Raw genomic sequence first — 63,721 nt, forward strand, 5'->3', positions numbered from 1 at the left:
CTATCCCCTTTCTCACTCTCTCTCTCTTTCTCTCTCTCTCATCTCCTTCCCTCTTTTACTCTCTATCCTCCTCTCTCTGTCTCTTTCTCCTTCATTCCCCCCTCTCTCTCTCTCTCCACTTCACCACTTCTTTGTTTATCTCTCTACTCTCTTTCTCTCTGTCTTTCTATCTTTTACTTTGTATTCTCTCTCTCTCTCTCTCTCTTCTCCTTCCCTCCCTTTCTCTCTATCCTCTTCTCTCGCTTTCCCCCCTTTTTTTTCTCTCTCTCTCTCAGCTTCTCTCTACTTCTTTGTTTCTCTCTCTACTTCTTTGTTTCTCTCTCTACTCTCTTTCTCTCTGTCTTTATATCTCTCACTTTATATCCCCCCCCCCCTCTCTCTCTTTCGCTATCCTTATCTCTCTCTCATCTCCCTCATTTCTATCTCAATTTTCTCGATCTCCTTCTCTCTCTCTCTCTCCTTTGCTATCCTTATCTCTCTCCTATTTTCTCTCTCATCTCCCTCATTTCTCTCTCTTCTCTCATTTCCTCTCTCTCTCTGTCTCTCTGTCTGTCTCTATGTCTGTCTCTCACTCTCTGTCTCTGTCTCTGTCTCTCTCTCTCTCTCTCTCTCTTCTCTCTCTCTCCTATCCAGGCCAAACAGGGAGGTGTAATCCATGATACTAACTGCTATTTAACTACAACCAAGCTTTATGAAGGCTGTGTTTATAATCTGGTCAGTACATAAATTCAGAAACATAAAAGGGAAAGCTCAATATTCTAAACACGACTGTTTCAAGGTGAAAGAATGATGTCTGCATGTGAAAATGGTAGTTGTTTAAAGCCCCTCCCCCAAGAGTTAATGATTGGGCTCGAGCCTCACAAATTTCATTTAAATTGTTTATTAATATTGAAATACACGACGTGTACAATTACACAAAACCTGACCTGTGCATTCTTTCACCAAACACATTTATTTTTAAAATCCTTGCAGATCGTGTTTTAGAAAAAACGTACATAGCTGATGATGATGATCCACATGCAGCACTTGAATGGTGCCGTTTATTAGAAACAAAGGAATGGAGAGAGAGAGCCTGAGAGAGAAGGGACAGAAAAAGATTTTTTCGTCGAAATATATGCTTTTTGTAGATGGCTCTCATACTCATAGTTAGTATACAGTGCGTCCCAGAAAAAACGAAACCGAGAAGTATCGATGTTTTATCATAACCTAATCACAACCATAATTAATGAATGATACATATTTGGAAAGACATTTGGCGGGCAGTATCTGAATTTCGAAGAAAATGCACATTTATAGAAAGTTGAGTTTCTGCCCTTTCATATGACACCTCAATTAGGAAAAATGAGCGAGGAATAACAAAGTTATGTTTGTTTAAAGTAGCCCTTACATTTTCATAATTTTAACAAACGAATTCGTTTTCACTGAGTGCCTGCCGTAGCAAAAAGCAGATTTGACAAAAGACTTAACTCCGTTTCGTTGACAATCAGCAATGCATGAAGACTCTCGTCTACGGCTGATTGCCAACGAAACGGAGTTAAGTCTTTTGTTAATTTCGTTTATTGATACGGCGGGCAGCCAGTGAAAACGAATTCGTTTAATAAAATTATGAAATGCAAGCACTACTTTAAACAAACATAACTTTGTCATTCATCGCTCATTTTTCCTGATTGAGGTGTCATAAGAAAGGGCGGAAACTCAAATTTTTAGAAATGTGCATTTTTCTTCGAAATTCAGATACCGCCCGCCAAATGTCTGTTTGGTTTCCTTCCTTCAAATTGCTTTTAATCACTCATGCGTGAATATGCATCATCTGAGTAGCATCACACGAAAGAGAAGACTCTAAGCTTTCCAAATATGTATCATTCATTAATTATAGTTGTGATTAAGTTATGATAGAACATCGATAATTCTCGGTTTCCTTTTTTCTGGGACGCACTGTACATCAAGCCTTCAAGGCCATAGGGTACGTACGCAACTAGTTATGAGGGACCTTTAGATTTGCACAAAGACAACGCGGATTGCTACGATCGACGTCCTTTTAATGCACTGCCTTGAATGGACGTCACACGTATCAGTCCACGCAAAACGAAAAGTCCCTATTATGATGTATTGTAGGGAGTGTGGAGACATGTTTCTGTTTGTATAGTGTTCAATGTGACGTGGGGAAAACCCTTCGACCCTGGCCCTGAATGTGACACAATGCTCCCAGCCGGATCACTACATACAGCATATCCTCTATCTCGCTCTCCTTACACTCCGACAATGGCCAATTGGGAAATTGTCTCGTTTCGATTGATATTGTCCATCATTCTTCTCCCACATATCAATGGACGTGTATCAAATATAGATTCGGAAACAGAGGACTATGACAGTACAACTAGGAGCCGGAGTACACGTAAGCATAGTATAAATCCATGGCTTATTAGTTTTAATGGTAGTTGTATCGTAATTGGTAAACCATTTCTATTTCTTCTTCTTCTTCCAGTTCGACTGTCGTTGGCATATTATCGTTCTTGTGCTTAACTTAAAGTGCCCAGATGAAGGTGCAAGCAAAAATCTCACTACATATTAATACTATGTGCGGCTCAAAATAAGCATGAAGATCAGGAGGTGCTGTTGTTTATAATCGGAGCACTCCAGCAAAGCATAGAGAGTCCATGCTAATGCGTATGGACCTCTACTAAGGCTCTAGCACTGTATGCATGTGGTAGGCACGGTATAATTTTTTTTACTCTTAAATATGTAAAATACTCGACAAATACAACATAACATAGGTTATGTTATATTTGTCTTACATTTTACAATATTTAAGAGTTTCAATTTAATAATCTCCTTCTTTTACAGAGAGAAGAGAAGAGAGAAGGCAGCATGATTCCCTCCTCGAATGCGATGACATCAGAACTGCGCACGTTGCGCACACCATACACTGACTTCTACATGCATATACAACTCGCCACAAAGACAGCTCGCCCTTTGACAACTCGACACAATACCCTGGGTATATCGCCCCAATACCCTGAACAACTCGACCGTGGCAAGTTGTCCAAGGTATTGTTGCGAGATGTCCAGTGTATTGTGGCGAGATATCCAGGGTATTGTGTCGAGTTGTCTTGGGGCGAGTTGTCTAGACCCCGGTGAAACCATACGTGACGCGATCTAAAGCTCTTACCGCTTTCCCGAGCAATATCTGACGGGTAGTTGTCTTATCTCGCAGACGTTTTCATGTATTACTTTATCGCAGGTTTAAAGGTAAAGACCAGTAATGGTCATGTGATTGCATTGTGAAAGAAACGTTGTGGAATCGATCAGAAAAGGTTGATCATCTAGCATATAAGTATTGGTGTGAACTGCAAGGTTCTGGAATCATCAAAATGATAAGAAATTTGGCCCAGTCTTCATAAAGTTACAAGCACTGCATGTACACAGAAAGATATATATGGGACTACGCCCACGTGCGCGACACGTGTGTTTATCTCTTATAGACCATGTAGCTAAACTAATTTACAAAATATATCAATTAGTAGGCGGTTTCCCGGCAAAATTGTTATCATCATGTATTAGTCAAAACATATTCTTTCACATGATTGGTGATAAGAGCTTCCATTTTATTTTTTGAAATTGGGGCGTTTCCAATACTGGATGGGGCAGCGGCTGGAATGACGTGCACTGTATGTCAGGAATGTCCATTGTGTTAACATGTCAATCAGTGGCGCAATGAGCTAAAACTTTTTTGGGGTCAGAACAAAATCCGCATCACCACCAAGTAGCATAATGCAGGAGTGGCGGGGTGCGCCTTCCAAAGTAGGGGGCGGGGGACCAATGAAAAAGAGCACTTTCTGGATAAAAAAGGGGCACCTACAAAGGGAAAACATTGGTATATACCCCTACATCATCATAATTGTGATTACAATACCAGGGATTACATCAATATGTGTTTCCTTCTTTACGTGGTACAAGATAAGCAACATACTTTGCAGTTATAGATGGTCTGAATGTTTTTTCGAGCGAGCGAATCGATGGAGCAAAAAAAATAAAGATTTGTGAGGTCCCACTGCGAAAAATTGCATCTTATAAAGAAGACAAAAAACAAACCCTGATAAGTATTAAGCACAATCTAATAAAGAAAGACTGAATAGTTCTTTTATCAACAACATAATTATAAAATCTATAAATGCGAGCGAGCATAGCGAGCGAATTCTCTGGAAAATTATAGAAAAAAGGGGCTGTTAGTCGCCTTGAATTAGGGGTACATGTTATGGAGAGAGGAAAAGTGGGCACTTATCAAAAGGAAAAGAACAGTTATTAGAAAAGAAAAGGTGCTTGTGTCCATGTAAAAAGGGAAATTATCAGTAAAAATGGCACTTTTTGCACATGAAAAACAACACTCAACAGAGATGAAAAAAGCACTTATGAGATCAGATATGAGGAATCTGTTGAAGGAAAAGGGCACCTATCAGATTTTAATGGGGGCATTTCAAATTGAAATAGTGCCTGGTATCGTTTGATCACCATTATCAGTTACTGTGTTTTTCAACAATGACCTTTAATTCTTTAAGTTTACAGTTTAGTTAATATGTTTTGGTATGAATAGAAAAATTTATATACTTCACTTAAGGAATCCAGCCATCTGATTGGTCTAAATTGCATTCATAAACTTTAACTATTCCTGTAAAATTCCCGATAAAATTCCAAACCCATGTAATAGTTCTAAAATCCCGGCAAAATTCCAGTTACCATGGTTACCGGGAAATAGTTCAGTCTTGGTGAAATACCCATAGGTTCACATGTTTAAAAAAATGGTTTGAGTGATCGAGGATACCGTACGTGTGCGAAGAATTGGTCGGTAATTTAAAACTGAAGGCAAAAATGGCTGAAGAAACTCTCCCAAGATTTCAACTACTTGATGATGATCAGATGCAAGACTTGCTGACAGCAGGGACATGCTAGACATGTTTTGGTTTGTAAAATTGCTCTATGGCGGAGGCATCATTTTCGACTGAGCGCAGTCGAAGTTCCATCTAGTTATTGCTATTATTGATACTGATATTTTTATTTTTATTATTACCTCATGCGTACATACATTCAGTAAATCAGCGCAAATTAACCAATAAATAATCATGATAATAGGCACTATCATCATGATAATAAACCAATTTGATATTTGTGAAATGTTTGTTGTCACCTAACCAATATCTCCATGGTGAAAAATGGAGACAGTTCCGGGGATGGTAAGTATTTAAAAAAAGTCGCGTAACTGTTAGCGAGATACCCGCTCAACGCCTCACCTTTTAACAAATTGACCATAAAGGAGCTTTGATTTCACGAAAATCAACAGTTAGAAGCGGAAATATATAGGGGTACCTGTCTCGTTGAGCCATACAATTGTGATGTATATATATCAAAGATTGCAGCAAGAACATGACGTTGGGGGCGAGGGGAGGGGGGGGGGGGGGCGGAAAGAGGTCACATTTGCCAACTAATACAGGAGACATACATACTGCTCTCTTAAGGAATAACAATTGTTTTTCTTTCATAATCCTAGTGTATGTGTGCAGTATGAATAGAGCTCATAACATCTGTTATCAAACTAATCAGTAGACTGTAATTTAAATGTTTTAATCTTAAATTGAATATGAAGATGAAGGAACATTCGAGCTACAATGTGGAAACCTAACTTCGACCACGGATAAAGGTCTCACTACATCATCTACTGTCATCATCACCCCACGCGTGAATGGTTCCGTTGACAATCATAACGTCTCTGTGGGTTGTACGTATACTTCGGACGATGTATTTGACTACGGAATCACTTGGGTTGCCTGTGCTGCACGAGATGATCTGGGAAACTACGAGACATGCGATTTCACGGTCAACGTCAAAGGTACGTATCAAAACGGAAGAATAACCACAATATTATCATAAAATTATTTCAGCAATTCAGTTGACACTCGTGTTTTAATAGAGTATTTCAGGAATTGAAGAATATTATAGTTAAACTTTGTTATAACAAGAAAATCTAGTATACTTTCCCAATGCCCGAACTCCGTTTCATGTGCATGACAATTCCTGAATCGTAGTAGCCAGTGCTGCAAGTTTACAGTTCAGTTAATTTATATTTTTATTTGCAAAATATGTTGTTGAATGTATTTAACTTTATAACCCATAATCGGTTTATTAATTCTATTGTTGTTTTTTTGGTTTGCAATGTTGGGGTCTGTAATTGGTCAAGAAAGTGTAAGATCCAGTATTAGTAACACTATATTGCCAGCCCCCCCCCCAAGTTCTCCATTTCAGTGGTGTTGGATGGTTCAGCCATTGAGAGGAGCCACTAGTATTATAGTACGGGGAGGGTATTACACCGGTAATTAAGTGATGCAAGAACACACGGCCATAGTGTAAGAGGATATGTGGCAGGGGTCGTTTTACTTTCAAATTAAAATACATTAAACATGATCATTTTCTTGTGGTTATTTTGTAAACCATGTATTAGGCCACCACTCACTTTATGTTTTCTTATCCCAAAATCAATATTCCTAGATGGCGACCCTCCCTGTTTGGCCTGCCCTGACGTAACTTCCGCCACGGACCAAGGTCTACGTACATCTTCCCACATCACCATCAACCCTAATGCATCAGACAATACTGATCGTAGTCCGTCTGTGATCTGCTCTCATACATCCAGTGATGTCTTCCAGTTTGGAGATACCAATGTTACCTGTCATGCTACGGATGAATCAGGAAACGTTGGGACGTGTGTGTTCGTGGTTACAGTGCAAGGTATGATCAAATAGATACCAGCTAATATCCTCCTTAGTATGATACAACTTTTAATCTTGTGGGTTCGTTCATGTACTAAATAAGTAAGCAAAACAAGGCAGTTGAACTTCATATTAATTTAGGATTTTTGCTACGTACACTATAACTCCCATCGTTGTAGTTTGTCTTCTTGTTTTTTCGCAGACAGGGAGCCTCCTATGTGGGAATGCCATGTCCAAACAGCCATCGCGGATCAACGTCAAATTGCTATCAATGCTTTCATCCCATCTGTGTCAGACAACTTAGATCCCGATCCGTCCGTTAACTGCTCTCACACATCCATAGATCTCTCTCATCTCGGAGACACTAGCATCACATGTGAAGCTAAAGATTCTTCTGGAAATATTGCCCCCTGTACTTTTCTGTTTACTGTACAAAGTAAGTATACCATTGCGACCAGGCTTTGTACATTTATCTGTACATGGATATCTACTTATGCTATCATTAATATTTCTATTGATATTATTGATACTGATATTTTATTTTTTACTACTACCTCATGCATACATAAATTTAGTAAATCAGCGCAAATTAACCAACAAATAATCATGATAATAGGCACTATCATCATGTTAATAAACCAATTTGATATTTGTGAAATGTTCGTTCTTACTTCACCAATATCTCCATGGTGAAAGATGAAGACAGTTCCAGAAGTTATCATCAGCTATGAATACCAGTATTTTCTTTCATAAAAGGTCATTTAGTGGTTTGTCATGGAGGTTTAAAGAGAAGGTTGAGTTCTGGGAAGAGGTGAAAAATAATTTGTGAGCGTTATCATTCTTATTATGCAAGTGTGGAAGAACATCAGATAAGACTTGTTCCCTGAAAAGCATGGCTCTTCAAATGCCTTTATATTCTAAATATGTCATGTAACATCGTAAAACTCGGGGGGGGGGGGGTAGGATTTTTACGCCACGTGTTCGTGTAGTCCCATATACATCTTTTTGTGTACAGTGTTTGTAACTTTACCAAGACTTGGCCAAATTTCTTATCATTTTGATGATTCCAGAACCTTGCAATACACACAAATTCGTATATGCTAGATGATCAACCTTTTCTGGTCGATTCCACACCGTTTCTTTCACAATGCAATCGCATGACCAGAACTCAACTTCACCTTTAACCCTTTACAGCCAATGTGATTCCCTTATTGCTTACCGCTACCCGATGGGGAGCTGATGTTTGACCGAATCTTGGGTGTTTCTTGATTCTTGGGGATGTGGGAGGGGGGATGTAGCTCCCCACTCCCTCATCCCTCACTTCTGCTTTATAGGCCAACGTTAATGTTTTTTCTTCTCTCTCCCTTTCTCTGGATTTAATATCTACAGACCCTTGTGAGGTTCGTGATCCGTGTATCAATGGTGATTGTAGCTATGAAGGATCAGGACCATACCAATGTGCCTGCCATGGTCAATACGAGGGCGATCATTGTGACGTCATTCCTGAACCAACCCGTGAGTTTTTTCTATTTTCCTCAAAATATCGTGTCTATCAAGTAACAATTTAATTGAATGAAATGTATTAAATAGCGTTGAATTTATTAATTGGCGGATTACCTATCGGATGTGGCAGGTTAAATAGTGAGTGCCAGTAAATGACAATAACCTATAAGTCATATTGGTTGTTTCGTTCTAGGTTTGATCTAGGATTACCCGGCATGGATGTTCATTAATTTACATTGTTAAATAGTTGTGGTACTTGCCTTAAAATTATTTTCAAGTTATTTTATCCGAGGAGACACCCCGTATTAGTGAATTGATATGGGAATGCATTTAATTTGTTCTAAGGGCGATGATAAACTTAACCTCACGATCTTTGAGTTCTAGATGGCTCCTTGTAGCCCTTTACTTGATTTATTTGATTTATTTACCAACAGCAATACAGTAATACATTTCATTCAGTGTGTCTACATAAACAAGAAGAGAAACCATTGGTTAGTAAAAGGGGCAAGCACATGTGCTTGTCGGGCCTAACCCTTAACAGCTAAACAAAGTATATTGGTACAAATCAGTTTAGAAAACGTAACAAAACAAATATAATGAATTGCCGACTACAATACAATTTGCAAACTGATAATGTAAAATATAATTTGAGTACATATGCAGATTATTATTTTTGATATTTCATTCATGATTTGTTCAACAAACCTATTTCTAGACCTTGTTAATCTGACATTAAAAGGTAATCTTTTCCAAAACTCTCTGCCCACAAAAGACATTAAAAATTGACCTTGAGTCGTTCTAAATTTTGGAAGACGTAATTGTCCACTTTTTTTTGTTTTGTGGAATAGCTATGCTCTATAATACCACAGTGATCTACCTATGCCAATAAAAAAATAAAAAAATTTGTTTTGTTTTTTGTTTGTTTTTGTTTTTTTGTTTTTTTTGTTGATCGTTTTGATGTTTGATGTTGGGAGAGAGAGAGAGCTCCGGTTATTTTCATGATTTTCATGCGGTTCCTGTTGTGTCTTACTATTTATCTTCGGTGAACACCTCACTTTTCATCTTTAGACTGGATAGTTCTCAAATACATGTGAGTTTTTACTGAATTTCGTGTGATTTTTTGACGTTTTCTGTGTCTTCTGTGCTCGATTTCGTCTACATACAACTTTAGAGATCTATATACATACATTCAACGTACATTACCGTAGAATTCTGTACGAACATATCGCTCCAGTATACACACCTGGGACATTTGCATAATAATGAACGACAGACTACCAACTATGTTGGTCACCATGGTGCCGCTATGCTTGCTCTTGCTTGTCTTTGCTGCAGGAAACTTACACTCAAATCCAGTTTCATTACATTCAGCACGTCGTACTCATCACCGGACTCATTACCTACACTGTCCCATCCGTTACTATAGCAACTCCTCTGCAACCTTCAATATCCACATCTTGTCTCATGGCGACATTCAACCACACCCAGGTCCCTCCAATCATGAAACACACAACAGACAAACTTTGAAACAAGTTTCTGGTATCACTTTTAATGCGAGAAGTCTTCGAAATAAGATGGAGGAAGTCGAATCTTTTCTACAGTCAACATCATACGATATAATAAACGTCACAGAAACATGGTTAACACAGCAAGACACCGTAAACGCAGGTTTCGACGGATACCAAATCTTTCGGCGAGATCGACCCAGCGGAAGGGGTGGGGGAGTTTTGGCTGCCATTATACCAGAGCTTTCTCCGAAGCGAAGGGCAGATTTGGAGAAGGATGACATAGAGATGTTATGTGTTGATATTGCGTCACGTTTTCATGTCAAGTGGCTTCTCTGTATTATATACCGACCGCCCAACGCCCCAGCCGATTTTTGGGATCACCTCCAGACGGCCGTTGATGATCTACAGGTTGCATCAGCAGACTACCATGGCATCATCCTTACGGGAGACTTCAATGTCAACTGGGCCCATCAGCAACTTCCAATCGTCCAGCATCTTGAGCGCATTACGTCATCAATGGATCTCTCTTAGATGGTCGATGACGTCACCCGGCGATCACCCGACAATCCTGGCACAGGGACAATAATAGATCTTCTATTTACTAATCGCCCGCATTTGGTTTTGGATGTGTGCACTCAAGCAAATCCAGTAACGAGCGACCACCATGCGATCTGTTTTAAGGTCAAGTTGAAAAAGATGTCTCCGCCAAAACAAATTTTGCGTGACTATCTACAATATAACAAGGCTGACACAGAACATTTCAATAACATACTGTATTATGCTCCTTGGGATTTATTTATGGATACTGATAATATTGATAATTCTTGGGATGGTTTTATGGATATTTTTGATGCAGCGGTTCGTGATTGTATTCCCCGCAAAAAAAGCCGCAATAACCGTTTAAGCCCCTGGATAACACTTGACATTAAGAAAATGATCAGTAAGAAAAATAGAATGTTTAAGATATCGAAACAGTTGAATACCAACGATAGTTGGCAGGCGTATAGGGAACTTCGTAACCAAGTGAAAGTATTGATAAACAAGTCGTATTATTCATATTTGAATGAATTGTTATCAGATAGTGACGATAATAGGAAAAGGTTTTTTGCATTTGTTCGTAGTAAGAGGAAAAACCGTGCTCCCCTTTCAATTGACAACAATGGATTACCCGAACATGAACCGAGCAAGATCGCACAGGTGTTTGCCAATTATTTCAGTACCATGTTCACTCCAAATAGTACTTGTAATGATATTCCCGAACCCAGGTCGGAACACAGTGCATTCGTACCATATTTACAGAATGTCAATATTTCTACATGTGATGTCTCTAAGGTGATACGAAACCTGCGTAATGATAAATTACCTGGTCCGGATAACATAACCCCAAACCTCTTGAAAATGTGTTCTGTTCCAATTTCACCCGTTTTATGCAAGTTATTTGATATTTCTTTGTCTCTTGGTCAATTGCCAATGTCTTGGAAACAGGCCAATATTTCCCCGATACATAAAGCTGGTGATAGCTCCTTACCTAGTAATTATAGACCGATTGCACTGACATCCATAGTGTGTAAAATCATTGAAAAAGTAATAACGAACGAAATCCAACACCATACAACAGAATATTGTTTACTCAACCCTAATCAACATGGCTTTGTTAAAGGTAAATCGTGCGTCACTCAATTGCTAAACGTTACAAACCGTTGGCTACGTATCTTAGATGTACCATCCCCTCCAAAGATTGATGCGATTTTTCTCGATTTCCAAAAGGCTTTCGATTTAATGCCTCATGATGTATTATTGCAAAAACTTAATTCAAGGTATTTTATTTCAGGATCATTATGGCAATGGATAAGGTCTTTTTTGTGTAATAGGGAGCAAAGAGTTATTCACAGAGGTGCACTATCATCATGGTTTCCTGTTTTATCAGGTGTGCCCCAGGGGAGTGTGTTGGGCCCCACCCTATTTAATTTATTCATTGATGACATTTTAACCCAAACCATATCGCCATGTGTACTTTTTGCAGATGATACATTAGTCTATAGACCCATCTCAAATGTTCAAGATATGCACATTCTCCAAAATGACCTGGACAAACTCAATGAATGGTGTATAATTAATAAAATGCGCATTAACGAAAAAAAGACGAAAGTAATGCGCATCACGTGTTCCAAACAGCCCGGTATCCCAAATTATACTCTTAACAATACCCTACTTCAATCAGTAACAGAGTTTAGATATCTCGGCATAATGCTGAACAATAAACTAACATGGCATAACCACGTAGAATATATCACCCGAAAAGTAAATCGTATGTTGGGCTTTGTTTTATCAGTCACCAGGTCACTGGCTCCTCACACCATCTTTTCTATTTTTAAGTCTCTTGTTATACCCATACTTGAATATGGACAACCAGTTTGGCATTTACACACAAAATTACTTTCGAATAAAATTGAAACGATACAACGTCGAGCTACTAGAGTTGCCCTTAGGCAAAGACGCCAACAAATGTCTTACGAGAATAGGCTCCAACTTCTGAATTGGCAATCCCTTGAATCCCGCCGAAAATATTGCTTGATCTCTTATGTTGTTAAGTCTTTGTTCCGTGTTATTGAATGCGGCACTGTCGGGCGCGCCATATTGGTGAATGCTCGTCGAACTGATGATGTGAGGTTCGTTCATCTCCGGGCGCGGACTCAACGGATGCACGGCTCTGCAATTAACGCATTTCCTCGTTACTGGGACGAACTCCCCGAGTCCTTGCGCACGGGGGTGGTCGAGACTTCCTTGTCGACCTGGCTTGCTGCGCTTGGGTGTCACCTCCGCCAGTGTGGGATTTAAATGAGTGAAAGGGTAAGAGGGGAGAGGAGGCTGGAGCATAATATGCGGTTGAGTGGTTTTATATTAAACTGAATACTAAATTCTACTGCTTCCGCCTCTTCTTGCTTCTTTTCCTCCTTAATATTTCCCCCGCTTATTATATTGTTAACACGCACGTGTTTATAATTGCAAAATAACGATGTTCTTTTGTTATGGAACTGTTCTTCCAGTATCATGGGTATAGGTCAGTATTATAGATATTTGTAACCTGTATCTTTAATGGGTTATACATATTTCATTGGAATTTTATCTTTTGGTATAGGTCAGTGTTATGAATATTTGTAACCTTGAATGGGATATATATATATTGGGATTGTGTGGTCATGTCGAATCCTGTTATGGTACAGGCCTAAATATACACTGTAATTTTGATTTCAAGAAAATGTATCACTGATAAATATGTACTTCTCTCCTCTCTCTTTGCTTTACTTTTCCCTCTCTCCTTGCTCTCTCTCTCTCTCTCTCTCTCTCTCTCCCCCTTTGTCTCTTTTAGTTTCCTTTCATTTTCTATAGTATCTTCTATTCCTTGCTGTCAGGGGAGATACGGTTATAATATGCTATTTAATATGCTATTTTATATTTTAATATGTTGCCCTATACAGCAACATCTCCTACACTTATTCAATGTGTCAAATGTTAATTAGCCTATACATTTGTTTGTAATTGATTAATATTATATAATGTATCTGAAATAATGATACCGCATCTTGCATTTAATTACATCACTTATAATTGTTTAATAGGCCCTAATTACTTTTCAACTTTGAAGGTAACCCAAGGCTAAACTTCTTATTTCTGTTTTATGTAAATCATCCATTGGAATTGGGACAGGAGGCTTTATGCCACAGTAATTTAGTTAACTTTTTCTGTCCCTGGCGTTCCAATGGTTGATAATTATGTCTTATTTTGTATTGTGTACACTGATATGTAATGTTTTCCTTTGCCGAATAAATAATAATAATAATAATAATAATAATAATGATGTTAATAATAATAATAATAATTTTGATTTATAAACCGCTTAATACGAAACATCTTCTCTTAGCGCTTTACAGGTATTATTACCCCGGTCATCGAATTCATTCACGCACATTGTGCACCATCTCCACTCTCTGGGGAATATATATATATATATATATATACCATAATAGTCACCGTGAGGGTATAATTTATGACAATTACTAACACAAAGGCTTTCGTCATCCTACCAGTTAACCATTTCTCTCCTGGGTATGAAGTGGCAAATGTACATCATGAGATGATGGAGCGGATCCTAATCAAATGATTGGTAGAGAGCGTACACGTGACCAGGCATTTATTTTGCTTAACACGTAATTTTACTAATGATCCGTCGTTAATAAATGCTAAGGACCGGTCATTAGTATAATCATGTTATAAACCATCATTTCATGAAACAAATAGTACATCATCTTATAAAACAAATAATACACATCAATGTCATCATGTTTTCTTCTACACTCGGTACCTTTGAAACAGTCCAAACACCCTCGGCTATAGCCTGGGATTTGTTTGACTGTTCCAAAGGTACCTTGTGTGGGTTGTTCTTACTAATATCCTCAGCTCTGTGTATTATTAATTAATGCCTTGCCAAAAGACAGTAATTCCATATTGTGGATCGAACCCACGACCTTTGAATTTCAAGTCAAGTGCTTAATCCACTCTACTACGACACCTCTTACTCCTATGATTCGAACTTTTTTTAAATACAGTTCCTGTTAAAGTAGCCAATCATCCTGAGAGTCAAACGGTGGAAATGGGCAAGAGCGTAGATCTCACATGCGGCTTCAACAATGCTGAATCTTACACGTGGTACAAAGATGGTCATCCTCTACCCAACAAGACAAATCTACACATTCTACACATACCACACGTTTCCACAAGTGATATTGGATATTACTTCTGCCGAGGCTTTGGAAATGAAGGATCTATAGACACGAAGATGGCATCTATCTACATTAAAGGTGAGGTTAAAGAATGTCGTGTTTTTGTCTTATCTGTCCATCAATCTGCATGTCCTATATTGCAGGACCGGAAACCTGTTTCTATTTATAAGTATATTGACCGGCAGGGTATAACAATATTTGGACCGCTTTGGGGTTATATTTTCCAAAGTGGTTATGTTCACGAGGAAAACTATAGATCCCTCGCGGTCTGAAAAACATATATTACATTCCCAATCCAGTTAATATCAGTTAGATAGCCTCGATTTTAATTGTTATACAACTAAGGGTTTTGTAACAGAAAAAACACAATGTAGTGTGCATATCTTTTCCGAAGACCTAATTGGTGTATCTTTCATGCGATGTGTATTGAAAGATGGTATATTTCTTCAAGGCAGTTCAACTTGAAAGAGTCGATTAAAAGAATTAAGAAACAATTATATAAGCAAAAGGTAACACAGATGTTCCTGAAACTACATTGATCTATACAATAGATGCCATGATGAACTTACATGTAATTTAACATTTAATAAAACTTTAATCTTAAGTATGTTGAATTCCTGATATAAATGTAAATTATTTGTATACGCCTTGAGCATCTAGAGAGGGATATGTTGCGCTTTATAAATATTGTTATTATTATCAATATACGAATATAATATTTGACGTCTCTTTTGATGCAGGTGTGACCAACATCCAACTTTCTAATTTGAAATTCGATCTCACTTCGAATGATGACCTCGGGATATCGCGTATCATCAGTAATTATGTAAGTACTGAGAAATATATTTATAGGAAAGATTGAAGACAAGGACAAAACATGCCCACAGATAAGACCACAATACATATAGGAAGACTTATATTGAAATGTGCCATAAAACAATCAGGTAATTTTGCTCTCAATTTCAACGGTGTCTACAGTGTATACCGGACGATTGCGATTTTAAATGCTTGAAAGATAAAAGATATTTTAATCAACGTTTCAAATTATTTTGTCTATAAAAGCCTACCGCCTTTTGAAACAGAATGTTGCTTTCTGCTTTAAAGTTAAAGCAGAAATACCACTATATCTCCCAAAATTACAACGCCTGTTTCCAATCTATAATGTACCTCTTATGTTTAAAGTCAAAAGAGAAATATAAAAAAATGTTTATTAAAACAAAATGGTATTACCTCATGAAACCTTATGATTTTTGTATAGGTTCTTGAAGGTCTTACGAATGATACCTCTTTCAAGGACCTGTCTCCATCGGTGGTATGCAACGATCTCACCCGGCAGGCAGTTGTGATTGCTCAACTGAATGTCTACATCGAGAATTCCATTCTGACTGCTGCATTTGATGAACTAAATCTTGTTCGTCAAGCTCTTGTTGATTTGGCTGAAAACTCGAGTGGTTTTCTCGATGTCCGCAGTGTAGAAATCGAGAACACGGGTAAGGATTAGTCAAGTCAATATTGACTTCTACTTACATAATAATTACGAAAAAAATAGATTGCCACAGAATCATTACAACGACTGTTAAAAATTACACATAATTGTTGTCTGCATTTACAATTGCCATAGTGGCTTGGAAAAGAACAATGGCATGCCTTTAAAAAAGTTGTTAGTGAATATATTTTTGCAGGAAGTTTAGAGTTTTCTCGATGTCAGCAGTGTAGAAATCGAGAACACGGGTTAGGATGAGTAAAGGGTCATCTTCGTTTATTTATAGTCAGTCCTCAATTCTACTCACAAACTATTAACGAAAACAAAATAGATTGGCATAGAATCATTTTAGAACGACCGTTAAAGATAACACATAATGGTTATCTGCATTTACGAGTCATTGATAAGTTGTATTAGCTCGGAAATGAGAAAAGGAATGATATTGTGAGTGAATGTAGTTGTGTAGCAAGTTTAGAGACTTTATAATATTGTTCGTAGAAAACAGTTTATGGATTTTAGAATGACTTTAATCCAGTTTTTAATAAAAATATATTATGAGAAAATGGTATACTTTAAGTGCACTGCTTGCTCCTTATATTTGTTGTATTCATGTTTCCCAGTGATCTGCAAGAATACGACATGGACGTCATCGCGTTTTGGACTAATCAGTTTCCTAGAGGGTGAGAACGGAGAGTCGGGGAACTCAACTGAAGTATGTCCATTCAACAGAGCAAACGGTAAATTAGGATATTTTTCATTGATGTTCAAACCGCCTCTATCTCTCCTCTCAGGAAATTTAAATGTAATTAGTTATTTTGAGTCAAATTGACTTAAATGAACAAACTGGCCACTCTAGAATATACATTCCACGAAATTTCACAGAAAGAATTTGCATTTATATATATATATATGAACTTAAGAGGATTTAAGTCTAAATAGCAATACATTTGTATTTTCTAATAAATATGATTTTGTCATCATTATTAATAGGATTTTATCATCATTATTAATAGGATTTTATCAAGACACTTCCCAAATTTTTTTTCATTAATGGTAAGGGGATAGTAAATGTTTGTGAATTTGTTTGACAGCTGACCAACCAATCGGTCGTGCCATATGCGTAGGTGATCTGATTTCACAGAGTACGTGGCGTCCCGATCCCATGGATAACTGTGGAACATTAAGAAATGTCAGTGATTTACTTAGCCAGCTTTCAAAGGTAATTTCAATATTGAGATATCTATTTCAACCATTTCAAGATTATTTTCTGTTTATTAAATTGTCACCACTGAGTCACGAGACCACTCATTATGAGTTATTCGGGATCGAAAGCAATCTAAGTTTATTAATTATTAGACACATCCTAGAACCGACATAACATTAATAACAGCCCCATGAACTAAACAGATGTGAAGCAGAGCATCCAGCGATAAGTTGTTACGCTCAGAAATGAGAACAGCTGGGTTTAATACCTTCTCTGATTGGAGGCAGAGTGTACGTAGGTTGTATTGTGAGCAATACATATTTATAGAATAAAGAGGGATCCTGCCATAAAAGTAGAAACCCCCGGTCCTGTAGACAGGAGACTGATGTAAAAAAAAAATGTACTGTATACAATTTATTGTGTTGGAATGACTCTATAGAACAACAATCACAAGCAGACTGATATTTGGATTTCGTTTGTTCCTAGGTTATCGTTTCAGATAAGAATGTTCATAAGCTCAGTGAAAATGTCAGTTTGGCGACAAATAACACCGATGATATCGCCTCTGATGACATTTCTTCGATTGCAAATATAATTTCAAATATCAGTGATGTTGCACAAGGGAGCTACAGTAAAAAGGTTTGTTTCTTAATTTATAATTAAGTCTCGTGAATGCAACACTTTCACAAAATATTTCCTCTAACTTGTCTCTTTGGTTTTTATTAAATTGTTGTGAAACGTGTCCAGTTAATGCGTACATATAAAGTTATTACGACTCAGTTTGTTTAAAATGTTTTTACTGGCTATTCCGGCTATTACTAAAATAAAGACCATTTGTAGGCCATTCATTGTGAATATTTGAAATTGCCTTTTGTTTGAGATCTTGTCAAATCAGACTATCCACATTTTTATCACCAATCACTCCTGTGTTCAAATTTTATTTCATGCTAATATATTATGCTACTGCTTTCAAAACATGAACAGTAAGTGAATGTGCTTACTTGATTTTGAATAACAGGTTACTGAATCCATTGTTGCCATAGTGAGTAACATCGCTGAGGTTGACACAGAAACACTTGAATCAGCATCAGCCTCTGTCAGAGATGTCGTTAAAGTATTTGAGAAGCAGATCGACAGGATTAATGTAGTGGAAGGCGGAAATCTTACCATTCAACAACCAAATATTGCTGTGCAGGTACGTAGCAATTTTGATATTCTATGTCGAATAAAACGCCGATTATATCAGTGTTCTCTCCCTTGGCAGGGCATTAACGACCAATAATTGTCATCAAAAAGTATGTAAGTAACTGTAAATATAGCTGACATCTACCAACACTCCTGAATAAGATATCTGTCAATAACACGTGCAAAGATGAACTTAATTTCCCGATTTTAATATTTCTTGGGTATTTAATTTCAAAGTGGGTTTGGCGCCTTGTAAATCCTGCATATATTCTTATTCATGGCAAAAGCAACGTTCATATTTGACTGTTTTCAAATTGTATTTTTTTCTGAACTTTTCAGGTCCAAAGTGTATCTACCGATGCCATCTCAAACGGTCTAGTCCTCTCGTTAACAGGAGACAGCAATTCTGATCTGACGGACTCCGACACCAGCATCCACACTTCAAATGATGAAGCTACACAACCGAATAATATTGCTGTTGTCAACATACCATCTGCCATTTCCTCTGCTTTATCGTCGATATCTGGAGGAAGTGCCAATACTAGCATCTTTGTTCGCGTGATCTTCACTGTCTTTTCCACACCAGCCCTTTTCATTTCTAAATCATTGAAGAACACGAGTGAAGGAACCGACCGATCTGCTAACACACCTGTGATATCACTGAGCATCGGGAACGAGACGATAGCAAATCTGACAGAACCCATCAATTTTACTTTTACCCCGATAAAGGTAGGCCCTAAGGCAGGCGCGGATCCAGGGGGGGGGGCCGAGCGGGCCTTGGCCCCCCCCCCCCCCCGCAAAAAAAAAAAAAAAAAAAAAAAAAAAAGAGAGAGAAGAAAGGAAAAGAAGGGAAAGGGAAAGAAGAGAGAAAGGGAAAGAAAAAAGTGGAAGAAAAAAGAAAAGGGGAAAGAAGGAGATCGGGGGGGGGCCGAAAGAGCCTTGCCTCCCAGGCTGTTGACCCCCCCCCCCCCCCCCCCAATCAAAACAATAAGAGAGAAGGAAGGAAAGGGAAAGAAAAAAGGAAAAGAGGAGATACTTGCGTACTGATGGGGGGGGGGGGCTTGGGGGAAATCAAATTCAAACGTGGTTTATTTCTAATTCCGCAACCGTGGATTACAAATAATGCTGAAATTACTTAATTTCCGAGATTTTTTCTCACTTTTTAGTAAATTATACGTTTGTATGTGTTTGTTGGAAAATGACAAATTCCTAAATTTACAGCCAGGCAAGAAATATGATTCTTGAGATTCCTACATGTCAGGGCCCGAGGTACGGCAGGAATCGGGAGCCTCGAGCTCCCTCCACCCCCCTACACTTTTTTTGAAAAAGTGTAATAAAGAAAAATAAAATAGAATGAGAGCAAGAAAGAGAGAATAGTTAACTGCCCGTGTTAAAAAATAATGAGGCATCAAAATATGCTCATCTGAACTGGATTAAATGCCTAAAACCCCTAAGCTTCCGGGGGCTCTGCCCCCATGGACTCCACCTATAGGGCCCTATGGGGGCCCATAGATGCTTATCTGAAGTTAATTTAATGCCTAAAACCCCTGATTTTTTTTTTGCCGGGGGGGGGCTCTGCCCCCTGTACCCCACGCCAATAGTGTCCTGCCAGTGTCACAAAAAAAATAAGGTATACAAAAAAAAAGCTCATCGGACCTTAGTTAAACGCCTAAAACCCCTGAGCTTCCGGGGCCGGCTCCGCCGTCTCGACCCCACCAGGAGCCCTAAGGCGGGCCCCTGAATGCTTATCTGACCGTAAGTTATTGCCTTAAACCCCTGAGCTTGCGGGGTCGGACAAGGTATCAAAATATGTTTATCGGACCGCAGGCACGTAGCCAGGCGGGGGCGTAGGAAGAAAAAGGAGCAGACAAAGGATATCTTTGAAATTCAGAATCAAGAACGGTACAGCAAATCGTCTTCTTTCTCTCTTAATCTTATGAAACGTCAAAGCCTCCGCGCTTTGCGCGCGGGAGGGGGGGGGGGAACCTGAATTCAAACGAGGATCCAGAGGCGAGAACTATAATACGAATCTTTAATGATTTAACGAAACATAAAAGCTTCCGCGCTTCGCGCGGGATAGAGGGGGAACTAAATTCCGACGTGGATTATTTTCGAGAACGGTACAACGATCGTCTTCTTTCTCTAATGATTTAATGAAAATTAAAAGCTTCCGCGGGAGGGGGGACCTGAATTCAGACAAGGAATAAGAGTCGAGAACGGTACAACGAATCGTCTTCTTTCTTTAATATTTTGATGAAACGTCAAAGCTTCCGCGCTTCGCGCAGGAGGGGGAGGGGGGGGGGGGGGGGACTGAATTTAGACAAGGATTAAGAGTCAAGAACGGTACAACGAATCGTCTTCTTTCTCTAATGATTTAAGGATTCGTAAAAGCTTCCACGCTTCGCGCGGAAGGGGGAAAACTAAATTCAGACGAGGATTAAGAATCGAGAACTGTACAACGAATCGTCTTGTTTCTTTAATATTTTGATGAAACGTCAAAGCTTCCGCGCTTCGCGCAGGAGGGGGAGGGGGGGACTGAATTTAGACAAGGATTAAGAGTCGAGAACGGTATAACGAATCGTCTTCTTTCTCTAATGATTTAAGGATTCGTAAAAGCTTCCACGCTTCGCGCGGAAGGGGAAAACTAAATTCAGACGAGGATTAAGAGTCGAGAACTGTACAACGCATCGTCTTGTTTCTCGAATGATTTAATGAAACGTAAAAGCTTCCGCGCTTCGCGCGGGAGGGGGACAATCTAAATTCAGACGAGGATTATTTTCGAAAACGGTACAACGAATCGTCTTCTTTCTCTAATGATTGAAATAAACTTAAAAGCTTTCGCGCTTCGCGCAGAGGGGGGGGGAACCTGAATTCAGACGAGGATTAAGAGTCGAAAACTCTACAACGAATCGTCTTCTTTCTTTAATTATTTTAATGAAACGTCAAAGCTTCCGCGCTTCGCGCGGGAGGGGAAAAATCTAAATTCAGACGAGGATTATTTTCAAAAACGGTACAACGAATCGTCTTCTTTCTTTAATATTTTATTGAAACGTCAAAGCTTCCGCGCTTCGTGCAGGAGGGGGAGGGGGGACTGAATTTAGACAAGGATTAAGAGTCGAGAACGGTACAACGAATCGTCTTCTTTCTCTAATGATTTAATGAATCGTAAAAGCTTCCACGCTTCGCGCGGAAGGAGGAAAACTGAATTCAGACGAGGATTAAGAGTCGAGAACTGTACAACGCCACGTCTTGTTTCTCGAATGATTTAATGAAACGTAAAAGCTTCCGCGCTTGGCGCGGGAGGGGGGACAATCTAAATTCAGACGAGGATTATTTTCGAAAACGGTACAACGAATCGTCTTCTTTCTCTAATGATTGAAATAAACTTAAAAGCTTTCGCGCTTCGCGCAGAGAGGGGGGAACCTGAATTCAGACGAGGATTAAGAGTCGAAAACTCTACAACGAACCGTCTTCTTTCTCTAATAGTTAAATAAATCGTAAAATTTTCCGCGCTTTGCGCGGGAGGTGAAAAACTTAATTCAGACGAGAATTTTTTTCGAGAACGGTACAACTAATCGTCTTCTTTCTCTAATAATTTAATAAAACGTCAAAGCTTCCGCGTTTCGCGGAAGAGGGAGGGGGAAACTCGCCCCTCCCTGCACCGACCCCCCCCGCATTATGTCACTGTTGGTCACCATTACGTACCAATATTTTCAAATTTGGGCCCCCCCCCCCTAAGAAATCCTGGATCCGCGCCTGCCCTAAGGAATGTCATTTTCGAAGTTTCTGCACAAATACATGAGCATGACTGTGCTTTCTCTCATCTTCAAGTATTATTTCCAGTGTTTTATTATTATTTCCGTATCATTCTAAAGTTTTAAAATGGGTAAGAATGTAGCCAATGAGAAGTGTCGAAATTGATCACGTTTGCGTACATTAATTACTTAAGTAAGTCCGTGAGAAAATATTTAGTTGCGGTGAGTAAACGGAAGGGGGGGGGGGGGGGTAATAGACCCTATGATCCAATTGTTCAGGAAATATTTTGCGGCGGCTCAGCCAGCCTAATTTGTGAGAAACTTTTTTTTTTTTGGGGGGGGGGGGGGAGTGGGCAGGCCCGTCGACCCCCTCCCTCGTGGATCCGCGCCTGCTCTTAAACATGTATTATTTGTATCGTATGCGATTCTCTTGTAGCTATATCAGACAAGGGCATGCGTTATGTGTTTTTTAACAATAGTTGAACTCCTATAAAAACAACTATAGTCATATGCACTATATTTTATATTTTACTTCCCTTACAAGACTAATCTAACGAATCCGTCGTGTTCATACTGGGATGTTGGCTTTGGTGAGTGGTCTCAAGAAGGGTGTCATCTTATTTCATCATCTGGAATTAGATCACCTGATGATGATAACTGCGATCCTCCTTCTGATGAGAAACAGGAGATCGTTTGTGGATGTAACCATCTCACCAACTTTGCCGTCCTTATGGTAAGATCTTTCTCATCTTTATTTGTCAGAGCACGTTGCCTGAGAATCCCGGGGGATTGCATGTTATATCTCCCCCATTGGAAATACTTTCATCTTTATTGTTGGAAGCTGCGAAGAATATTTCTTTCCAGGAAGAGACTTCCACATTTAACAAAAGATCCCCGGATTTTGTGGGAAAGGCCCGCTATTGTCCCTCTATACTAAAGCCCTTGTAAACACACAATGTAATCGCGGTCTATTTAAATTTCTATAGTTCTTCTTTAATTTTAGAGAACGTAGCGTCTGATTGAAGTGATTCCACTCTCGCTTATGATCTTCCTTGTTCTCTTCCTTTTCTTGTTTTTTTAATTTCAGGAGTGGATTTTTTGTTGGTGTGGGATTGGGCTTCTCACATGGGGTGTGTCCATCCAAGGCGACAAATTAATGACATCAATCTAAACTAACCTAGAACTCACACATATATGTTGGGTTTTCATATAGCTCTATGTTTTGGTTGAGTGCATATAATGAGCTGGATAATAACATTGGTGATAAATTTATTCTTTTTGTAGGATACTTCCAGAGAGGATGGGCCTTCTGAACAAGCATACGAAGTTCTAACGTACATAGGATGTTGCATTTCAATAGTAAGCCTACTTGTCACCCTTGCAACATATATATCAAATAGGTAAGAGTCTAGTCGAAAAATTTTTTTTTAAGGTTATTCATCTCATAAATATCTATACAATTATAGTAAAGCGCCTGGATCATGATTTTACTTCAGATTTGTTGTTTAAACACAGATGCGGAATCGTGTTGCGTCAAGAAATAAAACAAGACAAATGCTCCTATGTGCATCCGCCATTAATTCACTATAGGAAAAGGATGTAATTATTCATGACATATTACGATGAAATAAAAATAACATATAAACAATTGTCAACTATATAGATCTACTATAGCCCCAAACTGTAATTGGATTATCTTCCTAAATAGTGTCATCATGTTTAGATATTGCAATAGCAAAGCTAAAAATAATAATTTCAGAAATTTACCTCTATGACCATTGACCTTTGACCTACTTAGGCGAGGCGTCAAAAATATCGATACAAGCAGGCTGCCGCCTCACGTATTGGCGCATCGAGGCTGCAATTACGGCCGAAGCCTGGCTGGGGCAATTATTTTTCACTTATAAACCCAGCCGGCTTGCGCCAGGCTGGGTTTTGAGGCTCGGTTTCCATTCGAAAGGCGGCAGCCGGCGCATGCTTTTGAATGCCATTTCCTACCGCCAGCGGTAGCCGGCTGAGCTAATTTAAAAAATGCAGCCAGGACGCACAAGTGCACTTAGCTGCCGCTGGCTGGTATATTTATTTTTGACGCCTCGCCTTACCAAAAATCTTATCATAGTGTCTTCCAATGATGCTACATACTATTACAAAGCTTGAACCCTTTATCTCGAGTGGTTCTTGATAAATTATATCGTGATTGCAAGGCTGGTAGTAGTGTATCCAGAATTTCGGAAATTGACCTCCGTAAACTTCGCCTTTTTGACCTATTAACCCCAAATCTCTAGTGGTTCTTGAGATATCAAGATAACGAGGCCAATACCTGAAATTGCAAAAGTTGACCTCTGTGACCTTTGACCTAGTTACTCCAAAATCTAATCGGATTGTCTTCCAATGATGCTACAAACTATTACAAAGCTTGAACCCTATATCTCGGGTGGTTCTTGATAAATTATATCGTGATTGCAAGGCTGATAGTAGTGTATCTAGAATTTCGGAAATTGACCTATTAACCCCAAATCTGATCAGATTGTCTTCCTATATGGTAATACATATTGTCACTAAGTTTGAGCCTCATATCTCTAGTGGTTCTGAAGGTATCAAGATACCGAGGCCAATACCTGAAATTTCATAAGTTCACCTCTGTGACCTTTGACCTAGTTACTCCAAAATCTAATCGGATTGTCTTCCTATGGTGATACATATTATTATAAAGTTCATATCTCAGATAGTTTTGGAGAAATTGCAGTATTAAACGAAAAAGCGGTACGGACGAACTGACGGACAAATTCTGGATGCTGCATATTTTGCTAATGCCTTTAAAATCATTAATCTCTAGCACCAATTTGTTGTATTCCTAAATAATAATATATGCATTACATTCATAAATGTATTAATCAAATACAAATTAACTTTATATTTTTGTTAACTGAAAGAGTTCTGAGGGGAAAACAGACCAACCAGATCTTTATTTGCCTGTGCCTGACGTTACTCTGTCTCTACGTATCGTTCATTGTCATGATGTCCCTGGACAGCGCCAAACGTCAATGTCATGTAAAGGCAGGTCCATGCGGGTTCATTACGGCGCTCGTTCACTTCTTCGTTCTATCTTCGATCACGTGGATGGGTGTGGAGGGATACAATGCTTATCTCATCATCGTCAAGATCTTTGATACTTACATTCCACAATTCATGGTCAAAGCTGGTGCCGTTGCTTGGGGTACAACCATTTTAAAAATCGTTTCGAGTAGTATCGTAACTGATCATTACAAAATTATATGTGTTTTTCATGGATACAGAATATAATTTTAGATATTTATATATATATATATATATATATATATATAATGTAAAAATAAATGGTTCTGCGTCGGTGCATAAAATGAATAGGACACAAGGTAGATAAATAAAAACACCGGATAAGTGAATATTCCACTGACGTTTCGGGCATAGCCCTTTATCGAAGTGATTCAAGCATGAACAACAATATACAAAATCAAAAATATATAGGCGACGCTTGGTAGTCAAGATGCAAAGGCGCGTGAGAGTACGCGAGCTGACCCGGGCTGACGAGACGACTCTTAGTGTATTTGGGGCCAACCCATTCATCACGGCGTACCGGAGGGGGAAGAACATCAAAAATGAACTTGTCTGCTCAAGACTTCCCAGTCAGATACCCCACAGCATCACTAATCCTGGTACCACTCGGTGTAAGCGTCCTCGTTGCAAGACCTGCGCCCATGTCTCATCCCATGATGTGGTGGGCCCCAGAGAAACTTGGCATATCAGAGGAGAATTCACATGTACCACCACTAATGTCATTTACGGATTGACATGTACCCGCTGTTCCATGGTGTACATCGGGGAGACAAAGAGACGCCTAGCCGATAGAATCACGGAGCATCTGCGTTCTATACGCCTGAAGACAGCCGGACTACCTGTAGCTCACCACTTCAACATCGGAGATCATAATGCTGATGACCTTCAAGTATGTGTGCTGAAATCTTGCCGAGATGAGAAAGAAAGGAAGCTGATGGAGGAGAGGATAATCTTCAAACTTGGCACTCTCCACCCGGACGGGATGAACGCCTCTTTCAGATCTTTCCCTAACTCACACTGAACTTTGTTGAACTTTAATATCTTTATTACGTCATAATGCTTTTTCAATTGCTTATTTTTCTTTCTGTGCGCCTCTTCTTTTCCTTTTCTTTTGCTTTCCGCGTATCTCCCCTGGTGATACGCTCTTCTAACGCTCCCTATATTTCTAATTTTCTCCTATTTTCTCACGTCACAATGGTCCAACTTTTGAGCTTTGTGACGTTTCTCTATCTCTTTTTCTCTTCTTTCGCGTACTCTCACGCGCCTTTACATCTTGACTACCAAGCGTCGCCTATATATTTTTGATTTTGTATATTGTTGTTCATGCTTGAATCACTTCGATAAAGGGCTATGCCCGAAACGTCAGTGGAATATTCACTTCTCCGGTGTTTTTATTTATCTACCTTGTGTCCTATATATATATATATATATATATATGTATATATATATAAATATATATATATATATTTTGGATGAGGCAGACTAATGGAACTATGCAGACTATTTTGCTCTGCCTACAAGCATTGAGCACTGTACGGATGAATAGACCAAATCTAAGTATATATATTTATATAATTTAGAATGATTTATAGAATAAAATACATATGAAATGTATATCAACAACGATAATATTAAATTACCTGCATTTAAAAGAGTTGTATTCAATGATTGCAATATGCATGCATGATTTCTTCTTCGTGAAAGGGTTTCATTACCATCTTTTTAAAAATATGTGACATTTTGGGGTAGGCAGATGATTATCTGAAACGGGAGGGTGAATTTTGCCGACTGTATTGATGATTAATTTCACAGTATCATGGCTTTACAGCGTAAAAGTTTTAGATGCATGGTCACATCTGGGGCAGGCCATTTGTGATGTCTACACATGATAATCGTTCAAAACGGCTTTCCATTTAAATAAGATCTGTACATCTGTCGAGCGATCCACAAATTGATCGTTGTACTCTAGAAGAAGAAAAACACAAACGAGGTCTTTATACATCTTATCTGAATGCCTGGATGCCACATGACCCCCGCCCCCCCCCCCCCCCACTCAGTGTTATTTAGGGTACGCATATGCTCGTTCCCTCTTTTTGAAAGCACCCCTCTATCTGAGGACTGCCAACATTTCCGATCCCCCCTTTCGCGGGCTTTTCGCGGGCTTTTCCTGCCTTGGAGACCCTCCTAAATCAGGAAAAATGCTCAATGTACTCCCCTAAATTCGGAATAATTTCTCAGGAGTCCAAAAAGATGAGAGAAAAAAAAGAAAAAACACCCCCTTTTAAAAAAAATCTCCGGGTGAAAAGTCAAATACATCCCTTTTTTTACAATCCTCGGGCCGGACTTTGTCGCACGAAAAGTACCCCTTTACCGGACATTTTGGTAACAGGCATGCGGTCATTCCGACCTCTGAGTGGGGGGGGGGGGCGGGCATGACCCCCTTTGCTATGTTATCTAAGCGATTGTAATAACAATTACCATCTGCACCCTTTCCTTTCACTTTGCTTAAATCACACAATGGCGATTGCAAACAGGCATTTTATCTTAACCTCCTTTAACGGAAAGACCTTAAACTGTCCATTGACACGTGAAAATTTAATTAATCATAATTGTCTTCCCCCCTTTTTCTTTTTTTATTATTTAAGGTATTCCTGCAATGATTGTCATTATAACTGGAGCCATTGCCCAGGACAAATACGCGCACGAAGATCTGTGAGTAGTTTACAAACCTGTTAATATCATAATCTCCAAACAGAAATTTATTTTACAATGTTTTGTGGTATTATAACACGGCCAGTTGGGCCTTTCGTGACAAGGTTATAATTTAAAAAAAATAGAGTTTTATTAAGAAAATAGGAAGGAGCATAGTGATACGACAATTTCTTGTTATATTTATTTAAACAAAATTATTGCAGCACATTTTATTTTCATACAGCGTTCCATCTCCTTTTATAAATTTGGCTTCAAAAAGCAATCTCGGTCTTGTATGGTTCGCTTAATTAAAAACTGACATGACATTTATGTTACTTTTGAAACAAAAATACATGCCACAGGATTTGAAATATTAAATATGACTGCAGGGCCCTCAGGGAGAACAGTTTGAATACTGATGAGGCTCCCTGGGTAAACAAGACATATTATTATTATTATTATTATTATTATTATTATTATTATTTCAAATACCTGTGTAGAAATGGCTCAGTCGGTAAAGCGTCTGCCCGAAGTACCAAAATTCGAGTTCCAACCAGGGGCGGATGACTGAAGCTTGCGTTGTGTGCTAACGAGCCCCACCCCTATTTCATAGACGCACGCTTTGTTCAATTGGAGAACACTCTGTCTATTGGGTTGGATGTTAAATGGTGACCCCCTGTAGAGGAGAGGCACAAACTTTGCAAGTTTAGAACCAACCGCACTATTCGTATTTGAATGGGGGAAACCCCGCTGTAGTGGTCCCCCTTCACACTCTCGATTAGATGAGACGAGAGTTACAGTGATTCAGTTTGCTTTTTACCTGCCAGGCGCAGGTGATGCCAAATACCCAATAGTAATAAGAATGGGAGCCCGCCCGCCCCCCCCCCCCACTCAATGTTATTTAGGGTACGCATATGCTCGTTCCCTCTTTTTGAAAGCACCCCCTATCTGAGGACTGCCAATATTCCGAACCCCCCTTTCGCGGGCATTTCGCGGGCTTTTCCTGCCTTGGAGACCCCCCTAAATCAGGAAAAATGCTCAATGTACCCTCCTAAATTCAGAATAATTTCTCAGGAGTCCAAAAAGATGAGAGAGAAGAAAAAAAACACCCCCTTCTTAAAGAAATCTCCGGGTGAAAAGTCAAATACACCCCTTTATTAACAATTCTCTGGCCGGACTTTGTCGCACGAAAAGTACCCCTTTACCGGACATTTTGACAACACGCATGCGGTCATTCCGACCCCTGAGTGGGGGGGGGGGGCCGGGAATGGGGTGTAACAAAGATTAGTGTATTATTACAATATGACGCTGGGGGAACGTTTATCTTTCGTAGAATTAGTGCTAAATGATTTTCATTTTTTAATTTTTGATTTAATTTTACTGGACCTCTAGATGTTTTCTCCAATTGTGGGCTCAAATCGGGGGTCTCTTTATTCCCATGACAATCATCATCCTGTTCAATGTCGTCATCTTTGCCCTCGTCGTCCGTCAACTGATGAAGTTTTCTAATGTCGCTGGTCGGGTCGAGAGAGAGGCCAAGGTGGAACGTAGAGAGAGCATCGAACGGGTTCAAAATGCAATCTGTATCCTCCTTCTGCTTGGTCTTACATGGATCACTGGATACTTCCTGATGATGCGAGAATTCAGTCAGGTGCAGTAGGAAGAACAATATCCATAAGAGAAGCATAAATTAATCGCATTTTCTATTGTAAACATTGTAAAATTTTATAGTTTACTGTTACAGGAAAGTTTAGAAATATCATAAAAACGAATATACTTTTATATCATATATAAGGTGCTCGAGGTTGAGTGTTCGAACAGGGAACCGTTATAAAGACGTAATGATACTTATGTTTCAACCGCCACATTTTCGTAATGATTATCTTTATTCCATGTTATCCCAGGTGGTTGAGCCAATCTTCATTGTACTGAACTCATTTCAAGGACTGTTCATCTTCCTGCTCTACTGTGTTCGTAAACCAATGGTTCGTAAGCAGTGGGGACTGACCTGTCTTGCAGCAAGAATCAGGAGACAAGATGTTACCACATCGAGTAGCGGCACGCATAGCTCTAAGAATACGTCCTCGTCAGCAGCGACTGATGTTGTCCTTGTCAGCATGAGCAAGATACCGAAAGAGAAGAGCATCGAGACATTCGTGTAATGCTTTGAGTGGAAATACTTACCTTTGATGAAGACGATTTCCTGATTGTGTGATTATAGTTGTTAAGTAATTTGTGTTATGGGAAATGAAATACATCGCAATTGGAACGAAGATATATAAAAGTAAATTCTTCAAATATTTTCGCCATGTTCAAAGGGATGATCACATGGGTAACTTGCTTTAGTTACCATTTTGACTCAATTAGACTGGGCTATCAATCCAATTGTAAAATTCCCTGTAAATCTGAACTTTGGATAAAAAGATGACCAACATGTATATATTTCATGATTGAGCTTTTCAACAGTGAACAAATGATTTATTCAAAAGTGTTCCAGAGTGGTTTTTATTAGAGAGCATTTCCCCTTATATACGGATTTAAAGAAAAGATTTTTATGAAGGAGGAAATCGTTGTTTGACGTGCATTGTGCATTAAAAGAGAGGTCTCTATTTTGATGTTGTTACTTTAAACTCTATCCCTTTAGACCCTATAGAATTTTATAGTATTTAGTATTATATTCCACATACTAAGAATCTTGCTCTTCGATTGGTCAAAAGTAAATCACGTGATGAAAGATAGATCGCCCATTATTGGTGGGAGAAGCAAAAAGTTCGTTACATTGTGTAGATAGTACTACTATCTACACAGTGCAACGCACTTTCACTGAAGATAGAGGTACTTTCTACAAAGGGCAACGCACTTTCACTGAAGATTATCCAAAAGCGCACTAAAACAGGCGTAATTAAGCGCGCATTACCAATGAGCGCAATTAAAACAAACACATGCGCGCACCGTACCCTCAAGGGGTTGGGTCAAACTACTGTTTTACTTTTTTGGTGTGAATTTGGGCATGGTGTCTTTTATGTAGATGCATACACGTCCTTTTATTTTGTAGTTAAATTGTTTTAGATGTGGAATATAAAGCAAATAACCACCTTTTGGTTTCAGGTGATGGCAAACTATCACTTCCTCGTCGATCAGAATGTATACGGTATCTTTCCTCATTTTGCTTTCGTTCTTCATATCTAATCTGGTATTTTTTTTTTTAGATGTGTCCATAACAGTAAATTGATTAATTTAATGGGAAAGGCTAGGGCAAATAAATCGTTTTCATTCTTTTTTATAATATAATGTTTTTATAATTTATTATATGTATGTACACTATATACAGATGAAATATACAGATACAGTTACCCACGAGATAAGATATAAACAATGTACAGTCAAAGATGTGAAGAATAGACAAAGTAAAGAGTAGATTAAATCAGTAAGAGTTAAGTACAAAGTTTCCAACAAGTGATTTTAACTCTCTAAAGTTAAAGCTTGTTTATAGCTAAAGAATTCCATCTCAGTTTCTGTGAATTACTTTACTCTTAAAATCCACAACCGTTCTGCTTTTTCGCAAGTGATAATCATTAAATTTGTCCAGTATTGTATGTAACTAAAGTAATATTCTTCACTTCTTCAAGACAAAAGGTATATTATTTCAAGTTTTAAATTAATTGATAAAGGTCAGTTATCTCAAGAATGCGATTAATGAGATACTTTATATATAATGTATCAGCATGTGCTTTAAAGGAAATATTACAAATAATTCCCAAAGATTATTTCTGGAGCAGCATAATTTCATCAAGTCTCTTTTGTACTGCATTTCGCCATCCAAGAACTATATAATTCAAACTTGGTAAGATTATTAATGACTGCAATATCTCTTGACAGAATTCCAAACGTTACCAGTATGTGGATTCCATGATAAGTTATTGTAATTTTTTTATTGTAAGACCTCAATATACTTTAAACTTTTTCTATTTTCAGGACTATAAAGATTTGATTAAGCAGATACCGCAATGAGTACCTGAAAATCATGTAATTCTTCTTTTCAAATTAAAATTATTTTTATTGGCTTAATCAAATTCGTACTTTTTAAAGTTCAGTATTTAATGCATTCACAAGCTTAAAAGCAAAGAGAATTAGTGGAAGAACATCTGGAATTCTAAGGTGTCATTTTTTTATAAACTATTCATAATAGAGGACTAAGGATTTAGCCTTGTTGAACTCCACAGGTAACAGGTTAAGTGAAAGATTTTAATTTGTTTACGGTTACAAATGTACTCTAACAGTAAGACAACTCTTAAACCTATCTCATGAATTCTGTCTGATGCCAAGGTAAGGAAGTTTGTATAAGGGGAGCCTTCCAAAGTTGCGACTGTGCCGCGACGCGTCGGGGCGCAGAGCAGGATATGAGAACAAAGGAGGCGCCTTTATGCGCCCATTAGCGCCTTTTTGCGTCGGATGGTAGAGGATTTCTGTTGGTTGCCAGCTCATTAAAATCTGGCTATTGTTTGGAGTCTTATTGTTACGAAATTACCCCGCCGGGGCGCGCCCCGGTGAAGCACTTTACATTTGTGAATGGGAGCTTAAACTTTGAATAGCTTTCGCGCCCTTTCGCGCCCGGTCCGGCGCATTAGTTATTCATGTAGTGCCCGCTTGTGTGTCGCTCTCGTCTTGCGAGATTTGACATTGAAAAGCATTACTTTGGCTACTGATTTGTTTTAATATTATTTTACATACATGACATTGGTTACAATGTTTGTTCTGATTGTTTATTTTCCTCTCAAAATCGGAGTTCTGTAGGCGTTAACGTTGGCATGATTGTTCATTTTTCATCTCCTCCTGTTCTGTTCATGATTGTGTTCAATATACTGTATCAATTTTAATACAAATTGATTTGTTCACGAAAAAACAAATTTATTTTATACTTACCCCACTCTCTCTGACATTGTTTTCCTCGTGCATGTTTTGACACTTTAATTGTAATATAGCGATGTTATCGCATGTTTCGATTTTCTTGTTTTTTTTTAAACAATTTTTGTTGCATCTTGTAAACAGTTCTGTCGTATGATCATTATAAATCATATAATTATATCATCAGTCTGTTATTTCATAGATCCTTTGAATCTTCTTAAAATTAGAGAACGTATTTTTAAATCCGTGATGTTGAAAATGATACTTAATCCAGAATGTCGTAGTTTCTCCATGAATTGGATTTAAAAAGCGTTTTATCTGTATTACGATGTTTTTTAATGCAAATGATATCCGTATTGTCGGGAACATCATCAATATGTTTCGTTAGAAGGAACACGCTCATTTTCAGAATGTTCTTTCTTTGCAAAACACTAATGTTACGAACAAAATTAAATACACTGTGCCCGTATCAAAGAATTTTATCGAATATTTCTTTGCGACGAAGGGGGGGGGGTTACATCCGCGGCCAGTTTTAGATCTAGGTCATTGTTAAGAATAACTAAAATACGTATATATTGTGCTGAATAGGGGCCACGTGTTATCGAAAGAGCGTAGTGCGTTCTAGAACAAATACAAGCCATGGCAATTCGTTGAATTGCTTCTCGTAACAGAACTGTCTCACCGTCTAAATAAGGATCCATCCGGGGGATCCATCATGCACGTGTTGGTATCAAGTAGTAAACGGAATTAATAATGATTGCGTTGTTTTGGGACATTTTTTTCTGGGGGGGGGGGGGCAGGGAGCCCTTATTCTTCTTCTACTGGGTCATCAAGAAACACAAATAGTGTTGAAATTTTCTGCAATCCCTTTAGCGCCGAGGGTAGAAAAGCCTTTAGAAAAGTCAGCTGGACAATAGCAATTTAATGTTGGTCAAACAATCAGCGAGAAATACTGGGCAAACAGATATTAGCCCACGTCTTCAATATAACCAGGGAATCCCGATATAACTAAGCACATGCTCACAATATGAATATCAAATCTGGCTATTGTTTGGAGACTCATTGTTACTGTCTGGTAAAGGGGTACTTTTCACGCACCAAAGTCCGGCTCGTCTAGTACACACAAATCCGGCCCGTATTGACTTTACACACCGGACTTAAGGGACTGTTTTCAAAAGGAGGGAAAATGCATATGCGTACCCTACATAACACTCGTTCGGGGTGGGGGGGGGGGGGGGGGGGGGTGGGGGGGGGGGGGGGGGGGAGGGGTGCGCTTAAAGGCGAAGCGCTTTTTGTGAATTGTGAATTTGTGAATTTGAAAAGCTTTCGCGCCCATTCCTACGCATTAGTTATTCATGTAATCCCCGCGTGTGTGTCCGCTCTCGTCTTGAAAGATTTGACTCTAAAATTTTCACGTTGGCTACTGATATGTTTTATTATTATTTTACGTACAAGACATTGATTTAGATTGTTGTTCTGATTGTTATTTTCCTCCCAAACATCGAAGGTGTGTAGGCGTTGACGTTGTTAAGATTGTTCATTTCTGTTCATTAATGTGTTCAATACTTGTATTATATTAATTTCTTCACGAACAAAACAAAAACGATATGTATAATTGTATTCCTTCTGTATGTTTTGACACATTATTTGGTTCATATTACATTTATTTTGTTCTGTCATCCGATCAAAATAGGTCATATATCTATATCATCACTCTGTTCTTTCTCATGCAAGATCGATTTAAAGAATAGAAACGTAGATTCTCTAAATCTTCGCAAAATCAGCTATTGTATTTAAATACCCGTGATTTAAAAATGATACTTATAATCAAAGAGATTGAAAGATTCTGCTTGAAATAAGATTATAGGGCGTTTATAAATATGTCATACAAAACAAACAAACATCTGCAAATTAAAGATATTACAAAAATGATAGTCGTATTGTCGGGAGCCTGCATCATCAAAACGTTTCGGTAGATGGAACAATTCGAAATCGCCTATCTGTTCCAAACATGAAATTCGATCGAATATTTCTTCGCGAAGAAACTTTATTGGTGGTGTCATTTGTCTTAACAATTTGTTATCTTCAATGTTCGTGACGTTTTGACGTTGCATATTTGTTAGCTAGCGCTAGTAAAGTCTTTTGTTTTAACGTGCACTGTATATAGTTATAAGGCCTGAACACGTCATGTTCACATTGGGTGTTATATAGCATACGGATATTATAGTACATGTAACTTTTAAAAGCACTTTGTTTTTGCAACGCAATGACAAAAGACAGCTCTTTGAGCAGCTAATAGTTGTTGCGTTCATAGGCGGCTATTCCCAATTACCGGGCATTATTTGTTATTGTATCATTAGTTAAGTTTATTAATCTATTCATGTCTTCATGAATAGTTGTCCAATGAATAGCGGTCCTTATAACTAGCGAGCAACCTTAATGTGTAGCTAAACAAGAATCCATAGCAAGTCGGACAATTATAGCGATCAAACAATAGTCTTGCTCGGCCGCGTGAAATCCCGCCACGGCATTCTATGTTTTTACCTTTAGAGCGAACTTTTCTTTTGTATTCGCTCCATAGAACTCTACTTTATTTTACAGCGAGGTGAAATGAAAAGAGCGTCATCATGAGTAGATCTATTGTTTGATGTTATCCTTCTTCTCCCTAGTTAAGCCAAACCTTCAATTTAGGCCTATCCATAAAAGGTAGCTTCCTGTACCGTTCGCTTTTTTTTCCTGACTGCTATATGAAGCATGTGTATGCTCTGAATTAGGCAAACAGGGGACCGGCGGGTTTAAGATCCTCTCCGAACGAAATGTAATGTTGAATTATGCCTTACAATAGCATATCGACTTGGTTTCTAACCAGGAAGCTCCCGGTTACGAGCTGCTCTGCTCTACCACTGGGCTATAGCGCCTCCCTCCTTTTAAAAAGATCTTTTAAAATTTGCCGGTTTTTTTTTTTTTAGAATAAGAATCAAAACATGTTTGGTATGTTTTTTGTATCTGTGCATTAAGATTTCAAAATTTCACTTTCGCCACTTAATTATACAAATCTACGAATAAATGATTCGAATGTTAGAGCAGAAATCAATGTTTGCATTTGTGTCGAATGATTAATTATCATCATGAACTGATTAATGTTTTGTATTGCATTTCCAATTGCTGCTCAACTTTATCACCATCAGGCTACGCTTTTTTGTTTACATCTTTATGACACACGTGTTTTATAATCTCGATATAGTTCCCGGACTCTTTTTTCTATTTATTGCACTTTTAAAAAGAGCTATATGGAATTATTATGATTTAAAACGCCTTTTGGACGGGCAATTTTCGAAGGCAAATCTCGGGCGTGAAATCCTGCCACGGCATTTTATGTTTTTTTTTCCCTGAGGCCACTTAATAAAATATACATGTTTAGCGTCCCCGCCTGCTTCCTTTTTGGAGGCCGCCTCCTATTTTTTATTTTTGGGGAAATTTGTTTTAATTTTTTTTTTTATTTAATTTAAAAAAAAAAAAAAAAAATTGAAAAAAAAACATGAAAAACAATACTAAAATGGATCTATTACTGATTTTTTTAAAAAGTTAAAAGATTTCGGCGGCCATCTTGAAAAATAGCCCGACTGTCAGGGAAAATGTACCGAGCGGCCATTTTGAGCGGCCATTTTGAAAGAAAAAAAAAAGAAAAGAGAGGGCCTCCTCCTTCCTAGTTTTCGAAAAAACAGGACACTAATAAATCATTTTTTATTTGGCCTTAGAGCGAACTTTTCTTTTGTATTCGCTCCTTAAAACTCTACTTTATCAAACAGCGAGGTGAAATGAAAAGAGCGTCATCTTGAGTAAATCGTTTGTTTGATGTTATCCTTCTTATCCCTAATAAGCAAACCTTCAATTTATTAGAACCAAGTCATGGGAGGAGAAAAAAAAGGATTTGACTGACAAAATATAAATTCTTCCAAGCTCAGGCTGTGGCGATGTGCAACGCGTAGCGTGAATATTAATGACGGGAGAGAAAGATAATTCCTTTGTCCATTATACGACGCTAGAATCATATCGCGATGTGGGAATTATACAAATATGTTGATAATCATTCAAATTACAAACATACACAAGCGACCCAAACAGTAATCAATTTGCCGACTATAACCGCATACATGTGGTCATTCACATCATTCGTCTTTTATTTTTTGTTGTTGGGGACAATTAAGCTCGCAATTAAACAACCATTAATCGTACATAGTCATCTTTATTTCACATTTCATACAGTCGTCACAAAAATTAAAAGGAGGCGTATTAAACCCAACAAAAATAAATCATAATGTATTCTGATCAAGATGAACGAGTGTGTTGATTGCCCCCCAAAACAAAGACGATCCCACCAGAGAAGTTCATGCTGTGCTGTAGTAATGTACATCGCAAAGCTTCGCCACAATGATTGGAAAGGTAATACCCCGCCCGTTACGACGCAAAACGGCGCGAGAAGAATAGATCGCGACGCGAGAAGAATACATCATTTTTGTACAAACAATGGAAATTTTATCAGAACGAAAACCGGAGGAGGGGAAGACAGGCTTTGGCCGACAAATACTTTCTGTATATCAAGTTTAAGCTGTACCGCGCATCACGAGCGAGAACAATGACGGGAGAGATAATCGTCCATCGCCTGGTTGGGCGCAAAAGGGCGCAAGAAGAATAGAGCGGGTTTATACTAACAATAGACGGTTTCTTTTCATATGCAAGAATCAGGTGAGGGTGACTATTGCGCCCCTTCGCGCCCCTTTGCGCCTCAATGCGTCTCTTGGGACGCGACTGTTCTATTCATCGCGCCCCGACGCGTCCGGGCACAGTCGCAACTTTGGAAGGCTCCCCTAAAGTATTCTATAATTAACGGTATCGAATGTCCTCAAGAAGTCAAGGAACAACTCGATGATGTATTAAGATATTTTAAAGAGAATTATAGATTTTATTCATTGAGAGTTACGATGGCATTTGTGGTATAATGTTGGGCGATAATTGCCAGCAGTTAATTGATCTACTTTAAAAAATAAATAGTGACAACAAAGCCCACTTTTGCTCAAAGACCTCGCTGACCTGCTTGTGTGAATATTAAATGTGAGTATATATCAAAGAAAGCCCATCCTACATAGCTACTTCTTTAATATTGTAATTAGTAATGTGCTGTTTCTGTTTGCAGATTGACATTTTTTAAATTAAAATGGAGTCATTTTATCGTCAGTGGTTTTACTTTCTTAAACATTTGGTACAAAAAGCAGAGATAGAGTTAAAGGGTAATTGATGTTTGTAGTAAAGTATAAGGCCCGCTTTACGGTTAGGCGCCACTTTGTCTTAACCTATAGATATCGACATTTCAAAGTCACTTTAAAATAATCAAAGTTATGATTTTACTAAGAATGTAATTAAACGGCAAATGTAATACCGGGGCTTGATTTGTATCATCATCTTTGGTACTATAATAGATCATTTGGAGTTTCAAGTAAATGAGACTTCAAATATGACTTCCAAAAGTTTCTTGTTTTACACTCCCTCATTTGAGATTTTTAATATAATATTGAGATTAATTGGATTTAATTGAACACTTTTTTTAACGATAGATAGCAAATCACGTGAGAAGGTTGAAACAACAATCAGGGAACTCGTTGAGCTCGACATCATAGATTCGGTTGAGCATTATACGTCCTACATTATACAGTGCGTCCCAGAAAAAACGAAACCGAGAATTATCGATATTTGATCATAAAATCACAATTATAATTAATACATGACACATATTTAGTTACATCTTAGATATAATCTTTGATAATGGTAGGGTTATCAAAGTGATCATAAACCATGCATTTCAGCTTGGATACAGTCTCTGCTTTGGTCTCTTCACATCCACACAGACTGGTACTCATAGACTCAAGCATCTACATAGAGACAGGGAGATGGGAGGGAGACATAAAGAGAGAGAGAGAGAGAGAGACAGATACAGAGAGACAAAAAGAAAGAAAGATAGAATGTGAAATAGAGAGAGAGAGAGAGAGAGAGAGAAATTGGGCAAGATAAAAATATGAACAAGTTACTTCTTTTGAAGGAATGAAATATTGGAGAAAAAAATGTACGGGTATTTGAAAACATCTGTCATTAATATAAAATTAAGGGTTACAAATTGACATGAGGTAAATTACTTGATCGTGTACTAAAACAGTATCTAAGAGTGACAACAAACTTGTACATCAGAAAAAAGTGAGTCAGATTAAAAAGATAGATAATGCATGTAGCACATCATGTATACATTGACTAAAGATAGATACATACATAGATACATGTGATTCACAGCCTATGATAAAACAACATTCATTGAAATAAAAGCTCAACTTGTAAAGATTGACCAGGACAAACCTAAAGCATCTCAACTCGACTGAGAGAAACAAAAGAGGTTTGTAGTAAAAGAGAAGTTATTGTAGAGTAGAACAGGTGTATCCCACATTTTAAATTGTCCATGTGCCTTATATACAAAAAGGCCTACAGTATGTACTTCATTTTTCGCTAACAGATCATAGCATGTTTAACCTAATTTGTTCATATTTAATCCAAGGGACGGCTCATTTTCATCAATTGTTTTACGGCCGACTTGAGGAACAAAGGATTGGGCCATTTTATTTGTTATTTGCAGTCATTATAGTAAGATATTACAATTCATGAGTTCTATCTTAAAATGAATTGTCAAACCACTGAGCCACCTTGTTTTCACATCTCATTAAGAAGCTAAAAAGAAGCATACAGGAAAACAAAATTGAGAAAGAAGAGCTGGATTGTCTGACTGATACTCACTATTTATACTGAGCAAACTCTGCTATAAGATGTGAAGCTTTAGAAAGCGGGTCAATGTCGCTATTCATAAGGTCCGTTATTCATAAGGACCGCTATTCATAAGGGCCGCTTTTCATAATTTGAGAAAAGGGTCATTATTCATAAGGTTCATTATTCATAAGGACCGCTATTCATAATCAGAGAAGAGGGGTCGCTATTCAAAATGCTAAATCGGGGTCGTTATTCATAAGGGTCGCTATTCATGATAAGAGAAGAGGGTCGCTATTTATAATACGAAATGAGGGTCACTATTCAAAATGCTAAATCGGGGTCGTTATTCATAAGGGTCGCTATTCATGATAAGAGAAGAGGGTCGCTATTTATAATACGAAATGAGGGTCACTATTCATGAAGCGGAATGAGGGTCTCTATTCATAAGGTTCATTATTCGTAAGGGTCGCTATTCTTAATAGGAGTAGAGGGTCGCTATTCATAATACGAGAAGAGGTTCGCTATTCATAATACGAAATGAGGTTCGCTATCCATTAATAGGAATAGAGGGTCGCTATCCATAATAGGAATAGGGGGTCACTATTCATAATACGAAATGAGGGTCGCTATTCATAATACGAAATGAGGGTCGCTATTCAAAATAAGAGTAGAGGGTCGCTATTCATCATAGAAGTAGAGATCCGCTATTCATTATGGGAGTAGAGGTTCGCTATTCATAATACGAAATGAGGTTCGCTATTCATGATAGGAGTAGACTCGCTATTCATAAATAGGAATAGAGGGTCGCTATATTGGAGTAGAGGGTCGATATTCATAATACGAAATAAGGTTCGCTATTTATAATAGGAGTACAGGGTCGCTATTCATAATAGAAGTAGAGGGTACGAAATAAGGTTCGCTATTCATAATAAGAGTAGAGGGTCACTATTCATCATACGTAATGAGGGTCGCTATTCATAATATAGAGTTAGGGTCGCTATTCATAATACGGGATGAGGGTCTTTATCCATAAAATGAAATAGCCCTAAGCGATATCCAAAATGCTCATAACAAAGGGAAATATTGGACGGAGGACACCCCCAAGGCGACACATGGCCCTGAATATTTGTCTTATTTTTAAGCAGGTATATTTCACCTTTTATCTTTGATAATTATTTAGAGACATCTCCCGCCCCTTATGTTGACGAAAACAAAGGAAAACATGAACACATATAATCGTATCGTAATTTGACTTCCTTGTGGGAAATTTTGCCCCACCAGGGTGCCCCAACTGATCTTATACAGGCTATGCCAAAGCGACATGAAGTAGACCAAGCAGGCCGATTTCCATAGTTATTTAAGGACTGATGTTGCTATTTCAGAAATTGTAATTGTTTATATGACAATTATGTTTTTGTAGAACGTAGCTTTTAGTAGGACTTATGGACCTACAAATTATATAGCGGGGTTGGGCCGGACCACGAGCCTACTTACTGTCCGGAAAGGGGTGAGACGTGGGGGGGGGGCACTTTAGAATTGATATTTGTTTGAGACTTTGGGGGATAGGGGGCTTGAACACTTTCGGACCTCGACGGTTTTTCGCGTCATGTATCGTTCAAAGAGGTATCATGCAATCCTAATATGAATCAACCATTTCTTGTCTTTTATTATTGGGGTGAGGGTGATGGGTAAGGAGGTCTGATATTAAAGGTCTTTTTAGTGCAACACTAGCCGTCGTGGCAACAAGGGGGCCGGATATAATGATAAATACAGAACAAACACAGGAAAATACGGGATGTAAACATAAATATGAATGCAGGTTCAATAGAAATAAACATTAATTCGAGAAATGATAAATTCAAAGCAAACACACAAAACACATGTAATAGTTATTCGAGTCGATATATACATCACACGTTAACACACGAAATATAAAAAATCAATTACTTTAAAGGGATCCGGTAACTTTGTCTTAGATCCTTTAGAAATAATCCTTGATTTAGCTCATGCTGCAATGATAATTATAAACATTTAGGTCAGTCAGGAACTCCATGACTTTTACAAGCCGATCGCCTGTCTGATTATCAAGAGATTAATGATTGGAATTACAAATTTTGAAAACCGTTCGCCGAACGGTTTTCATAACACTACAGTCAATTGGTGAAAACGAGTATGGTAAAACCGGTCACTCAAAGATTTTTACTTTTTTGAGGCACTTCTTGATCATTTTGAAGCGAGATTTTTTAGGTCTTCAATATAACACCATATCACAGACACTTGTTACATGTATGACCGTGTATCTCAGATTTAACATTGTTAAACAATCCCTTTAAATAACCAAACCATAATAAAAATAAGGGAAATACAATGAAGAAACAGTCAATGAAAAGTCGTAGTAGGGTTGACTTGCTAATTTATTCTATGTCAACTAATTCCATCACACTTGCTCCGTGAAAACTGTATGAACAAAACATGATAAAGAAAAAGAACAGATTATAAGTAATTGTTCATACAGGCATTTTCGAATACATGTGTATAAATAATATCATCAGTTCGCCTATTAAATGCAGTGATTAATAACAAATGAATTTCTTCTCTTTGTCTCTTATCATTTGTGTATATGCAATTATCTATAAACAATACCTTCACTCAAGTCACGTGACCAATATTCGTGGTAGATAGTTTGAATCACAAAGACTTATTAGCATAACGCATATCAATGACTGCGTCCTTCTTATAGCGGACACGTCATTCGTATCGTTAATATCGTATACCTATTTACGTGCATACAATTAACATTGCCTTACGTAGCACCCTAGCTTACACTCTATATCGTATATATCGTATACCTGTTTTACGTGCATCTAATTTGCATATATATAACGTCCACTACAGCCGTATACGGTATCATACGTGTCCGTGCATACACTAATACTACACACACCATTCATTATCACTTAAGCATATTAGATTACATTCATATCATTTCTCATTATTTATACTATTTATACTCGTTATACATTAATATATCGAATTAACGAACCTTCTTGCCTCCTTATTGTTGCAAACGGGTTGGCTTCGTATCAATAACAGGTGTAATTTAGGACAAGATTTCGGTGCGAACATCCAATTCGTTGCTACTGCTATGTCGGAATTAGGAAAGCGTAGATGGCGCTATTTCAGCCCATGACGTAAGTCAGAATACTCCTTTTTGTCAGATAAACTAACTCTCATAAACGATCACATTAACATGGCTCCTTTAAATTAATAATTAATTTACCCCTTTTTAGCTTTATAGAAATGACTTGGATTATTTGTTCCTTATCAACATTAATAGTTCAAAATATATCAATATATGTATACATATAGATCTACATCTCAAAATTTCAATTTCTACTTATCTTGAAACGTACATGATCAATTGCGCATGCAGGAAAACAAATCTTTATTCAAGATTTACAGTTCAAATTGTATCGTGAGATTACTTCATCTCTAGTACAGAGCTTGTACCAAGTATCTTATTACAGCATCTGAGTTGAATTAAATTTAACCGCGAGTCTCAAACACTCAGACCTTGCAACTCACCATTTATGACTAGCAATTAGCTGTATTTGCAAGTACTGGATTTAGAAATCGAGAAAATAACCTGGATCAACTCTCAGTTCAAATACTCTGCATGAATTTACGTTGCAAAAGGGGGGTTTCAATTCAGGTTCACATCTAATGCTCATTCATGTATACAATACATACAAGCATAATGATGAAATTGAACTGAAATACCCTTTAAATACATTCTTATAAGTGCAATCACATTGTAATTTTTTGCAAGGTAATTAATGCGATAAAATGAGGTATATCAACTTAATTTCCGTTTTCTACAAATATAGTTGTCATATGCTCGATCTTCCAATTTGATAAGATTACATTTTTTCAAACAGAGAACAAAAAACAAACAGCAATAAAGGTCATTACAGCTCATTCGGAAATGTCGTCAATCCACAAAAAGAGTTCTTGTTGTTGTTCAATCAGATCAATTAGTTCAAGAGTTTACTCAGTTCAATTAGACTTCATTTCAGCTGATGTGCGTCTGTAGTTACAGTTCCAGCATAGTCTTTGTTACAGACCAATTACAGATATTCTTGGTTCTAAAACTTCAATTAGATTATTTGACTAGTCTTATTCTAGACTTTCAGATTTTGCGGGTAATTCGAATTTTGGATAGTCTTATGTTCAGACTTCTATATTTACTTAAATCTATCAAAACCTATTTGTGAGGGATATTAATTACCTTACAGTATTCAAGGCTCCTTGGTCGGGAATCCGTCCTGGTCTTCACGCGGAAGCAGCAAAACCAGTTTGTGTATCGGACGCTCTAGTTCTTTCACAGGTCCTTTACGCTTACCGCTGTCGTCAAGTTCGGAGTCACCCTTTACGAGCTTCACTTTACGAATGAGTCCATCGGTAGAAGGAAAGACCTCGCTTATCCTTGCTAGGGACCATTGATTTCGTGGCAAGTTCTCGTCTTTCATGATGACGATATCCCCAATCTTAGCATCCCGTCGGGGCCGAGTCCATTTCTGGCGTGTCTGTAAGTTCTGGAGAAACTCCTTTCTCCAACGATCCCAGAACTCGTTGATCAGATGTTGTACCCTCCTCCAACGCTTTCTGGAGTACAAATCAGCGTCCTGAAAATTGCCTGGTGGAGGAAGTAAGACTTTCGACTTCATGGTTATGAGATGATTTGGCGTAAGAGGAGCCAAATATGTTGGGTCGTTCAGGTCAGTCACAGTCAGCGGCCTGCTATTGACAATTGCAGCCGCTTCATACATCAGTGTTCTCAGTGATTCATCATTGAGTTGTCTACTCGATTGATACAGCAAAGTTTCAAGCACTCTCCTGGCAGATCTTATTTGGCGCTCCCATACTCCACCCATATGGCTTGCCGCGGGGACGTTGAAAGTGAACTGTACGTAGTCACATCCTTCTTTCATTAGAGTGCCTTTGACATGTTCGTGATTCATTTCTGACCACGCTTTCCTTAACTCTGCTTCTGCGCCAACGAAGTTCGTTCCCCTGTCGCATCTCAGTTGACGTATTGGACCCCTCAGAGCAGCAAAGCGACGATATCCCTGAATGAATGAGTCTGTAGTCAGACTATTGAGTGTCTCAATATGCACGGCTCTCGAAGGCATGCATGTGAAGAGGAGTCCATATCGCTTCATCTCCTTTCTACCTTCCTTTATCACCCATGGGCCAAAGCAGTCGATGCCACAGTAAGTGAAAGGTGCTGCAGGTAACACACGGTCAGACGGTAGATCAGACATCTTCTGTAATTGTGCGGGACTACGTAGCCTATTGCATATGACACATTTTCGTATGAAATTGGCCACTCGATTACTGCTTCCAAGAACCCAAAATCCATTCTCTCTTATCTGGTTCAATGTCATGCCTCTTCCTTGATGAGCAGTCAACTCATGACAGTGACGTATCACAAGGTCCGTTACGTGGCTTCTTTGTGGGAGAATCAGGGGATGCTTTCTGTCATATGAGTCGTCTCCCCTTCGAATTCTTCCTCCAACTCTTAGAATTCCCTTTTTATCCAGGAAAGTGTCAAGTCCATGGAGACGACTCTCTTTCTTTATTTGACGTCTTCTCTGCCTGTCATTCAGATCCTGTTTCCTCTGGATTGACTTCAGGATTTCTATTTCTTCCCCAAAGGCTTCACTCTGGACGTGTCTCAGTATCTCAGTTTCTGCCTGTTGTAGATTCTGCACCGAGACTTTGCCTTGGGAAGTTGAGTCATCATTTGCCTGTCTTGTACGTTTTCTTTGACAACGTTGTTTCAGTCTTGTGATGAACAGCAGACAATAAGCCATCGCCCTCTTTGCTCTATACCATGTCGGGAATCGGTCTAGGCGACTCAGATCAAACTTAGAGTCACCCATTACAGTCGCGTTCACCATAGACTTCTTCACCTCGGGGTCACCTGGTGAAACCTCGAATTCCTCCTGATCATCAGCGCGAGGAACCGTCTCTTCCCATAGAAAATCTGGGCCAGTGAACCAGTTCGAAGTGATGAGTTGGTCAACGGTAAACCCTCTGGAAGCTCCATCTGCTGGATTGTCCTGTGTTCGAACGTGCTTCCACTGCGATGATTCTGAGTGTTGTCTGATCTCACAGATCCTATTTGCTACGAACACATGGAACCGCTTCGATTCATTGTTTATGTATCCAAGTACCACATTGCTGTCTGTCCAGTAGATATGCTCAATGTCCTCCAAGGCTAACTCTCGCTGAAGAAATGTGCTCACCCTAATGGAAACAACGGCAGCTGATAGTTCCAAACGGGGTATTGTTACTGCCTTGAGCGGGGCAATCCTGGACTTTGCCATCACCAGGATACAGTGGACTCTTCCCTCTCCATTCTTAATTCTCATGTATGAGCATTGGCCGTATCCCTCGGAACTATCATCGGAGAAGTGGTGCATCTGCATGGTCGTAACCTCACCGAAGTCTGCAGGTTTGTAGCATCTCTGTATTGATAGGGAGTCAAGATTATGCAGATCAGTTGTCCATTTCTCCCATCTTTCTCTGAGATGATCTGGCAGGGGGTCGTCCCAATCAGCAGACATCTTACACAGCTCTTGCAGAATCTGCTTACCAGGTAAGACAATCGGGGCTAGTAATCCCATAGGGTCATAGATCGACATCACGGTTGACAGTATTCCGCGCCTGGTTAGAGGTCTGTCATCGAGTGTGACTCTGAATTGGAACGTGTCAGATTCCACACACCATTGCACCCCAAGTGCCTTCTGCAAAGGAAGCTTATCCTGTAGGAGATTAGTCTTGGTAGTGCCCTTTGCTCTATCCTCTTCCGGAACTGTTTCCAGCACTTCTTGGGTGTTTGAGATGAATTTGTGCAAGTGGAGGCCTCCTTTCTTGCACATCTCTCTGGTTCTCGAGATCAGATTCTTGGCCTCTTCTTTGGTAGGAACAGATATTAGCCCATCGTCCACGTAGAAGTTATGATGTACAAAGTTCTTTACATCCTCTCCAAATTCAATAGCATGGTCGCTGGCAATCTGTTTCAAACAAAAGTTTGAGCATCCTGGAGACGACGTCGCCCCAAACAAATGGACAGTCATTCTTAGCTCATGGGGCTGTTGCAGAAAGTCTCCATCCTTCCACCACAAATACCGTAGGTATTTCCTATGATCTTCCTTCACCTTGAATTGGTAGAACATCTCACGTATATCGCAACAAAATGCGATTGGTTCCAGTCTGAACCTGCAAAGTACTCCCACTAGTGTGTTAGTCAGATCTGGTCCAGAAAGAAGCTGCTTGTTGAGAGATTCCTTTCCAAATTCTGCACTGCAATCAAACACAACTCGTAACTTGTTGGGTTGTACTACCCCATGATGGGGAATGTACCATGCTTGGCCGTTCTGCTTGTCATATTCTGGTACACTTTCAGCATATCCTTTCTCCAAGAGAGCATCCATCTTTTCCGAGTATTTCTGATGATACTCAGAGTCTCTTTGAAACTTTCTCTTTAGATGACTCAATCTCCTTTCCGCCATGAATCTGTTGTTGGGAAGGTTGACGACATCTTCTTTAAAGGGAAGAGGAGTCTCGTAATGACCATCATCTGTGATATGGACATTCTCCGACATGATTCTCATAAATCTTGTATCATGTTGCGAAAATGGTACCTCACTTCTGCTCTCTGAGAAATCTCTTTCCATCAGCTTCAGCACAGACGAAGGGCTGATCTCTTCTTTGATTGTAACGTTGTGAGTGAACGTTACTCTCTTCTTGATGGACATGTCTCTTTCAGCTAGTTCAGCGGGTATTTCACGTGCTGTCAAGCGATGACTGTGGCCAACGTGATCATCGGGGTTGTAGTGCTGTTCATCTTGACTTGTAACACCCACTATGCTCCATCCCAAGTCAGTTTTCATTCCAAATGGACCGTCATCGTCTTGGGAGGGAATCACATCTCGAGGAGTCAGAGCTCTTCCACAATCATAGCCGATCAACAATCCTATTTCACAGTGCTTCAGAGGCAGAAGTTGGTCAGCAATTGGAACCAAATGTGGGAAAGAGCGAGCTACTTCAGGAGTGGGGATGTGTTCTCTGTTGGCTGGCATTATGTCTCTAGTGTATGCAGCTGGAAGGTGTATCACCTTTTCACTGTTAAAGGCTCGAGCTGTGAGTCCTTTAATCTTCTCACTTGGAATCCTTTCGTTCTTGGTCGACATTGTAGACAGAAGAAGGTTGACCCTCAGTCCATGAAGTCCTAAGGCATCCTTTGTAGAATTCAATATGAAGGTGGTATCCGATTGAGTATCTAATAGTGCGTATACGAGCCTCTCTTCCTTCATATTCTCATGAGACAGCCAGACTGGCACGATTGCCGCGCTTTTCACATAACTTGTGGCGTTAGAATTAACAAGTGTATGTGAATTTGAAGATTGTATTTCTTCCTGGTTCGATGTCCTTTCCCTTTCTTCTGAAGGTCTTCTGTCAAAGTGTAGTGGCGTAGGATGACGCTTGTTGCACTCTCTGCATGTGCTTCTCACTCGACATTTTTTGGTCAGATGACCTCTCTTGAGACACCCGTAACACAAGCCCTTTTCTCTTATGAACTTCTTCCTCTCGGACATAGGCTGATTGACAAAGGCTTGACAATCCTCAAGGTGATGATGATTTCTACAGAATATACAGAATGATTTCCGTTCTGGCCTCTTTGTCTCATCTTGGATGGAGCTGGTTCTCATAGTTAACGCTCTCATGGATTTTCCTCTGTCCTGTTTCGGTTTGTCCTCCTTCAGGCTACCAATGGACGTGATTGGGTCACATGCAATGTTACTCTCTTCCTCAATGAATGATGAGAAGGTACCGAATGAAGGAAATGTACCATGTGACCTCCTATGCTCATAGACTCGTCGGCTCCATTTAGTAACAAGCCAATCGGGAAGTTTGGATAGGAGTTTCCTATTCTCACGTTCGTCATCTAACTGTCGGAGGTTGCCGATCTTTTCTATTGCTGTTTGGCATTGTCGTAGGTAATCAGAGAATCTACGCAGTCCTCTGGAATCCTTTGTAGGTATCTTTGGCCAGTTATCCAGTCGGTCACGAAATGCATTCGAAATGATGAATGGATCACCATATCTCTGTTCTAGTTCACTCGTAGCTCGATTGTATGCCATATCATTGTGTATCAGAGAAAATCCTTGCACGAGTTCGAGAGGTGGGCCACGTAGATACTTCTTTAAGTAGAAGAATCGATCCCTTGCAGGAATACCTTGATGTTCCATTAAGATGTCGTAGGCCTGTTTCCAACTAGGGTATTGCAGTGGATCCCCAGAAAAGATATCTGGTTCTGGCAGTGGCAAGCGACTAATCTGTAGCTGAGTCAGCAAATTTAACAAGGGTTCTTTAGTCGGTAATTCTGTAGTCGGAACATCTTCAGTTGGCACATCTTTGGTCGGCACATCTTTAGTCGGCACATCATCCTGGCTTTCAAACGAGCATTCATTCACCCATTTTTGACAGGATGATAGTCTTTTCGATGAAACTTTAGATTTTCTTGACGATTCTTGTTCGAGGAGGTGTTCTTGTACTCCTTTCATCAGCTCTGAGTGTTCTTGTTCGATGTTGTCGAGCCTTTCATGGCTGTCATCGTCGACTCCTGCCAACTCCAATAGAATCTGAAGGTCTTCTTGAGCGGATATGGCGTTGTCCATCACCTGCTGCAGAGCGTCCCTACCTTGTCGAATAACTTTGACATCACTGATGTCGCTCAAGGTAGCTCTTAACTTATTCGACGCTCTACGCCAAGCACTAATGGATCTCTTAAATTCCTTCCCTTTTGTTTCAGCTTGATACTGCAGACCTTTCTCAGTGAGTTTGACTTCTCGCTTTGACCTTGTGTCCACAGCTTCAGCAACAGGGTTTTCCTTCTCCTTGTCCCCCATCATGTCCACTTCCGACATCTTGTACCAAATCACGTAATCTGAATCACGACGTCATCGCAGGTTGCAAGTCGTAGTGAAGTGAAGTTTTCACTGAAGAAACAGTCAATGAAAAGTCGTAGTAGGGTTGACTTGCTAATTTATTCTATGTCAACTAATTCCATCACACTTGCTCCGTGAAAACTGTATGAACAAAACATGATAAAGAAAAAGAACAGATTATAAGTAATTGTTCATACAGGCATTTTCGAATACATGTGTATAAATAATATCATCAGTTCGCCTATTAAATGCAGTGATTAATAACAAATGAATTTCTTCTCTTTGTCTCTTATCATTTGTGTATATGCAATTATCTATAAACAATACCTTCACTCAAGTCACGTGACCAATATTCGTGGTAGATAGTTTGAATCACAAAGACTTATTAGCATAACGCATATCAATGACTGCGTCCTTCTTATAGCGGACACGTCATTCGTATCGTTAATATCGTATACCTATTTACGTGCATACAATTAACATTGCCTTACGTAGCACCCTAGCTTACACTCTATATCGTATATATCGTATACCTGTTTTACGTGCATCTAATTTGCATATATATAACGTCCACTACAGCCGTATACGGTATCATACGTGTCCGTGCATACACTAATACTACACACACCATTCATTATCACTTAAGCATATTAGATTACATTCATATCATTTCTCATTATTTATACTATTTATACTCGTTATACATTAATATATCGAATTAACGAACCTTCTTGCCTCCTTATTGTTGCAAACGGGTTGGCTTCGTATCAATAACAGGTGTAATTTAGGACAAGATTTCGGTGCGAACATCCAATTCGTTGCTACTGCTATGTCGGAATTAGGAAAGCGTAGATGGCGCTATTTCAGCCCATGACGTAAGTCAGAATACTCCTTTTTGTCAGATAAACTAACTCTCATAAACGATCACATTAACATACAATAAAGGGAACAAACAGAACGAAAATTAAGGCTGATGTAAGTTGTCATGAAACAAGATAGAGATAATTACAGAACAAACACATCATAATATACATACCACCTGTCAATTCAGCATACACATTGAGTACAGGAATATATTGTTTGTTGTTGTTGTTTTTTGTTAACCATATTAATCTTTATAGAATTTAGTATTGTAAAAAGCATAATATATTGTCATCCCATGCTTACTGTCTCCCACGAGTTTGAAAAAGTGTCTTGTTGTCGGGGTCATCTCGTAGGAGAGGTTAGATAATCATAAAGCATAATATAGTACAGGTAATACTTGTTATAATATTTTGTCCTTTCTTTCTCTTTTTTTTTTCAAATAAAAAGGAAAAAGGAAAAGATATACGACATGACAGTAAGACAATATATATATTGTCTTACTGTCATGTCAGCCAATCTATGTTACACTATAATTTTGAAATTTGTTATCCAATGTTATAAACATAATTGAGAATTTAAATCAATAGCATTTAAATCATGAAACATCCTACAGCCCCCCCCCCCCAAACCCGCCTCCTTCGCCTTTATGATGACGACTCGGACATTCAGGTAGCGGACCTTACTATTTATTTTCGGGAGGGGGTGGGGGGGGGGGTGAGGTGGTTTCCTTATACAAATGTATGGTCTTAAGTTGTCCCCAAAGTAAATTTTCTTAAGTTTGACTATCAGTTGGGGGGGGGGGGAGATTTCGCACAAGGGGGACAAATTACGATAGGATTATGTGTGTGTTATGTTTCCCATTTTTTTTTTTTTTTTTTTTTTTTTTTGGGGGGGGGGGGGGCGTCCGCGTGCGTCCAAAATCTAGATCCAGCATATTGTTACTAACTTAGGCTATGCCTACAGGCTACACAACATAGCACTATTTGTATTACTTATGACTATAAAGCTGTTGCAAAGAAAGTATCTCTTTGTAGTGACTAAACTCGTTTTTACCTTTTCAAAACTTGGTTTTTCATTTTTTAAACACCGTACAGCATATTGGATGTGTCTCACTTAAACATTCGTGTCAGACCCGAAGCCTAATGACTTTAATGGTCACGTGGGTCTGGTGTACTTACGTTAAAGGAAAAAGTAGTCCCTTGATTATTTATCTATAAATTGTTTGTAGGTAAAGTTAAATGTACTGTAATGAATTATGATACTTTCTCATGCATGTTTTATTGTTCTTTTTCTAAAATTGATTATTATACTTAGTACAGAAGGATGTGCATTCACGCTCGAAAAGTAGTCCTTCTAGACGGGCGCAATGTCAGGCAAGGCTCTGATTGGCATTTTTATTTAACGGACATTCGTCCCCTTGCTTTAAGCGAATCTAGTATGTTGCACTCTACATCATCCGACACGCTTAAGTTTAAAGCCGTCAATGTACTAGCCTGTTTGTGTTGCACCATTTACACAGGTATGTAGAGATAATTGAACATATTTGATGCTATTGAGTTTTACTTTGCTACCAGTGTTTATGATGTAATAAACGAGTCGGTTCAAATAATTCTATATTGTGTAATTGGATGTTTTATTCATTGTACATTGGAAACGTACCGATGCATTTAAATATATTCTTCTGTTGAGTTCTTTACGGGAATGATGAGTAGTCTGTAACTATCAGACTCGGTTTATAGATAATGCGGATTTTGCAGCAAATACTGATTTATGCTATGGTCACATTACCCAAAAGTAGCCTGCTCGGCGGCCGAGCGGCGAGTTTTTAACCAATTCTGCCCGGCGGCTGCCCGGCCACCGAGTGGCGACCGGCCAGTCACCGCTCGTTGTTAGGGCATCGCTCGGTCGCCGCTGAAGTTTTAGCGCGGAGTTAAAATTTGGGCGGCGCCTGCCCACTTTTCACTCGCCGCCCAAAATACGCTCGGTGCCTGGGCGGTCGCCGCCCGGGCACCGAACTAATCGCTGGGCGATGCCTAATTCCAGCAGCGACCGAGCAGGCTACTGATCGGTCGGTCGCTGCTCTAATTTGTGACCATAGCTTAAGATGTGAAAGTCCATATTATATAATTGATGTTTCATTTTTTTGTCCTACTTTAGACGCAGAGGTGTAAGGTGTCTTCTATATACACACCACGCTACAAAGCTAGGCTACAACAGACGATGACGTAGTATTTTCCTTACCCGTGTGACACTTAGTCTAGGGTGAGTTGCGTAGAAATATATTTATTTTATGTACTCAATAATATTGATCGGAGTCATGATTGTTTGATATCTATACATGTATGTACAGATAATATTGCATACTATGTATTTACTTCTTGGTTTGTTAATTGCAATTTAATGTATATGAACTGAACTTATGAAAACTGCATTGTCTACATAAATCAAATCACAGTCAATAATGATGACTTGCATGATTTTATAATGTGATTGTTGTACTTATGATGCTTTTGTTTTATCTTCTGTACAATGCAGGGGTTTCCGTTTTTTATTTATAAAAACGAATACACATCTTTGAACTTCACCACGGCGTTCCATACTCTTCATTTTTGTTGGCTATGATTTTAACGGTGGAACACGCGTCCCACATCTTAACCCTTAGAATTAAAATATGGAAACACGGACTGATGTGTCATTGGCATAATGTTAGGTGAGACCAAATTGTTCATATCATTAGTCTGATGAATGCTCAATTGAGCCATTTTATTAAGTGTAGGCTAGATCCTAGGCTACTGTGGTAGATCTAATACTAACGTTTGGAAAATCTCAAAATCAAAAATATACAATTTTTTAGACATAATCAGTAGATACCCCTACATTGTGTTTACGTTATAAAGGATGATTTCAATATTTGTTTCTCCGATACGTATCATAAAAGATATCGCTTGAGAATCATATTTTGCAGTTGGGTGTGATGGTGTAAAAAATTCATTTTGTAGTGGTAGTGCGAAAAAATACAGCTAAAGAGGGAAAAACCCAATCCATAACTGAAGACTGAAAAGACATTTTATAAGTAATACGATTATTTCATCTGTAAATGCGAGCGAAATTTATCTCAGTCGCTTAAAATTAGGGGCTTGGTGGTTTAATGTGATAGAAAAGGGGATACTTAGCAAAAGAGATAAGACACATACTATTAGAAAAGAAAATGAGCACGTGTCAAAGCATAAAGGGTAAGTTATCAGAGGTGAAAATGGGGCACCTTTTACACCTAAAAAGAGGCACTCACCACGAATGAAATAAAGGCACTTTATTAATATAAGAATGGGAAATGGAAATTCGTAGTCCGAAAAGGGGCACCAATAGGGAGTAGTGAGCACTATACTGTAAAAATACACCTTTTTTCCCAGGGGGGGGGGGGGGGCGGGCCCCCCCCCCCCCCCCCCTGTATCCGCCACTGATCCTGGCTGTGTCCTGTGTATTGAATCTATTCTATACATTCTCAACATTTCAAACACCACTGTACAAAACTCAACTGATTTCACTAAAAATCGGTACTTTAGTTTAGTGACAATAGTCGATAACACCTAAAATTAAATAGCAGTAATAATTGATTCGTTAATTCTAAAGAGTATCTTTACGAGAATAAAGTACTTAGTTACAGAGTTTGATTACATAAGTCATTTAATTATAATGACAGGTATATTAGTATATATGAAAGGACACATCATGCAGGCACAGGTGATGTCAGTTAAGATTAATGGAAGTTTTATTAATAAATAAGTCTCAATATCAGGCACTAATTTATTCGTTGGTGATATTTTATGCATATTAGTGAGCATAGAACTAATTTGCAGACTTTGTTTATTCTTACAAGGTATGAATGACAACACGAGCACAGAAATGTTGTATTTATTTCATGTGCTAAATATCTGTACGTAATGCAGTTCTTTGGGGGTATTCCTTGGGTGTGTGAGCCAACCAGTAATGACAGCAAGATGAGATAAGGGGGGGGGGGGGGCGGTGGTCGCTCTAGTCAAGTTTTTCATTAATATAGACACCAAGGAACTTTGTACATGTATTTCTCTCTATAGAAATATCATCTAGTTTATTATTTAGAGCAAGGTTGTCATTAGATTTTCTACCTCTATACTTTATCAATAGAATCATATCTATCATTGATTCTATAAATTCATATTATGAAGTAATTGACAGTTCCATATTATTTTTTGGTTATATAGGCTTGTGCTATGCTGGAGCGAGAACACTGACTAAACTTCTAGACAATGAAACATATTTCAGTAAATACATAGGGCTGCTACAAAACTACTGTACCGCAGTGCAGTACCATTACACATCGCAAGTTGAGCAATGCAGTTGACGTAGCATGACGTCATATATTCATGTTTATTCATGTCCATATTGTCCAAAGATGACGTAATGCTATCGAAATACAACAAATGAATATTCATATCAAATTCCGTACGTACGAAGTCTATTATGTAGAGGCTCTTGTCTGGGACTGGGGCTGTAGTCTGATTTCAAGAAAGGAAAACAATTTCCGGACAGTTCAAAATAATGCTGGAAAATGGAAATTCAAAGGATACCGTTTTAAAAACCAGTAATTAGATATGGTTTTAGGACAAGAAGCAGAAGATGATTCATTGCACGGCAGTCTAATTGATTGTATTTAAAACAGAGTATCTAATATACCTGATATCTAACAGTACACTGTCAATTATAACACATAACTAAATAAACAGACAAATAATGGACCTCTATACCAAAGACTGTGGGTCTTTATTGTTGAGCACTCTTTGATTTAGCTCGGGTACAGGCGAGGTGGGGTGAATGCTTTCAAATGTAAGAGGCCCAAATGGGAAGGGGGACCCTTGCATTCTGTGTCGCCCAAATGGCTAGGGGGGAGCCTTGCATTCTGAGTCGCCCAAATGGCAAAGGGTGACCCTTGCATTCTGTGTCGCCCTTAACATGTCATGAAATGAACTCTTTTCATCTCTATAATATAGGAGTGTAGATCTCTGCCTATCCAAACAATGTAATCGCAGATCATTCCATGAGATGTTAAGGGCGGGACAAATTGCAAGGGGGGAGCCTTGCATTCTGAGTCGCCCAAATGGCAAGGGGGGACCCTTGCATTCTGTGTCGCCCAAATGGCAAGGGGGGAGCCTTGCATTCTGAGTCGCCCAAATGGCAAGGGGGGACCCTTGCATTCTGTGTCGCCCTTAACATGTCATGAAATGATCTCTTTTCATCTCTACATAGGAGTGTAGATCTCTGCCTATCCAAAAAATGTAATCGCAGATCATTCCATGAGATGTTAAGGGCGGTACATATTGCAAGGGGGAGCCTTGCATTCTGAGTCACCCAAATGGCAGGGGGGACCCTTGCATTCTGTGTCGCCCAAATGGCAAGGGGGAGCCTTGCATTCTGAGTCGCCAAAATGGCAAGGGGGGACCCTTGCATTCTGTGTCGCCCTTAACATGTCATGAAATGATCTCTTTTCATCTCTATATAGGAGTGTAGATCTCTGCCTATCCAAACAATGTAATCGAAGATCATTCCATGAGATGTTAAGGGCGGGACAAATTGCAAGGGGAGAGCCTTGCATTCTGAGTCGCCAAGATGGCAAGGAGGGACCCTTGCATTCTGTGTCGCCCTTAACATTTCATGAAATGATCTCTTTTCATCTCTATATAGGAGTGTAGATCTCTGCCTATCCAAACAATGTAATCACAGATCATTCCATAAGATGTTAAGGGCGGGACAAATTGCAAGGGGGGAGCCTTGCATTCTGAGTCACCAAAATGGCAAGGGGGGACCCTTGCATTCTGTGTTGCCCTTAACACAGGCGCGGATCCAGGATTTTCCAATAGGGGGGGGGGGGGGGGCCGGAAGTTTGAAAATTGCGCCGACCGTTTTTTTTCAAGGTCATATTAGAAGCACCATACCATTACAATTTTTGACATTTTCATCGGGGGGGGGGGGGGGGCTATAGCCTCTTATCCAAAAAAGTAACTTTCTGGTTTCACAATTCGGCTAGTGAGCGAAGCGAGCGAGCAACAATTTGAGCAAAATATGTATTTTGTGAAAGTGTTATTTATAACCAAAAAAACTAGAAAAGATGTCAAAAAATCATATGCGGGTAGCCCCCTCGCCCCCCCCCCCCCCCCCCCCCCCCCCCCCCCCAATGACGCGCGAAGCGCGGAAGCTTTGACCTTTCATTAATTATTAGAGAAAGAAGACGATTTGTTGTACCATTCTCGACTCTTAATCCTTCTCTGAATTCAGTTTTCCCCCTCCCGCGCAAAGCGCGGAAGCTTTGACATGTTATAGTTTAATGAAATTATTAGAGAAAAATATGATTCGTTGTTCCATTCTCGACTCTTAATCCTTCTCTGAATTCAGTTTACCCCCTCCCGCGCAAAGCGCAGAAGCTTAACGTTACATTAAATTATTAGAGAAAGAAGACGATTTGTTGTACCATTCTTGACTCTTATTACTTGACTGAATTCACCCCCCCCCCCCTCCCGCGCGAAGCACGGAAGCTTTGGCCTTTCATAGTTTAATGAAATTATTAGAGAAAGGAGATGATTCGTTGTTCCATTCTCGACTCTTAATCCTTGTCTGAATTCAGTTCCCCTCCCCCCCCCCCTCCCGCGCGAAGCGCGGAATCTTAGACGTTTCATTAAATTATTAAAGAAAGAAGACGATTCGTTGTACCATTCTCGACTCTTAATCCTTGGGTGTATTCAGTTTCCTCCTGCCCGCGCAAAGCGCGGAAGCTTTGCCCTTTCATTAATTATTATAGAAAGAAGATTTGTTGCACCATTCTCGACTCTTATTACTTGACTGAATTCACCCCCCCCCCCCCCCTCCCGCGCGAAGCACGGAAGCTTTAGCCTTTCATAGTTTAATGAAATTATTAGAGAAAGAAGATGATTCATTGTACCGTCATCGTCTCTTAATCCTTGTCTGAATTAAGTTCCCGTCCCCCCCCCCCCTCCCACGCGTAGCGCTGAAGCTTTGACGTTCAATTAATTATAACGAAAAGGAGACGATTCTTTGTACCATTCTCGACTCTTAATCCTTGTCTGAATTGAGTTCCCGTCCCCGCCCCCTTCCCGCGTGTAGCGCGGAAGCTTTGACGTTTAATTAAATTATAAGGAAAAGGGGACGATTCTTTGTACCATTCTCGACTCTTCCTTGTCTGAATTAAGTTTTCCCTTGCCCGTGTGATGCGCGTAAGCTTTGACGGTTCATTAAATTATTAGAGGAAGAAGACGAATCGTTTTACCATTCTCGTCTCTTAATCCTTCTTTGAATTCAGTTTTCCCCCTCCCACGCGAAGCGTGAAAACGTTGACGTTTCATTAAATTATTAGAGAAAGAAGATGATTCGTTGTACCGTCATCGACTCTTTATCCTTGTCTGAATTGAGTTTCCTCCCCCCCCCCCCTCCCGCGCGAAGCGCGGAGGCTTTGACGTTTCATTAAATTATTAGAGAGAGAAGACGATTCGTTGTACCGTTCTCGACTCTTAATCCTTGTCTGAATTGAGTTCCCGCCCCCTCCCCCTCCCGCGCGAAGCGCGGAAGCTTTGACGTTACATTAAATTATAAGGGAAAGGAGACGATTCTTTGTACCATTCTCGACTCTTAATCATTGTCTGAATTGAGCTCCCGCCCCCCCCCCCCTCCTCCCGCGCGAAGCGCGGAAACGTTGACGTTTCATTAAAGTATTAGAGAAAGAAGATGATTCGTTGTACCGTCATCGACTCTTTATCCTTGTCTGAATTGAGTTCCCTCCCCCCCCCCCCATTCTCGCGCGAAGCGCGGAAGCTTTGACGTTTCAGTAGATTATTAGAGAAAGAAGACGATTCGTTGTACCGTTCTCGACTCTTAATCCTTGTCTGAATTGAGTTCCCGCCCCCCCCCCCCCCCCTCCCGAGCGAAGCGCGGAAACGTTGACGTTTCATTAAATTATTAGAGAAAGAAGATGATTCGTTTTACCATTCTCGACTCCCAATCCTTGTCTGAATTCAGTTGCCCCCCCCCCCCTCCCGAGCGATGCGCGGAAGCTTTGACATTTCATTAAATTATTGGAGAAAGAAGACGATTTGTTGTACCGTTCTATATTACAGCTACCATGGATAAATCACGACCGGGAGCGTCATAATTTTGTGTTATCGGGCGAGGGCCGGGGCCAGGGCGTAGCGACCAAACGAGATTTTGCAATGTTGAATGCTGAAATTATGCATTCTAAAAAATCCCTAAGCCCGATATGTACGTTCTTTCCGCTATATTTATTTCTAGCTATATTTCTAAATTTCCTGGGAGACTTGTCCCCATATCGGGCCCAGGATCGCCGCCCCTAGCTGTCCATGATTACTACCAACATGAGTTCTAATGCAATCACAAGCGAGTCGATACAAGCTGAATCCAAAATAATGAAGGGCAAAATAAGAGTTGTCAAGCGGCCCTACCGTTAATTTAAAATTTGACTGTTGAGTATATAACTTCTATTTAAAAGAGTGATGACCGCAGGGGCTGTTCTTAACGTTTAACTTTGAATCCGCGGCTCGAGATTTTATGCGGCCGGCCCGGCCCCCCTCTATTCAATAACGTTTGCCAATGAGCCTTCTGGAATGTCCCCTAATCTCCCGATTACAGTTTTCCCATATTTGTCGTTACTGTCACTTAGCGCCATTTCCTTGCCTTTCCCCCTTTCTCACCGACTTTTCTTTTCCCCATCTCCCCCTCACCCTCACAGTGTTATCTAGGGTACGCACATGTATGTTCCCTCTCTTTGAAAGCACCCCTCTGTTTCCGGTGTGTAAAGTCAGTACGGGCCGGATTTTTGTGTATTGCGGGCCGGACTTTGTTTCGTGAAAAGTAACTCTTTATCGGAAATTTAGGGAACACAAATTCGGTCCCTCCTACCCCGGAGTTAAAGGGAGGGGGGGGGGGGGGGGGGGGGGGGGGGGGGGGGGGCTTTTTATTTATCTTTTCTCTTCTATTTTCTTTTCTCTTCTTTTTCCTTTCTCTTCTCCTTTCTTTTCTCTTCTCCTTTTTTTCTCCTCTTCTCCTTTCTTTTTTTCTTCTCTTTTCTTCTTTTTTTTTCTTTTTTTTTGCGCCGCCAATAGGGGGGGCCGCGGCCGTTTCGGTTAGGGTTAGGGTTAGGGTTAGGGTTAGGGTTAGGGTTAGGGTTAGGGTTAGGGTTAGGGTTAGGGTTAGGGTTAGGGTTAGGGTTAGGGTTAGGGTTAGGGTTAGGGTTAGGGTTAGGGTTAGGGTTAGGGTTAGGGTTAGGGTTAGGGTTAGGGTTAGGGTTAGGGTTAGGGTTAGGGTTAGGGTTAGGGTTAGGGTTAGGGTTAGGGTTAGGGTTAGGGTTAGGGTTAGGGTTAGGGTTAGGGTTAGGGTTAGGGTTAGGGCTAGGGCTAGGGCTAGGGCTAGGGCTAGGGCTAGGGCTAGGGCTAGGGTTAGGGTTAGGGTTAGGGTTAGGGTTAGGGTTAGGGTTAGGGTTAGGGTTAGGGTTAGGGTTAGGGTTAGGGTTAGGGTTAGGGTTAGGGTTAGGGTTAGGGTTAGGGTTAGGGTTAGGGTTAGGGTTAGGGTTAGGGTTAGGGTTAGGGTTAGGGTTAGGGTTAGGGTTAGGGTTAGGGTTAGGGTTAGGGTTAGGGTTAGGGTTAGGGTTAGGGTTAGGGTTAGGGTTAGGGTTAGGGTTAGGGTTAGGGTTAGGGTTAGGGTTAGGGTTAGGGTTAGGGTTAGGGTTAGGGTTAGGGTTAGGGTTAGGGTTAGGGTTAGGGTTAGGGTTAGGGTTAGGGTTAGGGTTAGGGTTAGGGTTAGGGTTAGGGTTAGGGTTAGGGTTAGGGTTAGGGTTAGGGTTAGGGTTAGGGTTAGGGTTAGGGTTAGGGTTAGGGTTAGGGTTAGGGTTAGGGTTAGGGTTAGGGTTAGGGTTAGGGTTAGGGTTAGGGTTAGGGTTAGGGTTAGGGTTAGGGTTAGGGTTAGGGTTAGGGTTAGGGTTAGGGTTAGGGTTAGGGTTAGGGTTAGGGTTAGGGTTAGGGTTAGGGTTAGGGTTAGGGTTAGGGTTAGGGTTAGGGTTAGGGTTAGGGGTTAGGGTTAGGGTTAGGGTTAGGGTTAGGGTTAGGGTTAGGGTTAGGGTTAGGGTTAGGGTTAGGGTTAGGGTTAGGGTTAGGGTTAGGGTTAGGGTTAGGGTTAGGGTTAGGGTTAGGGTTAGGGTTAGGGTTAGGGTTAGGGTTAGGGTTAGGGTTAGGGTTAGGGTTAGGGTTAGGGTTAGGGTTAGGGTTAGGGTTAGGGTTAGGGTTAGGGTTAGGGTTAGGGTTAGGGTTAGGGTTAGGGTTAGGGTTAGGGTTAGGGTTAGGGTTAGGGTTAGGGTTAGGGTTAGGGTTAGGGTTAGGGTTAGGGTTAGGGTTAGGGTTAGGGTTAGGGTTAGGGTTAGGGTTAGGGTTAGGGTTAGGGTTAGGGTTAGGGTTAGGGTTAGGGTTAGGGTTAGGGTTAGGGTTAGGGTTAGGGTTAGGGTTAGGGTTAGGGTTAGGGTTAGGGTTAGGGTTAGGGTTAGGGTTAGGGTTAGGGTTAGGGTTAGGGTTAGGGTTAGGGTTAGGGTTAGGGTTAGGGTTAGGGTTAGGGTTAGGGTTAGGGTTAGGGTTAGGGTTAGGGTTAGGGTTAGGGTTAGGGTTAGGGTTAGGGTTAGGGTTAGGGTTAGGGTTAGGGTTAGGGTTAGGGTTAGGGTTAGGGTTAGGGTTAGGGTTAGGGTTAGGGTTAGGGTTAGGGTTAGGGTTAGGGTTAGGGTTAGGGTTAGGGTTAGGGTTAGGGTTAGGGTTAGGGTTAGGGTTAGGGTTAGGGTTAGGGTTAGGGTTAGGGTTAGGGTTAGGGTTAGGGTTAGGGTTAGGGTTAGGGTTAGGGTTAGGGTTAGGGTTAGGGTTAGGGTTAGGGTTAGGGTTAGGGTTAGGGTTAGGGTTAGGGTTAGGGTTAGGGTTAGGGTTAGGGTTAGGGTTAGGGTTAGGGTTAGGGTTAGGGTTAGGGTTAGGGTTAGGGTTAGGGTTAGGGTTAGGGTTAGGGTTAGGGTTAGGGTTAGGGTTAGGGTTAGGGTTAGGGTTAGGGTTAGGGTTAGGGTTAGGGTTAGGGTTAGGGTTAGGGTTAGGGTTAGGGTTAGGGTTAGGGTTAGGGTTAGGGTTAGGGTTAGGGTTAGGGTTAGGGTTAGGGTTAGGGTTAGGGTTAGGGTTAGGGTTAGGGTTAGGGTTAGGGTTAGGGTTAGGGTTAGGGTTAGGGTTAGGGTTAGGGTTAGGGTTAGGGTTAGGGTTAGGGTTAGGGTTAGGGTTAGGGTTAGGGTTAGGGTTAGGGTTAGGGTTAGGGTTAGGGTTAGGGTTAGGGTTAGGGTTAGGGTTAGGGTTAGGGTTAGGGTTAGGGTTAGGGTTAGGGTTAGGGTTAGGGTTAGGGTTAGGGTTAGGGTTAGGGTTAGGGTTAGGGTTAGGGTTAGGGTTAGGGTTAGGGTTAGGGTTAGGGTTAGGGTTAGGGTTAGGGTTAGGGTTAGGGTTAGGGTTAGGGTTAGGGTTAGGGTTAGGGTTAGGGTTAGGGTTAGGGTTAGGGTTAGGGTTAGGGTTAGGGTTAGGGTTAGGGTTAGGGTTAGGGTTAGGGTTAGGGTTAGGGTTAGGGTTAGGGTTAGGGTTAGGGTTAGGGTTAGGGTTAGGGTTAGGGTTAGGGTTAGGGTTAGGGTTAGGGTTAGGGTTAGGGTTAGGGTTAGGGTTAGGGTTAGGGTTAGGGTTAGGGTTAGGGTTAGGGTTAGGGTTAGGGTTAGGGTTAGGGTTAGGGTTAGGGTTAGGGTTAGGGTTAGGGTTAGGGTTAGGGTTAGGGTTAGGGTTAGGGTTAGGGTTAGGGTTAGGGTTAGGGTTAGGGTTAGGGTTAGGGTTAGGGTTAGGGTTAGGGTTAGGGTTAGGGTTAGGGTTAGGGTTAGGGTTAGGGTTAGGGTTAGGGTTAGGGTTAGGGTTAGGGTTAGGGTTAGGGTTAGGGTTAGGGTTAGGGTTAGGGTTAGGGTTAGGGTTAGGGTTAGGGTTAGGGTTAGGGTTAGGGTTAGGGTTAGGGTTAGGGTTAGGGTTAGGGTTAGGGTTAGGGTTAGGGTTAGGGTTAGGGTTAGGGTTAGGGTTAGGGTTAGGGTTAGGGTTAGGGTTAGGGTTAGGGTTAGGGTTAGGGTTAGGGTTAGGGTTAGGGTTAGGGTTAGGGTTAGGGTTAGGGTTAGGGTTAGGGTTAGGGTTAGGGTTAGGGTTAGGGTTAGGGTTAGGGTTAGGGTTAGGGTTAGGGTTAGGGTTAGGGTTAGGGTTAGGGTTAGGGTTAGGGTTAGGGTTAGGGTTAGGGTTAGGGTTAGGGTTAGGGTTAGGGTTAGGGTTAGGGTTAGGGTTAGGGTTAGGGTTAGGGTTAGGGTTAGGGTTAGGGTTAGGGTAGGGTTAGGGTTAGGGTTAGGGTTAGGGTTAGGGTTAGGGTTAGGGTTAGGGTTAGGGTTAGGGTTAGGGTTAGGGTTAGGGTTAGGGTTAGGGTTAGGGTTAGGGTTAGGGTTAGGGTTAGGGTTAGGGTTAGGGTTAGGGTTAGGGTTAGGGTTAGGGTTAGGGTTAGGGTTAGGGTTAGGGTAGGGTTAGGGTTAGGGTTAGGGTTAGGGTTAGGGTTAGGGTTAGGGTTAGGGTTAGGGTTAGGGTTAGGGTTAGGGTTAGGGTTAGGGTTAGGGTTAGGGTTAGGGTTAGGGTTAGGGTTAGGGTTAGGGTTAGGGTTAGGGTTAGGGTTAGGGTTAGGGTTTAGGGTTAGGGGTTAGGGTTAGGGTTAGGGTTAGGGTTAGGGTTAGGGTTAGGGTAGGGTTAGGGTTAGGGTTAGGGTTAGGGTTAGGGTTAGGGTTAGGGTTAGGGTTAGGGTAGGGTTAGGGTTAGGGTTAGGGTTAGGGTTAGGGTTAGGGTTAGGGTTAGGGTTAGGGTTAGGGTTAGGGTTAGGGTTAGGGTTAGGGTTAGGGTTAGGGTTAGGTAGGGTTAGGGTTAGGTTGGTTAGGGTTAGGGTAGGGTTAGGGTTAGGGTTAGGGTTAGGGTTAGGGTTAGGGTTAGGGTTAGGGTTAGGGTTAGGGTTAGGGTTAGGGTTGGGTTAGGGTTAGTGTTAGGGT

At 40.0% G+C, this 63,721-nt stretch overlaps 2 protein-coding genes and 1 long non-coding RNA gene across 3 annotated transcripts; 1 reads left to right on the top strand and 2 right to left on the bottom strand.

The window, feature by feature from the left end:
• Positions 1-14,420: 14,420 nt before the first annotated feature.
• LOC115918741 (adhesion G-protein coupled receptor G2-like) lies at positions 14,421-30,126 on the top strand. The gene is made up of 13 exons (XM_030988961.1): positions 14,421-14,628; positions 15,819-16,040; positions 16,654-16,770; positions 17,125-17,252; positions 17,724-17,876; positions 18,256-18,432; positions 18,762-19,151; positions 22,722-22,910; positions 23,462-23,577; positions 25,111-25,394; positions 27,919-27,985; positions 29,357-29,615; positions 29,869-30,126. Exons 1-13 carry the CDS (start codon positions 14,421-14,423, stop codon positions 30,124-30,126), a joined length of 2,568 nt encoding a protein of 855 aa, XP_030844821.1.
• An 11,915-nt stretch (positions 30,127-42,041) lies between these two features.
• On the bottom strand, positions 42,042-42,959 carry LOC115925584. Its single transcript, XR_004064832.1, has 2 exons — positions 42,717-42,959; positions 42,042-42,130 (listed from the first exon to the last, which is right to left on the bottom strand). It is a non-coding gene; the product is annotated as an uncharacterized LOC115925584 (long non-coding RNA).
• Positions 42,960-43,220: 261 nt separating this feature from the next.
• Positions 43,221-50,622, bottom strand: LOC115925585. Its single transcript, XM_030989738.1, has 2 exons — positions 50,420-50,622; positions 43,221-49,833 (listed from the first exon to the last, which is right to left on the bottom strand). The coding sequence occupies exon 2, from the start codon at positions 49,669-49,671 to the stop codon at positions 43,972-43,974; it is 5,700 nt and encodes a 1,899-aa protein (XP_030845598.1). The 5' UTR covers positions 49,672-49,833; positions 50,420-50,622; the 3' UTR covers positions 43,221-43,971.
• Between the last annotated feature and the right edge of the window lie 13,099 nt (positions 50,623-63,721).

The sequence above is a fragment of the Strongylocentrotus purpuratus genome, unplaced genomic scaffold (assembly GCF_000002235.5).
Source record: "Strongylocentrotus purpuratus isolate Spur 01 unplaced genomic scaffold, Spur_5.0 spur5_scaffold_18, whole genome shotgun sequence".
In the NCBI taxonomy this organism is placed as follows: Eukaryota; Metazoa; Echinodermata; class Echinoidea; order Camarodonta; family Strongylocentrotidae; genus Strongylocentrotus; species Strongylocentrotus purpuratus.

What these genes read in the sequence shown, in the direction of transcription:
- LOC115918741 (XM_030988961.1), top strand. Translation starts at nt 14,421, where the DNA reads ATGGGCAAGAGCGTAGATCTCACATGCGGCTTCAACAATGCTGAATCT. An exon ending in TCCATTCAACAGAGCAAACG is followed by an intron (nt 16,771 to 17,124) that starts GTAAATTAGGAT and finishes TTTGTTTGACAG; the next exon opens with CTGACCAACCAATCGGTCGT. An exon ending in TGATGCGAGAATTCAGTCAG is followed by an intron (nt 29,616 to 29,868) that starts GTGCAGTAGGAA and finishes ATGTTATCCCAG; the next exon opens with GTGGTTGAGCCAATCTTCAT.
- LOC115925585 (XM_030989738.1), bottom strand. Translation starts at nt 49,671, where the DNA reads ATGTCGGAAGTGGACATGATGGGGGACAAGGAGAAGGAAAACCCTGTT.